The 72,089-nt window shown below is 43.4% G+C and overlaps 1 protein-coding gene across 2 annotated transcripts; it reads right to left on the bottom strand.

Annotated features, from left to right (window-relative positions):
• Positions 1-13,381: 13,381 nt before the first annotated feature.
• Positions 13,382-70,624, bottom strand: PTCHD1 (patched domain containing 1). Of its 2 annotated transcripts, XM_072744520.1 has the most exons (5): positions 70,593-70,624; positions 69,897-69,972; positions 69,126-69,477; positions 32,084-32,744; positions 13,382-20,279 (listed from the first exon to the last, which is right to left on the bottom strand). In XM_072744520.1, the coding sequence occupies exons 3-5, from the start codon at positions 69,474-69,476 to the stop codon at positions 18,625-18,627; spliced, it is 2,667 nt and encodes an 888-aa protein (XP_072600621.1). In that variant the 5' UTR covers position 69,477; positions 69,897-69,972; positions 70,593-70,624; the 3' UTR covers positions 13,382-18,624. The 2 variants fall into 2 exon arrangements, with proteins under 2 accessions (XP_072600621.1, XP_025853235.1); XM_025997450.2 differs by lacking the exons at positions 69,897-69,972; positions 70,593-70,624 and having other exon boundaries at positions 69,126-69,761.
• Between the last annotated feature and the right edge of the window lie 1,465 nt (positions 70,625-72,089).

The raw sequence follows: 72,089 nt of genomic DNA, 5'->3' as shown, positions 1-72,089 counted from the left end.
TCATTTTTCACATGCACCAATTGAGTATATAAAATTTGCAATCAGATCAGCAACGTGTCTTATTTACTTATTTATTTACTTAATCAAGCTCCTGGTCAGTTGGGGGAAATAACCTTACTCCATAGAACTTCTCCTTTAAGGGGTTCTGTGATATAGCAGTTTCCTTAGTTCATTAAGGAATTTGTTTGGCAATTATTACTGGAAAGCCTGGTAGGCAGAACAATTTATTTTTTTTAAAGATTTTATTTATTTATTCATGAGAGACACACACACACACAGAGGCAGAGACACAGGCAGAGGGAGAAGCAGGCTCCATGCAGGGAGCCCAATGCAGGACCCAATCCCGGGACCCCAGGATCACGCTCTGAGCTGAAGGCAGATGCTCAACCGCTGAGCCACCCAGGCGTCCCTAGATAGAACAATTTAAACCCAAGAGTAACTTAATTGAAAATTAACTTGAAATTAAGAAAAAATTTGTGGAATAATAATATAAATAAGTAGGGTTTCAAAAGAAAACATCCTTTTGGATATCTTTTTAAAATATTATTTAAAAAAAAATAGTATACTTCCAGCATTGACCAGTTCTAGGATAGTGAGAAATGACACGTCCAAACAGCCAAGCACCTGATAAGAAGAAATACTGTAAAAAATATTATGTTAAAGAAGAGAATTTTATTTAAATATAGATTAGGCTCTCCACTCTCCTTCCCACTCCCACCCCATATCTCACAACACCTTGCCCATCCAGGTCTTTAATCCAGTGGTGTTTCCTAAGTGACAGCCTGCCATCTTGTATCCTGTCATTGTCCCTGGAGCTCAGTTTAGTTTTGAGATGAAGCTGAGAGTTTAGAAATGTTGCCTTGGAGCTTAAGATGCTGGGAAATGTTATAGCTCACACATTCTTGCTACCATAATCCAAGAGTGAGTACTTGGAAAAACATGTGTCAGGCAGTATTCCTAATTGTTCGATAGCCAGTTGTTCTTGTCTGATTAATTCTTCCACTAATAAGAAATACCATCTGGCTCCTGTGGACAGAAGGATAGGGGAGATGTGGTAGAAAATGAAATATTTTGTAGATCACAATTTCTCCAAAGGAAAATCTGCCAGAGAATAGTAAAAAATTGCTTATTTGAATAGAAATATTGGAAATATTGGAACTATATTAAAAAGTTTTTGTTACTCACATTGCTGTTTTCTGTAGCTAGGCAGAAAAGTATACAAGGGACTTTAAAAAAAAAAGATTTTAATTATTCATTCATGAAAGATATACACACACACACACACACACAGAGAGAGAGAGAGAGAGAGAGAGAGAGAGAGGCAGAGACACAGGCAGAGGGACAAGCAAGCTCCATGCAGGGAGCCCAATGTGGGACTTGATCCCAGGACTCCAGGATCACACCCTGGGCCTAAGGCAGGCGCTCAACCACTGAACCATCCAGGTGTCCCTATATAAGGGACTTTAAAGTCATAGCCTTGATCAGACCCTAGGGGCAGCTACCATGAAAAGAAGCCCTAGAAAGATAAAGAATTGTGAGCTTCGGTGTCTTAGTAACTTTGAACTTACATAAGACCAGAGAAAGACAGGGAAGAGAAATATTTACTTTGAAAATAGATCTATATTTCTTTTTGAACACAAGAAATATCCAAGAAATTGGGACACAATTCAGCATGAATCCAGAGTAGAACTTATGTAGCTATCAGGGAGTTATAAAAATGTAGAACTTAATAGTTAAAGGCACATAGGGCTTAGGTGATATAAATGACTTGGAAGGCAGTAATTATTTTAAAAATAGGAAGGTTATGGTGAATGCCAGTTAGTGGTGTACAGATATTTGAACCATTTCTTGCAGAAAAGAGGTGGCTTCTGATAGCTGTGGTTGACAGTGACCTCTGTTAGTATATGATGGGAAGAGAAAGGGATCCCTGAACTCTGAGTGGGAAGGAAGCTAGATGTTGTATGAACTGAACATGCCTCTCTATTGAATTGCATGTGTAACTCTTTGTTCATGGTTGGGGCAGAGAAAACCTGCATTAAATGCAATATCCAGAAGAAGGTTGAGCCACAGGGCTTTGGTACAATAAATATTCATTAATTTAAGTACTCGTGACAGTTCCAGATTCTTCTGCTTTTGGGTACAAGTATAGTTTGATTTTACTTGTATGCACGTGATGCAAATATTAGTACATATGTTATTGGAGGAGACATGGAATGCAGTAGACACATTATACATGTCTGCCATCATGCAAGTGGAAGAAAAGGACTGACAAAGTCTGACCCAGAGACACTTCTGCCAGATTCTCAAGTCCAGACACAAAGGGCTTCAAAGGTTCTCAGGAAGATTACAGTGAGGAGACTCAGAGGGTATCAAGAGGCCACAGCCTCTATATCCCCAAGACCCAAATCAACAGTATCATCCACCCATACAGGTACTGAGGTCATTACAGGCATGACCTCTGACATTAGGAACTGGATATATTCGAGTAGTTAGCCACAAGCCCTTCAAACCTAAAAAAAAAATAGCTGAATGTTGAGTGGAGAGCTACTGGCAGTGGTGTACTGGAGCCAGGTCATGCTGGTTTGTGAGAGACAATTGTTAAAATTATTTAGCAATTTTATGAGCCAGTTATTAAACTGTAAATAGTTTAGAGTTGGCTATGCCCCCTCTTACCCAGAAAGCCAGTTGTTAAAGCTTATAAGCACACTGCTGGACACAAAGCTTCCTGAATATACAAAGACAAACCTAGGGGCACCTGGGTGGCTCAGTTGGTTAAGTGTCTGACTCTTGGTTTCAGCTCAGGTCATGATTTCAGGGTTGGGAGATGGAGCCCATGTCAGGCTCTGTGCCCAGTGCAGAGTCTGCTTGAGATTTTCTCTTTCTGTCTCCCTCTATCTCTCCCCTGCTCTCTCTCTCAAATAAAATAAATAAATAAATTCTTTAAAAAAACAACAAAATAAACCCCTAAGATGAACCTAGAATTGGAACTCTTCTTAGTTCTAACAATCGACCTGGTTTTCGGGAATCATTCGGTTTCTTAATCCTGTTCATACCTCAGAATGATCTAGCTTCCAGAGTACCTGATGGGCCATCATTTTTTTTTAATCTATACTGAGCATACCCATAGCTTTAGTTCTTCTGTATCCTTAATCAGTTTTTAGTTTTCTCTTAGTGGCATTCTTCTACTAGAGACCTTCACCTTAATTGCCCTCAGTCCTGGCATGGCCCTGAAGCCACAACACCCATGATATCTCAGAGAATTAAATTAGATTCTGTTCATTATCTGTATATATCTTGAAGAATATTTCTAATTGCAGTAGATGCTGCTGGTGCTCTCTCCATATCCTTTGGCACTCACCATTTTAGCATATGCCAACAACACCTACATAATACTTGCAGTTCTCTCCCTGAAGGCTATTTGTTCCTCAGGTCACAGATGGAACAGGGTGGAGGGGCTAGTAAGTTAATGCCCACAGTCATCTCCCACAAGTCTCCAGTGGGACTGGGCCCTGGTTGTTCAGAGATAACGTTTTTATGTTTTTATTCACACTGCCCCTATTGTCTTCCTTCCTGTCCACGTTCATTTTTCCTGTCCCCTGTGGGTGCTCCTGGGATCACCTCCTAAATAAACTACTTGCACATGCAGTCCTTGTCTCTGGATCTGGTTCTGAGGGAGACCCGACCTAAGATATTCATCACTGTCATTTTCATGCCATAACAAACTGGAAGACACTTAATGAGCCACATTCTGAAAAACACTTGAGTTCTAAAACCTGAATAAGACGATTCTTAGTTGGCAGATCACATACTAATAAATGTTCAGCTTGGTATCTACTTTATTTTTAATGCTGTGTGATAGCCAAACATTTTATAGTTGTGCTTGTTGTGTTTTCCCTTCACTATCATAAAAGTAATGCAAAAAGGACACATATATATTTGTTTTTAGTCCTGTGCTTTATTTTTAATTCTGTATAAATAAATACAAAATGACAAAAGTGTATGTTTACTAAACATTGCATATGATTGTATGACATTACAGAATGTGTCACAGTATTTCAGCTTGTAATTGTGTCCTTCAGTTGTTGCTACATAATTCTATAACTTTTGAGATACAGTTCATTTGGAAGCTGTAGCAGCCACCCTTTTGTGGAACCCCTGCATGCTTACACTTGCAAAAGTTTGTTTGGAGAGCTTCTGAGCCACACTGGCTGAAGTCTAGGGATATTTTTGGAAACATCTAAAACAGTAAAAGTAAAAGGGATGAAGAGGATTTTCTTTTTCACATTTGTAAAAGGCATGCAGTGATCTCAGAACACCATAACTATAGTTATTTCAAGTTTAAGCATTGGACTCAGTATGTTTATTTGTAAAAATTATTCAGTAGCACTGATTCTAAAACTTACTTTTTAGCCATGGAAGGTCAGTTGCCATGGCCTGACAACATTCAGTACTACTTCCAGGGTTTTGGAGTGGGGTTTTTTTGATCATTTTCTACAATACGAGGTCAATTGAAGTAGAAAAAGTGTGCCCTTTTGCTAACAGCCTTACATTTTTTAATTCATATAAATGCAGACAGGATGGGATCTTTTGTTTGATGGGCTTCAGTTCATGAGACTTAACATTCTTACAGATTCAGTATCTGTATTCCTGTTCAAGCTGTTGTGATGGGTATTTATTACACATTTTAGGACTCCTCCTAAATGATGCTTTTAATTTGGTGACTTAAACCTTTAACTCAAGGGAATTTCTGCTTATTATGTTCTTGTGAACCAGTGATCCTCCCTGCAGAAATGAAGATTTTCATGTAGATGATGAAATGTCATCTCAATGTAATACCCTTGGGAAGATAAAATAACACTTGCACCTGAGAGGGAAAAGCCTGGCATCTTGAGCCATGCCTTTGTGATAAGAAATTTTAATTTTGAAAAGCCCATAGCGAGGATCATTCTCAAAGGGGAAAATAGAGCTTTTCCCCTAAGGTCAGGAACATCACAAGGATGCCCACTCTCACCACTGTAGTTCAACGTAGCAGTAGAAATCCTAGCCTCAGCAATCCAGACAACAAAAAGAAATAAAAGGCATTCAAATTGGAAAACATGAAGTGAAACTCTCACTCTTCGCAGATGACATGATACTTTATGTGGAAAACCAAAAGATTCCACCCACAATTGCTAGAACTCATACAGGCATTCAGCAGTGTGGTAGGATATAAAATCAATGCACAGAAATCAGCTGCATTTCTATGCTAACAATGAAACAGAAGAAAGAGAAATTAAGGAATCAATTCCATTTACAGTTGTACCAAAAACCATAAGATACCTAGGAATAAACCTAACCAAAGAGATAAAGGATCTGAAGGCTATGCTCCTTACATCACCCTACTCTAAAAACTACAGAATACTGATGGAAGAAATTGAGGAAGACACAAAGAAATGGAAAAATATTCCATACTCATGGATTGGAAGAATAAATGTTAAAATGTCTATGCTACCCAGAGCAATTTACACATTCAGTGCAATCCCTATCAAAATACCATCGACATTTTTCACAGAGCTGGAACAAATAATCCTAAAATTTGTATGGAATCAGAACAGACCCCAAATAGCCAGAGAAATGTTGATAAAGAAAACCAAAGCTGGTGGCATCACAATGCTGGACTTCAAGCTATATTACAAAGCTGTAATCATCAAGACAGCATGGTACTGGCACAAAAACAGACACACATAAATGGAACAGGATAGAAAACCCAGAAATGGACCCTCAACTCTATGGTCAACTAATCTTTGACAAAGGAAAGAATATCCAATGGAAAAAGAACAGTCTTTTCAACAAATGGTGTTGGAAAAATTGGAAAGCCACATGTAGAAGAATGAAACTGGGCCATTTTATTACACTATGCACAAAGACAAACTCAAATGGATGAAAGACCTAAATGTGAGACAGGAATCCATTAAAATCTCAGAGGAGAACACTGGCAGCAACCTCTGTGACCTCAGCTGCAGCAACTTCTTCCTAGACACATCTCCAAAGACAAGGGAAACAAAAGCAAAAACGAACTATTGAGACTTCATCAAGATAAAAGATAAAAAGCTTCTGCACAGCAAAGGAAACAGCCAACCTACAAAACAGGCAACCTACAAAATGGGAGAAGATATTTGCAAGTGACATATCAGATAAAGGGCTAGTATCCAAGATCTATAAAGAACTTCTCAAATTCAACACCCAAGAAAAATAATCCAGTCAAGTGTTGGGCAGAAGACATGAGCAGACATTTCTCCAAAGAAAACATACAAATGGCCAACAGACACACGAAAAAAGCTCCACATCACTTGGCATCAGGGTAATACAAATCAAAACCACAATGACATATCACCTCACACCAATCAGAATGGCTAAAATTGACAAGTCAGGAAACAACAAATGTTGGTGAGGATGTGGAAAAAGGGGAACTCCTCTTGTGCTCTTGGTAAGAATGCAAGCTGGTGCAGCCACTCTGGAAAGCAGTATAAAGGTTCCTCAAGAAGTTAAAAATAGAGCTACCATATGACCTAGAAATTTCACTGCTATATTTACCCCAAAGATACAAATGTAGTGATCTGAAGAGGCACATGCACCCCAATGTTCACAGCAGCAATGTCCACAATAGCTGAACTATGGAAAGAGACCAGATGAATGGATAAAGAAGATGTGGGACATACACACACACACACACACACACACACACACACACACACACACACTGGAATATTACTCAGGAATATTACACTGGAATATTCTCATCAGAGAAGATGAATACTTACCATTTACATTGACATGGATGGAACTGGAGGAGGGTATTATACTAAGCAAAGTAAGTCAGTCAGAGAAAGACAATCATATAGTTTCACTCACATGTGGAATATAAGAAACAATGCAGAGGATCATGGGGGAAGGGAGGGAAAATGGAATGGGAAGAAATCAGAGAGGGAGATAAACCATGAGACTCTTAACTATAGGAAACAAACTGAGGGTCACTGGAGGGGAGGCGGGTGGGGGCATGGGGTAACTGAATGATGGACATTAAGGAGGGCATGTGATGTGATGAGCACTGGGAATTGTAAACAACTGATAGGTTATTAGACTCTACATCTGAAACTAATGATATGTTGGCTAATTGAATTTAAATTTAAAAAATTTTAGTTTTTCCACCCCTTACTTTACATTCTTGAATATTTTTTTTTAGTGCTCAGAGATGACTTTCCTATTTTATAAAGTAAAATCATTGCCACTATCCAGGGATTGAATACAGACTGTCTGTACCCTCAATCCTGTGTAAGCAGTAAGTATGAAGCACAAATGAGAATACGCTGCAGTGATGTTTAAAACAAAAATCTCATGTTTAAGATCAAACATGAGTTTTGTCCTGTTGCCCTGTTGATCTTTGCCAGCTGAAATGTATAGCTCTTCATTCTGTTTTGGATTTTAGCAAAAGCTAAATACATGAGTTGCAAAATTCACCAACATTGCTGAAGGGTATGGTAAGAAAATCCAATTTAAGATTCAAAATCATCATCTACAATTCGTTTTAAAATGAAATTCTTTTAAAAGAAATCCCATTTTATCTTTATCTTTTCTTATGGAAAAAAGGAACAGAAATAGAAAGTAAAATATTTCCCTCTGTGTATAGAAGGTATGCAGGTTGCCTGATGACATCATTCAAGAAATACAGAGTGGGGCAGTATTCATTCTTTTTCAAGCCTTACTATAGGTTTTAGCAGTGCCCTTTAATAGGCACTAATTTGAATGTTGGTCTATCTTCAAGGGAATTGTGGACAATGAGGGAATAATTGGCTAAATATCTCCATAAATCTGGAATGTGCATGTTATTTTGTCATTAGGATGGAAACTTAACCAAGTATATGTTGAAATATTAAAATGAACTCATTCATTTTCTCTTTTCCCTTGGCCCTTATTTTTATAGGCTATTTAGGGAAATGTCAATGTTTGAGAGTAAAGCAAAGTGGGCAAAAATCCAAGGGATTAAATTTAGTTCCTGTGGATGACTTTCTACCATAAAATATTTCCAAGTTAGTTAACTAAATTAAATGAACATGCAGTTATGAAATGGAATTCTCCAAGGAATTGTAGAAAAGGCCTGGTGTGATACGCTTCTTTTTCTGACCTGGGATTTTTAACTACATTACAGATTGGCTTCTGAAAAAGGAAGTCAGTCTGGCCTTTCTTCCATTGCTGGCATTTCTTCCATTTGTGAGAGAGTTACCACTAATAAGAGGGTGTTCTCACTGAAATTATCCTGTGGAAGCTTACATTCATGGACACACTACACACACACACACGCACATGTGCACACATACCAAACTCTATACAGTTTTTTTCTGTGTATATGTGTATGTGTGTGTGTGTGTGTGTGTGTGAGAGAGAGAGAGAGAGAGATATCTGATTTCAGTTTCCATGGAAATGGGCTAAATAAGGATTTTAACAGACAGGAGTATGAGTGCAACTTCTTTGCTATTCCCAGCTCAGAACTATTGAGACAAAATATGAAATCATTCCATTCCTTTACATTGGGAAATCAATAGCATAGTTTGGTACCTGGGACATGTAATTTTGGATTCAAATTTTCTTTGTCATAGTGATTATCATGCATCTATTTAGTTAACCCTGTGAAATAAACTAAACATGAAAACCCACCCACTACTCCCGCCAACAATTGATTTGACACCCCATTCATATATACTGCTTTGTTACCCTGTCTCAGGCTTTTCTCTTCCCTCTCCGTACAAGTGTTGACCTATAACTATTACATAGGGCATATCCTCTCTCTTCAACCCCGAATGCCTATAGAAGACCAGAATGCTGCAGAAGAGTAAAGCTAAACATATTTTCTTAGGCCTCTATTGACATCCTGTAAGCTCAGGCATGTAGGTATATAGGATGCTTCCTGCTATGAGTTTTGTGCGGTTATGATCATATATATATATTTTTTTCGGTTATGATCATATATTAAACTAAGGCCAGGAAATTGACTTTTCTTTCTCTAGAGACAGAGGCATAACATTGTGACCATTAAGCAGATATGTAAAGTTGTATAAAAGATGCCTGCTTGTTAAACAAACAAAAAACCAAACCTTGAGGTGCCTGGGCTCAATGCATTGAGTGTCTGCCTGTCTGCCTTCCTCTCAGGTCTTGGTCTCAGGGCCCTGGGACCAACCCCTGAATCAGGTCCCCTGCTCAGCAGGGAGTCTGCTTCCCCCTCTCCCTCTGCTCCTCCTCCCTGCTTGTGCTCTCTCTCTCTCTTTCAAATAATAAATAAATAAAACCTTTTTTTTTTAAAAAAACCCACAAATCTTTATCTGTACTACATTAAGTCATATAACTTTTTGACTGTTCATTTGAATCGAACTCCAATAAAAAATACAAAAAAGAAAAAATACAACAAAAAACACATACTGCTTGCTATTAAAGAATATTAAAATAATCTGGATGTAAAAAAGAAAGAAAAGGAAAAAAGGGAAAGTGAAGATATTCTGCTGGCTCATTGCCATTTCACTCTTTGGTGTGTGTCTATCAGAGAATTAGAAACATGTATGAAAAAGTGAAAGCGGTAAATGTGAAATCTTCTTTTATACTTGGAATTAGATATCAAGATTTGAAACAGGATGCTTCATTGGAAGATGAAATTTTAATATTAAAGGATGGTCAGCTAAAAACTCAATGTATTTGTCATGAGCCATTTTCAAGGCTTAATATGCTAAGTGGCTTAGGGGCTTCTGCAGTCTCTAATTCCCATGTGCAAGCCTGAAATATTGCCCTCTGGTGAAAGCTGGTCAGATGGAGAGGAGCTGTGGGATTGCCAATCACCAGTGGGGCGGTTTTTCCCTGCTGATTTTGTTTTTGTGTAGCTGTGGGATGATGTAAATACATATTTTAGGTGCCAGAGAAACTCAAGTGGTACAAAATATAGGACATCATTTTTTTCCTGAAAGAGTTGGTTACATTGACTTTCCTTAAACATCTTTAAAATGTCTTGACTTTAAGAAAAAAGTATTGTTTATTACTGCTACTTGTTAGACAAGTGTTTTAACTCTTTGTGGGAAATTTCTCTAGGCAAATTTTCAGTTGATTCCACCCAAGTAAGTCCTGCCTGTCATGAATCAAAGGTGGTGTGACCCACTCTTTGTCAGGGTTGGGATGTAACTGTGATATTTTTCCCAATAGGTTTTAATGCTTATCTGTCTCCAAACTGACCAACCTGAATTAATTATGTACTCTAGAATTTGGAAATTCTTTCTTAGTTTGAAAACAGGTTATTACTCCCAGAATCACATACTTGCCTATGGGAAGAAACACAATTAGAATCCTGCAAAACACAACATAATGCTGGGGTTGCTTTTGGAGAAAAAGAGACTATTGAATGCTGCATTAGTGATTAATCTGATTGACAAGATGTGATTTTATGACTAATTGCCATGGATACAACTTAAAAATTCATTGTGATTTAGCTTAAAACTGTACAAATTAATACCTAATTCCCGGGACTTCTTTCTTTAGTGATGACAATAAGAGAGGGACCACATTTTACTATTAAAACTATTTTAAGTCAAAGGTGAGGATCATTTCTAACATCACTAAATATTTGATATGGACTTTCTTCCCTTTTGTCACTCACTAAAATTGGACTAAAGGAACATATAAGTGTTATGACTATGTCATTGTTAACAATTATGGGCAGGGAATATCTTTAATGTTAAAAAAGTTAAATGCACCCGGCTATATCTAGACACAACTTTTTAGAGCTTTGAAACATTTGCACATTCAGAGGAATGAGAGAGATCTGACCAAAGAGTTATTAAACCTAAGCTGAAACTTTCCTTGTTTGGGCCTGGCATTCAATAATTCTGTTCACAGGCTCTAAGCTGAAGTGTGAATATACAAGCAAGAGTGGGCGGTTGAACATGGGATCATAGACAATAGAAATAGAACCTGAATGTGTTCTCACCAAGTTACTAAGCAGGAGTTATGGGCTGAGAATACAAAAGAAAATGTGGAGTCCTTTGACTTTATTCAAAAAGTATAGATTCAGGCTCCCTATTTTTATCTTCTAGAGATTCCTGAACAACTCCACTATTTGCAGCTCATAATTTCAGCCCTTCTGCACAAATTTGATTTGCTTCATCTTCCCAATCATTATTTTTTTCCTTCCACACTGTCTAAATTTTAGGAACTCTTCCAGGGTTCGTCTCCCTAATTCCTCTTAATGTCCACTTCCCAAGTGTGTGTGTGTGTGTGTGTGTGTGTGTGTGCGCGCGCGCGCATGCACGCACACGCGCATGGATGTGTGTGCTGTAAGTTTTTGGTCTTGAATAGTTCTTTCTGTTACCTGGGTGACCTTTTTCCCAAACTGATGTTTCCTATTACCAGGTTTCCCAGGATGGCACCTTCTTTCCTTGAGGTGGATGAAAGGTACTGGCTTACCTACCAAATTAATGCTAGGAATAAATGAATAATGCCCAGTCCTTCTTAAGACTGGGAATTGGTAAGATGGACTGACCACCTGGCATGTCCTTCCTCTTTCCTCCCCACTCCTTTTTCCGTTGTCTCAATCACAAAGAAAAATTTTAGATAAATTTCCACAATTCCAGACCTTGAGAGTGATGTCTGTGGTTTTGGGTCTCTGCTATTGTCACCTATGACTTAGGAAACTCCATAAACTGTTCCTGCTATAGAACTGTTAGCAATTTGTAAATTTCAAGAAACATTCACTTCTCTGGTTTCTTTTTCTAAAGTGTACTGGCTGGTCTCAAACATCTCATACAGGAAACAACTAGAATGGGAAGGTAATATTTTTTATGGTTCCCTGCAGATAGCTGAAGTCCTTGGCCTGCCAAACCCCACAGAACCACAGGGCTGTGGCTGCTAAAGCATTTTAATGTGCCTTAAGATGTGTCAGATATGTTGTAAAAGGCAGTGTACATGTATTATGTGTGTGCATGCATGTATGTATGTCTATGTGTTGTACTTGTGTTATGGGTATGTTGAGTGTACATACATTGTGTGTGTGTGAGAGATAGAGATAGAGATAGAGAGAGAGAGAGAGAGAGAGAGACAGAGTCAACAGGTCATTACCAGTTTTGATTAGTCATCCATGGCCCTGAGAGGCATTATAGGATCTGACTTGGTGGTTCTGGACAGAGAGCAAAGTCAATTTTGGCAGGATGTTAATTTAAAGAATAAAGGTCTGAAAGTCTGAATTAAACATGTTGAGGGCTCACCCTGGAAATTAAGTACATTGTTTTGCCAAAGAGAATCATGGGTTTTCCCAGCCTGGAATGGGTAATGGAAATGGGCTGAATCTTTGCCATTTTGTAGAAAGTAAACAAAGCACTTAATAGATCTCAATGAACAGAGTCTTCTAACTTCACAACAGATGCTACAAAGTGGAATTGATATTCTTCTATCTCAGTAGAAGGCCCCCCTTGCCATGGCTGGGCAGAGTGTCATATAAATGGCACTATTTGGCTGCCAGTGCCTTCTTTGTGCTTCAGGGAAGACCAAGCAGTGGTTCTGCCAGCAATGCTGTTAGGACAACCCACATACATTCCATTGTGCCTAAAGTTATACCAGAAAAAGCACAAGCAACAGGTACAAATAAGTCGATTCTTTTCCAACTTCCTCCGTCAGTGTACACCATTGCTAGCTTATGGCTAGGAGTCAAGAAAACTGGGCTTCTATTTGCATATCTGTGTCCAAGACACACCTGTCCTTAGATGTAACCATATGTCCACGGCCATGATTTCCTATTTGCCTACTACAAATATTATCAAGATGAATGAGACACAGCCTCTCCTCATTTGTTGGTGAGTCAGCTGCTGCAAGTGTGTGCACACATGCCTCGTGTAGACATCTAGCATAGCCTGGGAGCAGCCCTTCCGAGCATGTGGTATATTGCTGCCACACAGCATGTACCTGTATAACTTGGAAGTCGGCTCTTCTGACCCTGATTCTTTAACAGAGCCCACTTTCATATGCTGGCTTTGCTGGATGCCCCCTCTGTGTGTGGGGTGTGCTCACTGTAATGTTGAGGCTACATATACTTTGTTGCAACAGTGAGAATGTGGTAGCAGCCTGGCACTCTTTCTGCCAAGAAGAGCACAGTGCAGAGGTGTCCTTTCCCCAGTTCTACCCTGGAGAGTAGGTTTAGCTGGTGCTGGAACATAAACATAAAAATAAATAAATAGATGAATGAATGTGGAATAAACGAATGGAAGTAGGCACTTGGCTGGGCATGAGGGACCAATATTTGGAAGCAGTTTTGGCTTCTTGGGAAAAAGGTGGTTGAGAAACTCTTGACTGCCCATTAGCCAAAATGAGGACACCAGAATCACACTCCCAGTGAGGTCTTTATTAATTTCAGACAGTGGTTCTTCACCCTTTTTGGGTCACAGACCTCTCTTAGAATCTGATGACAACTATGAACTCTCTTTTTAGGAAAATGCACATATTAAACATACACACACGTTTGCATATAGTTTTAGGGAGTTCAGAGTCCCACCCTCCCACCAAGTCATTCATGGCCCCCAGGTTAAGATCCCATAATTTAGATACATAGAATTTGGCAGTAAAGTGGCAGAATGGAGGAAGGACTGAGGCCAGGAGACTTGAATTTGTAGTCCTGTATCTGCTTCAAACTAGCTCTGTGCATGTGATTTCACTGATCCAGGTTTCAGTTACCTCACATGGAAAATGAGGGAGTAAGCTTCATTCTGTCCAGAGATTCATCTGATGTCAACATTCTGGAGGGAGAAGAGGCTGGCACATTCCACAGGAATGTACTTTGAAAAGAAGCCTTCTTTCCCTATCAGGCAGGCTCCTCTGAATGCTTGCCCTGCTAATTTTAATCTAACTTGAAAATCTCCACAGAGGCCATAGCTCTCTGGTTGCCTCCCTTCTTCTTCCTTGCATGGTATGCTTGTAGATATCAAAGAGGACTTGAAACAGATCACCTGGGCAGAAGGGGGGCAGGGGAGAGGCAAGGCTGGGGAAGACATCCTGACACTGCCTATTCAGGTGAACGGATTCTAGCTCATTCACTTTCCTCTTTGCTTTCTCCTGGACTGGCATGAAACAGAAAGAAACAGTTGTAACCACCACAGGGAGGAACTCTGCCATGTGCTGGCTGCAGCCATCGTCAGGTCTTTGCCAGAGAATCCACTAGTACTAATTTAATACTTTCCTCCGTGTTGCAGCTTTATCATGCTTTTAAGAAGTGAGAACCTTTGTGTTCAGATACCTGGTGCTTTTTGTGTAGCACAAACTTAAAAGCAAATTACCCAGCAGGAGTGTTCAAATATCTTCAATCAAGTCAGGCATAGTAATTAAATAGCAAGTGCCCTTCCCTCCTGACTCTCATCCCCAAGTGCCTATATCCTATTTTTTCAAGGATTACAGTCCAGCCCCAACATCCAGAGCTTGTGCCCTCTTGACAGTTGTCCCAACAAATTGGTCATCCAGGCGAATTCTGAATACCCTGAAATGAACAGGAGAACCCATTGCATATTCATGTAGCCCTAATTCTGTGCCCAAATCTGCAAAAATGTACTTCTCTGTAGCTTGACCTCATGGCCCCTACCTAGTGCTACTGTGTGGGATAGAGAAATTACAAATAATGTCTTGAGTTTCTTCTCTATACCAGCCCTTGCTGTGAGTGCTTTCTGAACATCCTCTCCCTTGGTCCTCATGGTAAATCTGCAACATCGCTCCAATGTAGACTCTCCGAGGGCAGGTATATTTTATCTGATCTGTTCGCTGCTCTGTCTCCAGTCTCTAGAACGGTATCTGGGTGATATTAGGCACTCAGTATATTTGATGAATTTAGAGATAGTTATCCCCATTTTACAGAAGAGAAAACAGAGATTCACAAAGTTCAAACACTACTACAAGCTGCAGGGCTACTTTAATAGGATCCAAAGGAATAAAGCCATTATGAGGAGGATACCATTTGTGTTCAAGAGGCTCTGCCTCTGCCACACCCCCAGGGTGGCTGCCCAACCCACCTGTTCTTGAGATAGACACAGCCAAGCTCCACTGCTCAGGCTGGGGGCACATGGTGCCATGGTCCTGGAGTGCCACTTAGAACAATTGAGTGGTGGTTAGTTAGAATAACAGGGTTATGAAGGGCCTCATTTAGAGCAGTATATTGCAAAAATAACTGTAGCCATGGAGGATGCCATCTGATTATCTCCCTTCTGAGTGAAAATTGAGGGGGCAAATATGGTAGGAAAGACGGAACCCAAATGAGCAAACACCAACAACACACACTACAGACCAAACCAAAGCAGAACAAAACCCCAAACCCCATAACCCAACCAAACCAAAACTTAGGAGCTGGAACAATGAAGAGGGAGCTTCACGAGGGTTTGTCTTATTTTTTCTGTGGAGAAAATGTACTCCTTTTAGCCCAAGGAGGCCTCATGCTACTTGCTGGACCATTGGCATAGGGCTAAACAATAATGCCCTGTTGTAGTATCATTTTCTTTCTTGCAAACCCCAAGTTTCTTGTGAATTTACACTTTCTGCTGAGTTCTATTCGATAAAGAATATTACCCTGACCCTGACTTTTCTTTTGTTTTTTTCCTTACGACTGGCCAAGAATGCCTAAGTATCACAGTTTTTTTTTAGCTGACCAGGAGAAATATTTTTGATGAATGGAATGTTTTCTTTGGTAAACAAACACCAACTCAAAACCAACCAAATAAGTTTCTTTGGTAAAGTGAACATTAATGTCTTGGTTGGAGTTCATTGAAAAAGAAAACTTTTGCAAGTGTTTGCTAAGGATCGTTCCTTCCCTCTTTATAGCAATTAAAAAAGTAAAACTTCATGAAGTCAAGACTTAAATTTTATGGGGATGTGATTCGGAGTTGCTTCTAAAGTGTCTTCTCCGTGGTGGGGCTAAACCAGTGCTGTCGGAGCAATAATCATTAACGAATAAATAATCATGATCTAACAATAAATAATAAATCTTGGCATGCAGAGCCCCCTAGTAGAAAAAAAATTCATTCCACGGTCAGAATTCCATAAGCCTTGATTTCAAGTGCTGAAAAGGGAAGTTGACAAGGTTGAAAATGCCCTTCGTTTAAAAATACAATATTCCAAGGTATACAGAGACTCAATCAAGTTGGAAAACTACTATCTGTCATAAAACAAAGTTCCACAGCAAGTCATTCTGGTTGACCAAATTGAATGATTAAATTCTCAACAAAATCCATTTAATTGGCGTGTGTGTCGCATCAGTTTTGTGGAGTCGCTTTAACCCGAGGTGCTCCACGTGGCCGACACTAAATCAATGGCTGATTTAGAACACACTGTTCGGAAAATGATTTAGCAACATATGATTTAAGAATAAAACCAATCCCCTCTTCAGCTGTGTTTTATAAATAATAGCCTCGTTGCAGGCCCCTTGGAGAGAAAATTGATCGCAGGATCTATTATGCGAACTTGCCCTTTTTCGAGGACTGTACTTGTCCCCGGATTAAAGCTCATTATCTTCTAGTTGAGTGCATAACACGTTGGTATGATCGCTTAGTGTGTCTGCAGGAGAGACTGAACAAGTGTGTAATGCACTAGCTACGTAGTTAGAACTGTGTGAACAACAGTACATGAAATAGAAAGCACAGGTTTGCACTTGGTGCAGTTACATCTGAATCATTTGGGCATTTTTGCTGTTTGGAAAGACAATGGCAAACCTAAATCCCAAACATTACCCAGACATTTAAAAACAAAACAAAAAAAAGAGTCTGCCTTGTGGCCGATAAAGTCCTATGTTCTTTCCTTGGAAGTGTACTTTGAAGGGAGTAATAGCCCTCTTAAGGGAAAATCTAAAAGTGGCCTGCCCTGTCTTAGGCATGCTGAAAAGATGGAAACCCTCTAGTGGTGTGACCTTGGCTGAGTCGCTTTATTCTCCTAGGTCTCAGTTTTCTCCTCTGCGGAGGATGGGGGAAGTTGCACAGTACATCCGCTAAGGTCCAGAGAGCAAAGGTACTTTTGGGAAATGCTTACCACTATAGATGTCTAAATAAGCTACATTTCTAAAAGGGAAAAATACTGTAGACATTTGCCTCAAATGTGACCAGGATTTAGCTTCATTTTTATAGACGTAAAGAAACACTGGAGTCTGGGACGACATACACAGCCTCTTCCAATCAGAGTGTTTCTGTTTAGAGCCTGTAGAGACTGCAGTCAACAGTATAAACATCTAGGCTCGTTAATGTACAGAAGGGCCATGCAGTGCTTTGGAGGGGCACCGGCAGCGTGTGTGTGTGTGTGTGTGTGTGTGTGTGTGTTGGTGTAGGGGGGAACCAGGAAGATGAAAGTCCAGCCAGCTCAGCAGGAACATTTGACCATCATCATTGATCAGTTTGTCTTGGCGATTACATCCGTCTGTCTCCCCTTCCGTCCTTCATCTCCCTGTCTGTACTTCTATGAGGTTTCTCAGTGTCAGGACTTACACTCACCAGACAACTTCCTTTTCTCCTCTGTGTCTCTGAGCGGCTATGTCTCATAGCGAAGGCAGACTGGCTCTACCAGTTGAAAGCTATGGCAGGTAACCATTTCAGTGTTCATTTCTCTTTCCTCAGCTATGCATAGGCAGATGTTGCTTCTGGGTATCCGTGCAAAAACAGCATGTAGGGTCAAACCACAAACAGCTGTACCAGCTGGCCATATTTTTTTTTGTTAAAATGGAGACACTGCCTCTGTGTTCAAGTAGACACTTGCTTTTCCTCCATGATGCCAGGTATTTGGGTTTGGCTCTGCAGTTTTGGGGACTCAGAGCCTTCTGCCAAGAGCTGTAACTAATAAAGCAGATCCATTTGGTGACAAGCAACAAGATATTCCAAAATAGAATCGCTCCAACTCTGCAGTGCTGGAGCTGTCATTGGTTTAAAGGTGTATTAGCCAAATCATACAAATGTTAAAAGTATACTGATGGGGGGGGGATATGATTTATTCATTCTAGATAACAAAACTGCCTCACCTGGGTGAATTTAGGGATCACTCAATTTCATTCCGTGGATACTGGCCACTCTACCATGTGTCACTTCCAAGGTTCTGGCTTGCTTTTGCTGGCTAGAACTTTTGAAAGCATCTCCTTGGGGTGCTGGGGAGCTAGATGAGACGGCTAAGACCTCAAACCACAGACTCTGCCTGGAGCTACTGCTCTGCAGAAGTTCTGGAAGCTTTATTGTTTGAACAATGCTTAAAGCTATTTCTGCCTTGGCAGCTGACCTTTCAATCAGTAGGTTTCTGTCACAATACCAGCAACATCTGCAGTGTGAATAAAATAGGATTCTGCTTGCTAATAAGCTTTCTTCTATTAGATCTTAGTTTAAGAGACTGTGTGTGTGTGTGTGTGTGTGTGTGTGTGTGTGTGTGTGTGTGTAAATTCTTTCTGGTAGCAATCCTTTTGTTTTAAAGACTGAAAATATGCAATGCCCATGTCCCCCCCTTGTCCTTTACTTTGGCAATGTCTGTTTCTGAAAAAGAAAGAACAACTTTGAATTTGTTTCATTAACATAATCTCTTTGCTCTCCATAAGACCTAGGGTGAAAATATAACAAGCAGACTCCATCACACTGTTGTAATTTGGTCAACCACTCGGGTACTATCAATATCCACCATTTCCACACATTCAATTTCCTCGCGGTTTTCAGGATTTTTCTTCTCTTTCCTTTTTTTCTTAGAGGGTGGCAGAAAAGTCAGTATCACAGGTAAAATGGCAAAGCAGTGAAAGAAGGTGACAAATGCTATTAAAAACAAGCACCTGAACAGTGTACAGGTCAGATTTGAAGGCACAGCTGCGAGAGGAATCAGACCAACAATATAGCAGAGGTAGCTCTGTAAAATAGCTACCCCATGCACTTCCAGAGCATTTTTTACCCATTTAGTTCTTGTGAAATCCTTGCCCAGAACAAAGGTGGATAACAGTGGAGCACAATTGTCAATTGTGTAGTTAATTCCGTAAATTAAGCATAGCACAGAAATGCAGTCCAGTTCGACTTTCCATAATGTCATGAAACCTATAACGCCAAACTCCACGGACACAACCGTTAGAGTGAGCCAGACATTGATCAGAGAATCTGCCACCAGGAATGCCGAGAAGAAGAGCAGGAACAAAGCACTGATGCAGGAGTTGTGCAGGGGGGCTCCCAGAGAGGAGGCATATCGATCCATATACACGAAGGACGGGTTGAAGACAATGAACTTCACCTTGGAGGTGACAGAAAGTCTCCTGAGGGTCTCCAGGAGATCATAGAGTTCTTCTCTGTTAGTTTCCATGGTCTTGGCCACCAAAAACATTCTGGAGGCCACTACGTCAACCTCGTCATTGTACTTTTTAGAGAAGATGATGTCCTCTTGAAAATGTGAAAATTGGGGAGCTTTCAGGAAGGAATTCCTCAACATGTCTGTGAAGTTTTTCTTGGGCAAGCCAGTGGACACATTGAGTTTCCGAAGGTAATTTAAATAGCTCTCAAACCAGGATATCCGCACAAACCCCTTGGTGTATTCTAGCACGTCTTCTTGGACACTGGTGTTCCAGTATTCTATGGACTCGTATATGTAAAACCCAATCACTGGACTGTAGTTACTAAAGTACTTTTGCTGGGCAGTAGTGTACTCAATGGTTTGCGTCGCAGTTGCTACGATGTTACTAAGGTCTGACCCTTCACTGACCTGCAGATAGCCCATTAAGGCAAAGGAAATATAAATAAGGTAAAAGAGAACTACAAAAGGCTTGACATAGGTGTTGGTTATCCAGTCACAGTAATAGCGTTTGAGGAAACATACCAATAGGTGACTCTCGTAAGTGTTCGCTTCCTCGCCGTCGGTTGTGTCCTCGCTGAATCTGGCTGTCAGGAGAAACCTGTACCATGCCGGCTTCTCCTGCAATGCCTCGGGCTTTGGGACTTTTCTACAGAAGATACTATGCTGGTAATTGTTTTCTATGTAGCCAGTGAATACCAGGCTGGAACCATAAAACGAGAGTACATAGAGGTAGTTGAAGAAGATTGCAATACAGGAATTGCAGCAGAAAATCCTGGCTGCCTCAATGTTCGTGAAAGGGCTGGCCCCTATGCCAAAGGTGACCAGGTACATGGCAGTGGTGAGAGAAAAGGAGAGCATGGAGTCTGCATAGACAGCTGCAGTTCTCTCTTTCACATGTTGGTCTTCTCTAGTTTTCCTCCAGGAGGATAACATTTCAAAAGTCCCATATAATCCATGACCTGAGGGGGCAGAAAAAGACCAGATCAGAAGTTGAAAAGACTAACCTCTTTAAAGAGAGGAACCACCTTGGTCATGGGGAACTACCAGGCCAAGGGAAATACAACCAGCCTTGGTGATGACAGGTCAATGCCAAGAGTTTCTCTTGTGGAAGACAGACCTGTATTTTAATGAATCCTGAATGTGAATGGCAAGCGAAAGAGAAGACAGAGAGCTAAGATCTTCGTGCTCCCTTCTGGCTTAAGAATGCTGGATGGACTTTTGCCTGTGGAAAGCTGAGCCTCTTGGGGATTATATACAGCAAAAGCTCAGGGTTGTTAGTGCAGCTTGCAGAGTTTTTGTTTCCCGTGGTTGATAGAACACTCCAGAGAAGGTTCTTGGCCACTCATGACTTGGCTTGTCATCCCCACAGGTCTGGCTGGAGGTCAGCACAGAGGAAGGCAGTGGGCAGAGGGTTCTGAGTTAGTCTCGTCATCTCATCTAAGTTTGGCCAAGTGGAGGGCTTTAGTGACAAAGAGTCACTGTGTTTAATTAGAGCTTTGACAGGAACCTAAATCACAGCCTCTTTTCCCCCCCACCCCCCCACCCAAGTATCTGTCCAGGAAGCAATAAATCTGAGACATAGAGGGAAGCACAGTAAATAGCAGTGAGTTGAGTGAATAGGAAACATGAAAGATGGAACACGATTCACATGAACTCTCCCTACAATTCTTAAAAATTAAAATTCCACTTGCAGGTGTATAGCTTGCATTTTGTCTTCAGGGACCTGTTTGACCAATTTTGCTTGTTTGTTGATGACGTATCAAGCAGAGGGTGACTCTGCCGGCTTCTCTGCACTATTTGGCAATGGCCTCTGAGGAAGAGAGCCAGATCAGTAACCTCTTTCCTTAACTACTTTGTGCCTTGCCACCCTTGGTTAGTATTCCAGTAACATTGGAATAGCAGAAGCATGGCAGGTGCCCATGTTTTGACTCAATTCTACTGCTTGAGGCTGGATCTAGCTTGGACTTCTCCCACTTCTCCTGGCTGGAGGCAGACACTTGCCCGATGGCTCTCCCTGGGTTTTCAGGCCACTGAAACACTGAAAAGCCCACCGCAAGTGCCCTGTTGTGGCTTTCAGTAACCCCTCTCTTGGCCCTGAGATCAGCAGATCTAATTTTCTGCTTCTATGCCTTGGCATATTCAGTCCCATTATCGAGGATAATAAAATCTTTACCCGGTGGTACAATAGTCTTGTTTTTAAAAAGGAATTTAAAATCTCTGGCCAAGCGTAATGCTGAGTGAAGTGAGTCACTGTTATCTTGTATGTACAGTAACTGGGTGAACATCTTCCCTTGTTCCCAGGCTGGTATTTATATCCTTATTGTGAAGTCTTGCTGGGTCTCCAACCTGAATGCCCATTTCATAGTCGTGATATAGACCTGTTTCCTCGGAAGGATTTGGTGTTTATCTTAATTTACGAGGCATCATTCTGCAGCCACTTTTAGAAGTAAGGTCAAGACTGTCAATTTGATAACTGGCACTGTGGCCCCTGTTAAATTGGAGTCACCTAAACTCCCCAGACATGAAGGGAAAAGTGCACTCATTGACTGGCATCCTGTTAATTATGTTTTAGAAAGTTAACGTCTAGTCTCAGGAGGGAGGCGTATTTATTAAGTCTGTTTCCACGCTGTCCTCAGGAAGGACGGACTGACCTTTGATTAAAATTAGTAACTGATCCCCGGACAATGAGAATAAAAAGAGGATTGGTACGTCCAAGGCATCTGCACCCTAGGGAAATGATACTGACCGTTTCATCTGGGGCCATGTAGACTAAGTTCTCTTGGCTAAAACACACTTTAGAGTTTCACTGGAAATAGCAAGTGGAGATTTTTTAAAAATAGTATTTACATGCTAGAGACAAGGAAAATGTTTTAAAACAGGGCTTTAGTACTGAGTCATTAAATATGGTAAGAATATAAGAATGCATATAGCAGGATTAGAATTAGTCATATAGTAGAATTTAAATTAAATCTGTTCTGCAAGTCCTTTTTTTAAGTCGATGTGATTGATGTTTTCCAACATTATCTGACCTGACTCTTGTTGGAAAATACTGTAAGAATCCATTTCTTACCACGCTGTTGAGTAGTCTTATAGGCTAAGTGAGGGAAAGGAATTGGAATTAACAGAGGTGTTAGGTGAAGAGAGTGAGGCTCAAGGGTCCAGAATGAAAATAATCAAACTCAAGGAAAGGTGGAAATAGGCTGTGAGCTTGTCTCCCAAGTTCTGTTGCTGCATTTTAAATGCCTTGTCCTTCTACAGTTTGGTCATTTTTATGGAGTCCCAACTCTCTTTGCATATGCTCTTGGTTTTGGGGACAGCTCCAGAGAGAATTTTTGTTTTATTCTTAGGGGCCTTTGGAAACTATGCCTTTCCCTCTTTCTTCTCGCTACAGTGGTGTGCACATGTAGACCAATCACGGAGGCAAGAAGAGATGGCCCTGAGAAAGAATCTGTCCTACCTCATCACTCAGAATTTGTTGCTAGTCATTGTTGATCTTGCCTCCAAGGACTCCCACCATCCTTCCTAATATACCAGGTTCTTGTTTCTCAAACCACACCTTTCTGGTGGATGCCTACACCCTAAATGCTAAATCGGAGGTGTGTGGTGTCTTTGAAGAGCTCTTTGGATTTCAGGGACAATTGTGGACATCATACCTGGGCCTCCCTCCTGATTTTTAGTCAATCCAGAGAAGGCTGAGTGCCAGCATAGCTGTAGGTGCCTCCCAGGGATTAACAGCCTGGAGCACCTAGCTGGCACTGCACCTGATTCACAGCTGAGTACTTAGATCGAAGAGGTCAGTCTGTTCCCCTAAAGGAAAGCTGAGCCATGGGGTCTCTGTTTCCTGGCCTAGACTCAAGGGGAGTCATATTCCAGGAGCCCTAAGAATATCCTGCCTGCTCCTGCAATCCCCCAGAATGCCTACTATGCCCACAATTACAGCCAAATTCCCTTTGGTTCTGGCCTTCGAGGGTGCTCTTATAGGTGCAAATGCTTCTGGGACAGTGGTCTACTGAAGCACCTTCCCTTAGGTCTGGGGGTGGCATGGAGCCTGGAGATGGGAAGGCAGTGAAGAGGAAATTAGATTTCACCGAGACTGAATCCTTTGCATTTTTTCCTCCAGCCGGCCCTGGCCTTATCTTTTGTAGCTACTTGAGAAACGGGCCAGTGAAACCCAGGAAATGCAGGGAAGAATGGTTTTGGTAGCTTCCGTTCCTCTCCACTTTCATCTCTCAGCAGGTGCCTCCCTTCTTCAGTGTCACCATCATCCATCATCCTCTTAGCTTTGGGGCTGGGGTCCAGCAAGCAGGACTTTGAGGCCAAGTCTCACAGATGTTGGCAAACAGATACCGCATGTGGATTGAAGATACTTTGCAGAGGTTTGGCTGTCTTTTTCTCTATTTTTGAAAGGTGCTTTAAAAGCAAAAATATTGGGACACCTGGGTGGTTCAGTGGTTGAGCGTCTGCCTTTGGCTCCAGTCATGATCCTGGGGTCCTGGAATCGAGTTCTGCATCAGGCTCCCCATAGGGAGCCTGCTTTCTCTCTCTGCCTCTCTCTCTCATGAATAAATGAATTTAAAAATCTTTTAAAAAAAAGAGCAGAAATATTGCTGTCTTCTCTGCTCTCTAGTTTTTAAATTTTCTCTATGAAGTTGGAACTCTAGAAGCCTCTCTATTAAATCTGACCAAGAGAAGTATGTCATTTATGCAAAGCATCATTTTGGCAAGGGACCGTTATCCGTCTCTGGTGTTGCAAGCCTGTTCACGAGCACTCTCCTCGCAGCAGCACCCACATAGGGAGCTATCTAAACCTCAAGTTCCAAACAGATTTAGCTTTTGGTGACCAGAGGCCCTGTGGTGATAATAGGAGCTGGGGCTCAGCATCACAATGGCAGGTCCATAGCCTGGGACTTGAAAGTAAAGACTATCCTGGTGAGCATGCCAGGGACCGACCAATATTCCCAGGCATTCCCTCTCTTACAGTCACAGTGTTTTAAGGCTGAAGAGTTGCCAGAGGGAACTGCTAAACACCACATATTGATTCTATCAAATTCTTAAGATAAAGATGCTTTTAAAGTATTCACTGGTCTTTTAAAAGCACATGCAAGATGTTTGTTTCTGTTTTGGTACATTGCTTGTCTATGAAGTTACGTGCATATCAGTATGTGTCAGGACATACATACAGGCCCAAGTTTTAATTATTCATGAGTGAACACTTGGAGGCAGTGGGGGCTTTTAGCCAGGTCCTGGGATAAGAACAGTGGAGCTCTCCACCAGCATTCAGATACAGCTGGTGCTAGGCACACAATTTACATTTTATTAGCAGTAGAGTTTGGGACTGTCATCTAGTAAAAGTAAATACTAGGGGATTTAGGCTAATAATTTTTCTTCTTTTCCAAGTGATTTTATATCTGTGCGTGCACATGACTTTCAGGCTTTGGGGCCATGAAGAGAAAAAGCAGCATGGGTGATAAATAGCACTAATGGTGGAAAAACCTCAACTGGTAATCCTCCAGTCACTTAGGGTGAGTCTCAGGAACACTCACAGATTAAATCTCACCCTCACTCAGACCCTTTTCTGGGGCCTGACCAAAGCCTTCAGGGTTGTTTATAATCCACTAATGCAAGAATCCACCAACGAATAGCTGAGTGTTAACCCAGCTTTACCCAGTAGATGTGGTTCTGGAAAGCTATTCATAAAACAAATCATATTTTCAAGGTATTGAATGGTTTTGCTATCAAAGGCAGTCTGGTGATTTGTTTACCTTTTTGTCAATGGATAATTGACAAGCTAATTGATCTATTTTGTGCATCTGGATTCTGTAAGGCAGATTTTTCTCCAGATTCAGACTTTTCTGCTTTCCCCAGCACACACAGACACAGCACAGAGGCTGATGCCTTTGGGCACTGCTCACATTTTCATCCTTTCCCTACTAGCAGGATTTCCTCATCTGAACTTTTAGAACACAAGGAGTAGCTGAGAAGATGAGGAGGTGAAATGGGATGGCTTGCTGATGGATGGTCTTTTAGTTTCAGTGCAAAAACATTTAGTATTAGGAGACAATGAAGCCATTTATAGCATGCCTGCACAATGCCAAATTTCTTATGTGGAAATAAAATGACTACATTCTTCTAGAAGACCCAGAGTATAATGAATGCATGAGCAAAATCTGCTTAAAACATATTTTACTCTTAGATGAGCTTCACTAAGTAGCTCATGTTCATAAAATGCTTTTCTTTCAGTGACATCCCCATAAATTCATGATTTTTGTTTTTTCAAGAAGAAATTTAAAGTATATGAATGTCTGGGTTGAGTAACATCTATTTTCAGGGAGAAGTTCATTAATTGGGTTACATTTACACTTTGCCAGTTATAAACATTTACTCTCTATGCTGAATTGTTTGGTTTATCACAGCCTGCTTTGTGTCACAGTTAAGAGTGAGAGTAAAGGAAGGTGTACTCTGCCTAAGTTAAGACGGATACACACATCTTATGCTTTCTACCAGAGACTTGTCACAGTTTGGCATTCTAATCACAGCAGTGGATTTTAACCTGAGAAATGCTTTTCCTTCATTAGAGAGTTGCAAATAAGAGTCCAAGAAATGAATATGCTAATAGCTCTTCCTTGTCAAAAGAAAAGTATTTAGATACTGAGTGTGTGTGTGTGTGTGTGTGTGTGTGTGTGTGTATGCGTGCTACATAAAATCAGTGTCTGTAAATGGGGCCCAGAGTATATGCTCTGGTCATTGTATAATATCTTTACATATAGAAGACATATGTAATATATAAATATATGTATATATATCGTATCCTATTCAAACATCTTATATATTTACACGTAAAATGTGTGAATATATACTATATAATAGGGAAATGCATAGTATTTATATTCAAATATTTAAACAGTATATGCCACATGATATGTTATAAACACATGAAATACATATATATGCACATGAACTTATTGCATAACACATCAAATTACATATGACATATAATATAGCTCATGTGATATGTAATATATACTGTGCACACACAGGATGAATTGTAGGCTGATTTGAAAGGTATTTTAATGCTGAGGAAGAGAAATGCTAGTGCTATTACACTATTGATGGCAGAGAAGAGGCTAGAATCCTTCTCTTATATTCCATCTATGCTTTGGGTCTTGGCTGCTGAAGTAGCCTAGGTGAAATGCAGGGCTTCCTTGACAATGGCTGTGCATCTGCTTGCATTGTGAGCTCCTGTAGACCCATTTGGTCAATACTACTTGGCCCCGGCAGTGACTTTCTTTTTTTTTTTTTTTTTTTTTTCGGCAGTGACTTTCTGAGGTGCTGGTCCAAATGCAACAGCAAACTAGGTATTTTTCTTCATGGTCTGTTTTTACCAGCTCAGTGTTGTGATGTTGCCTCCTGCTGCCTGGCCTGTGTAAAATCTGCCAATCCCCCACTCCCTAGACTAGGTGGGGCAAGCCCACCCAGATTGTACCAGGAGACCAGGGTCAAAGAGGAAGTGTCACTGCATTCCTCTGCCTAACTGAGCTCTGAGTTCCTGGACCTGCCTCTCTGTCCTATTCTTGCCCTCCTTTATGGTTACGAATAGAACAATCAAACATGTTTTGTTCCATCTCCCCAGACCTATTTCTCCCCACCCACCCCTTGCTGTTATATGATGGGTGGAGCATAACAAGAAGGTGAGAACTACCCACAAAACTAGACTGCACAATCTCCTTGTAAGTAGGCCCCAAATGACCATCAGACATTATGAAAAAGATATCCAGGGAAAAAAACTCCATCAGATGTAAACAAAACTGGAAACAATAAAGCCCTTATAAATTAGGGGTTTTTTTCTCCAGAAATTACTGAACCAATTAGTGATTTATATCCAAGCAGAGTATTTCCACAGCATTCTACTTCATCATGTAGACTGTCATATCGTTGCGAATAATGGACTTCTACAATAATGTATTAGGTTGAACCATAAGAAATTACTGCTTTGTAGTTCAAAAATGATACCAATTTTGTAGGTCAAAAATAGTTGAATATTGGCAATTTCCTATGGTTTGAACTTTATTATTATCCCCCCCCCCCCCACACACACACACATGTCTCATGACTTTAGAAATATACCAGAAAGGGGCACCTGGCTGGTTCAGTCAGTAGAGCATGGTACTCTTGATCTTGGGGGTCCTGAGTTTCGAGCCCCAAAATGGGTATAGAGATTACTTTAAAAAAAAAAGAGATATAGCAGAATACTCACCAGGAAAGCAAAACCTTTCAGGTTTACTTGAGTTTAGAGCAAAAATAATAAAGAGTTTTGATTTACCAGAACTGACTTTCCTGCACAGGAACTTTCACCTCTTTATAAGCCTGAGCTCCATACACTGCATCATATTCCAGGTGGCATCAAATGAGGACAAATTCTTGGAGAACTGAACCTGATCTTCTGGTTTCTGCTAAATACAGATAATCTTAGAATATACCTGAAAGGAACCAAACGCCCCTGCTATTATTCTCCTCCTAGAACTTACATCCTTTCTTCCTTTCCCATTCTTGAATTTGAGTTGCCTGGCTTGATAATTCAGAAGGAAAAGAGCACCCTGGACGTGGCATTTGACCTTCTCAAAGTCCCAAACATTTGAAAGGGCTGTGACTCCCTAGTAGGTCACTGTGATCATATAGTGGTTAGCAGTCTGTTGTGAAAGGGCTTGAAGAATATTTTTCTTGAATGATATTTTTTGTCTCATCTTATCTCCGTGCCTCTTGTATCTTGATAAATGCAAAGCAACCCTTATAATGTACAAACTAATATCAAAACTATTTTTCACCACAACTTCAGTTCTGCCCTTTCAGCTGGTCAGAATGTACGTGAAGCCACAAACCTTCCAGATGAAGGAAGAGACCTTCCTTCCATTCCCTTCTACATTCTCCAACATTCCATTCCCTTCCTGATTTGTGTCTGACCAGGAAAACTGTGGAAATGGTAAGCCTGTGAGGAGAGCTTGCATGCATAGAATCTTTGCCAATTTCTTAAATCATAGCCAACTGGAGGACAATGGTGTAAATCCTAATCCTTTAAAGGAAGTTCCATAATGGATTAAAATGATGAGTGTCATATGTTTACATTGGCAGTTCAAGTACTTCAGTACCTGATATTAATATAGTTTGGAAAGAAAGGATATTACTTTATGCATAACAGGTATGGATGAGATAAACTCTTCTTCAAGTTTATAGTAACTAAAAAATGTCAATGGGCATTTATAATGCTGTAGACCTTTAAGGATTTCAGCTCTAAATAAACTGATCTGACTCATATGGACAGGGGTTTTGGCAGAAGTAGGATTGTCTAATATGCATGACACTGATTAAAAACATTCTAAATCATGATGTATCTATGCTTACATCATTGCCAAAATGATTCATCTGTGTAGGATATATTCTTATTGCCAGAGATGTCACGTATCATCTTGGCTAGAAACATACAGTCACATCCCATTATGGCGAACTCTCAGAGTTTATCCAAATTCTTTCCTATTCTGGAATTTTGTCAGGTTAATACTGCTTGACACACGTGGTCTTAAAATTTTCCATTCTAAATCTACTGCCATTTTGGCATTTGGCTGGATCTGGCCTTATGTGACCGGCATCACACTGAGAATGTTTAGTTTGCTGAATTTTAAATATAGTGTTTATCACATTATAGACCTGTTGTTGGCCAAGGAAATCTCTGTATTAAAGACTTTTTCTAAGATACTTTTCCTTTTAAATGAGGCCATATAGTTTTAAGTTTTTATTTGATACTGTATTTATATAACATAGAAAATCAAGAAGTTTTGCTTAAATCTTAGTTTAAGTATAGACATTTTATGTTATAGACAGACAAAATTTAAAACTGGACAGTTTATGGACTCATACTGCAAAACCCTTAGCACTGCATTGTTCCTTGGTCATTTGAAATATTTAGTGGCATTTTAGGGCTGGTCATCAAAAATCCGGGATTAAACATTGGCCCTAACTGCAACATTTACGAACATGTTTTTGCCTGTATTTCATTTCACAATAACATTCTGAGAATGAAGTTTATCTGCGAAACACAGAAGAGTGACCATCCTAAATCCAGGCACTGTTGGTTTTATGAGCATATTAAGCACCCATTACATGGTGCAAAATATTTATTGCAAATGGGCCTTTAGCTACTAAAATGCATAGCTTCCTTTCATGTTGTGACTAAGTAATTTGAGATTTCTTTGGGCTGAAAGTGTACAGAAAGGTTGCATACTGATTGTCAGCAGGGAAAACTGCCATCAAATCAATGCATGTAACTTTCCTCTCAAATTGCAAACAAGGAAGTATTGGGTACCTGCAGCGCTTGCTCTCTTTCACCACAAACGCCAGATTTTTCTGAATTGAACTCTGACGTCAAGTTCAGTGATAGCCAGTCTCTGTGGAGTTGTGGCATTACTATTTGTGGACTTTTCTGAAGCCACTTCTCAGCTAACAGCATCCAATCTCTTACATCTTTGCACCGATAACTAGCTGGTATGTTCCTTTTTGTGCTTTTATTTATGATACTTAAAACTTCTTTAGGAAGTACAAAAATAAGTTTTAAGAAATCTTAAATATCATAACTTAGTTTACTTAATAAAATTAATTAAAAGAAGTTTCTAATATTCCATTTCATTTTACTTGGTGAAATTAGTTTTAAGAAGTAAGTAAGAAGTAAGTAAGAAGAAGTAAGTAAGTAAGTAAGTAAGTAAGTAAGAAGTAAGTAAGAAGACTATTGCTATGTTATTTTACTTAAAAAATATTTTTAGGAAGCTTTAAATATTGAAGTTTTATTTTACTTTATGCAATTAGTTTTTAGGAAGTTGTAAATAGTATATCATACTTTGGGCTCACTGGTCACATCTTGGAGTGTCATCAAACCTGGGCCAATAATCCTTTTTCTAGCTCTGACATTCTTTCTTCATGATCTTAAAAACCCACTGTCTCCCATCAGTTCCCCACTCTTTCCTTATTCCTGTTTTTCTTCTTGCCCCAAAAACAATCAGAATAAAAATGCTGCATTTTTAAAATGAAAAGCCAAAAAATAAAACCCAAGCATGGAATTAGTCATGGGCAAAACATCTTCATTTAAAGAAGCCTTGACTCAAACCTCCAAGGAAGCTACTACCCAGGTACACTGAGTCTTCAAGGAACCACCGTGGATCCCATCATCGGTGCATGACGTCTTGGGGTTCAAGAGGCAAGTTATGCTGCCTTCTTCACGGACTGAATTAGGGAGGAAGTATGGCAGCCTCCTTCTCTCATATTTGGTGGCGATAAGCAAGCCATCTGATGAATGTGCAACTTGCTTGGTCTCCGCAGCTCCCCCTTTGCCAGGAGCTATCATGTATGTTTTACTGCCTAAGTCTGCATTCCCACAGACCTCAGAGCATGGAGGGCAGCATGCATTCTGCGACCTTGCAACTCCACCACCCTGCTTATAATGTAACCATAATGCAGCTGAGATTCCTGAGTAAATTATTTTCTTTCCTTCCGCTCCCCCCAAACAGGGCATTAGGCATTCTAATGAACTCAACCATAGTTCTTTCTCATTCAATGAAAAGTGTCACTTCATTTGTCATGTCAGTATCTGATTCCCAATGACATTTTAATTCTGCTAAAGGAACCAATGAGAAATGGTCACAAAAAGGGAGAAGTGAGCCCCTGGAACCCTTGGCCCACAAGAACCCTGCCGTCAGGCTTGCTGGATATGCCACATTCAGGACCAGATGAACAGAGCAACTGATGTTGTATTGTAACCACTCTGGCTTTGTTTGGATCGTTACCTCTATCAGGAAATTCCTGCAGCCCCGAGAGAGAATATACTGGGACTCTCATACCGTCATTTTTAAGCATTCTCCTGAGTTTATACAGCAAGGACAAAGAAAGAGGTACCTTCTCATTTATGTCTCACTTGTTGCTTTCAGAGTTCTTGTACATTTATCACACCCCCTTTTGTGATACTCACATCCATTCCATCCATAGGGTGGGGACGCTGAGGGGAGCAGACCCTGTCAGTGCCCAACCCATGTGCCCTCCAATTCACTGTTCCTGAGCTCACAGAAAGCTTCTCACTACACATGCCATCTGAGGGTTTCTGTGGCTGCAGGAATGTACTCAGTCTTCCTTGGGGAGAGCCGTCCATGAATCACACAGGGTTTCTGGGTACATGGCCCAGCTTGTGGCTTCCTCACCCCTCATGGAAGACCTCTCTCAGGTATGTTCTGTTAAGTCTCCCAAAGGCCCCCAGTGGGATTGAGCTACAGGTGCCTAAAGCAGTAACCTGCCCATTAACATAGTCTGAATTTTCTTCCTTCTATGACTCATATTCTCACTCCCACACTGGGGCTTCCTGGGCTCACCTCCCAAATAAACTTCTTCTCTCTAAATCCTTGTTTCAGGGTCTGCTTCTGGGGAAGCCCCACCTAAGACAATGGGGTGCCAGAGAAGATAAATATCTGCTAATTGCCACACAGCTACTTAACAGAGAACCAAGGCTGAGACTCAGGGCTTTAGACTTGTGGCACAAGTTATTTTGGTAAATACTAAATAAGGTTGCCCCTTGCCAACGGCCAGCACATTATAGAATCAGTTCCAGGGCTTTTGGGCAAAAGGAAGACACTATCAACAAAACGAAGTTGTTAGATGGCTACTCCCTGTCTTTTAGAAACCCAGTCACCACCACCAGAAGGAGGAAAAAAAAGAAAGGAAGGGCAGTAGTTACCTAGCATGACGAAAGGGACTCCCAGGAAGGTGGAATTGTATTTCCCACCAGTAAGATTGATGATCCCGGCCGCGGTGAGAGTGGCCAGGGTTATGGTCACCAACCCGAGCAGGCCTAGCCAGGGTTTGCTGCGGACGCAGTCCTGCATAGAGCAGCACAGGATGGCCATGGTGACCACCAGGATCAGGCTGGTGACCAGGTAACGTTCCGATACACGGCTGGTCTTCTGGAAATCTTCCCTCAGTGAGGAGGACGTGTAAGGGTACATTTTGACTTTGCTGTTGGATTTCTGGAACAGTCGGACAGTGTCACAGAAGCTGGACTCCCACCTCTCAGCCACCATGTCATTGAGACTGTTGATTGACTGCAGGTAGTAGGTGAGCTGGACAGCCTCTGCGGATTTTACCCGGTCCTTGCTGTGCACAGTGACGCCTCCAAGCTGGTGTCCGTTGTACACTGCCCTCCCATCCTTTAAGTGAGTGATCGGGTATGTGATAGCAAAATTGGTCCGGTTGGTGGCCCGAGCATTCTTTAGCTCCTCCAGAACATGCACTATGTCATCCACGATGCAAGTCTTATCGTTATTCAGGATACATATGTGGGCAAACGTGTAATTAAAACCAGGCCTTGGAACCTGGATCCTGGTCACAGCAGCATGCAACTATGGGAGAAAAAATGAAAGTCAGTGTTTATTTCCAAAAATAAGACATTAATACATGGCATTAGCTCTGTGGATTCAGATCTCTCTTTCTGGGAGTGATGGAGTCACTTGTGTCCTCTCTAAGCTAAAGAGTTCAAATTAAATGTTATAACCTTAGGTTAGAAACTAGGTAGTAAGGATGCAAAACCAGCATCAGCAGAGGCTGAGAACTTGTCAGAGATGAAAACTGTCAGGCTCCACGTCAGACCTGCTAAATCAGAAAGCTCTGGGGTGGGGCCTGGGAATCTGGGTTTTCACAAGCTCTCCAGAAGATTCTGATAAAGGTACTGTTTGCGCAGTGCTGGGTTAAGGCACAGCATTATTTCCACAGGTTCTCTTCTTTATTTGTGACCCAACTTGTCTATAAATGTCTGAAAATCTCACATACGTCCACCATCTAGAAGATATAATGTACAAAGTGAACTAGGGTACAGTTTCAAGTGCAGAGGTCTTTGGTAGGCCCATCCCCTGCTGCCAACTTCTAGGGCCCCTAAATGACTTCCCCATCCAATTCTGTCACTCGGTGCCATAAAAGGCAGGAGGCTCACCTTGAGAGACCTCATATTCTCTGGCTTTCCTTGTCTGCTTATATGGGAAGGGAAACGGAACAGCGAGAGACTGGCTGGGATACATGGTGGTCATGCTAAAGAAGCACAGTGGGATGTATTCTACACACCCCTCCCCAAGTCAGACTTTCCATGTCCAAGCTCTATACACCTGTGGTCAAAGTGGACAGTGGGAGTACAAGCACTCATTTAACAGCTCCTCCTTTATGCCAGGCACAGTTCTAGGCCTTTTATGCAGATCAACTCATTTCGTCCTTACAAGAAACTATGACGTAGGTACAAGTAAAAGCCTCATTTTACAAATGAGGAAAGTGAGGCACAGTTGCTTGCCCAGGGTCCCACACATAGTAAGGACACATAGGCTAACCCAGGTAGCCTGGCTCTGGAACCTGTGCTCCTGGCCCCTCACCACACACCTCTAGGTTAATAACGCTGGTAGTTGAATCAAAGTTCTTGCTAGCAACTAATGCTTAAATTGGTGCTTTCACTGGCCAAGTGCTAAGGTTGCCTAAAAAATCACAGGTGCTCAAGTTCAGATATGTAGGAGTATGTGTACTCTACAGTCTAAGGTGAGAAAATAAGGCCTTATCTCTGTAAAATGTGCCCAGTCAGCAAAATGAGGCCAGTGGTAGACATGTAATTGAGTGTTAAGTAAATGATTGTGCCTGTGGCTAGCACTGAGTGGGTTCTCAAAGGCACAGAGATACCCACTGTGTATCTAATGAGTGAAGAACAACATTTCATATGTAGTGGGAATAAAGTTTAACATCCAGTTGCCACACCGTGACTGTGCCATTATTACTCATAACCTTCTGAGCATCTCTGTGACCCTGATATATTTTCTCTTAAATCTGCTCTGGATGGATTATTTGTGAAGACATTTTGCTGTGCATGTGCCAAGGTGAGTGGGATATTTATTATGCTTTTTGAAAATGTCGGAGGGGTACCAGCTGTCAAAGTCCTCTAGTTAGCACAGAGCATGAGTTGCTAATCCTAATTTTCAGCGCACCCTCCCCCATATCTCCTCATGGGCATCAGCCCTCAGGTTCAGGAAATGCTTCACTATATTATGTTTGGCTGAAAATTTTGAGTTCTTTCCTACACACACAGACACACACACACACACACACACACACACACACACTTTTGATCTCCCAGAGATACCTAAGAGATTATTTTCACAAAACCCTTACCATATGCTAAATTTTTGTTTTGGTGCTTTGGGATTAATGATGAGCACAATATCTTCAATGATCTTAAACTGAGTGTATCTTTTTATCCATTCTTCTCTAAGCATGGCCCAGTAAATTTTGATTAAAAGAACTTCTAACTACAAAAAAAAATCTCAAATATAAAGTTATTTTAGGGGAGGGAAGAGCCAAGAGGAATTTAAAGACAAGAGAGAGTTTTGATAAGTGTTCAAAGAAACACTTTGGGGAAAGATTCAGAATAGGCTAGAAAAGGAGTGGTATTGAAAGCATGCATATGTGTAATATTTAGTGCATTGTTTGTTCCTATGAGCAGTCTAATAAATCTCCCTTAGAGTGATTACTAAATATGTCAAGAGAAAAAGATTGCCAAATAAGATGGTGTTAAGCCACAGGGCTGAACCCAGTTATAGCAAAAGGATAGTTTCCATCCATTCTCTAAGGCGACCATGCGCTGCTGGGTGGGGAGTTTTAAACTATTTAATGATGTGCCAACTCTGAAGGTCTGCTGCTATGATCCCTGAGACCATAGGCCAAAGAAAGCATGCACCATGTTAACTCCTGTACACCAGATCATAGGATGGAGACTTGGGAAAAAGGAGTTCTTAGTGAAGCTTGAGAAGGAATGTTTCTTAATTCTCAGTACCAGAGCTGCCGTGAGATGCAGCTGCTTTGAATTTCCAATGGAGAGGTGGGTAGAACATGTGTCACTCTTGCTTCTGAGTGGCAGGGAGATGCTGAGTGACAAAGCATCCAGAGAGGGGGTGTTGGCTGAGGCCGCCTACCTGGCAGGAGGTGTCTGTGGGTTTCTACTGTGGGATAAGAGGTGAGAGGATAATAAGAGGCATGGAGAACTGAGACTCCCTTCTGTGGCTTCTGAGAGTCCTCAGTTCTGATCTTTGGTTCTTATGACTACATGTCAAGTACACACACAATCTAGTCTTGGCCATCCACTTTGCCATTGGCAGGTACACTGACATGCTACCTGGGTGTCAGCCTGTGTAGGGTTTTAGAGTGCTCTGATTTAACCTCCTAAAGGAGCCCCACTTAGGACAACAGAGACATTAGTAGGCGTTCTTAGATATATTCCCTGGGGAAAAAAGGAAGCCAGAGATTGAAGCTGTGTTGCTGTTTTTTTTTGTTTTGTTTTGTTTTGTTTTTTGTTTTGTTTTTCTGTATACTTACTTGAAATTTCTGCACTGGAAAATGAAGGTGAAAATGATAACAGGTTAGTTGTTAGTTTATAGTGACTTCATTTTTGTCTTTAAATTAATGTCTTTTCTTGGGGCCAGAAGGGGGATAGCAAGCCAGGGAAAGATCAAAGCATGATAGTGAAATGGTGACGAAGACACCTCCATCTACAAAATGGACAACCTCTAGCCACACAAGCTTATTGTTGAGCTCGGGAAGAGGCCCTTAGAAAAAAACAAGCACAAGTGACACAAAGTAGTAGTCCTGACCTTAGTATAGTTGGAATATATCATGTGAATCTACACATAATCCATGTTTCCATAACTATGTATAGGTTCTAGATAATTCACTCAACACACATTCAGTAAATACTCATCAAATTTACCATAATAGGATATTGTTGTCAATAATAGGATAATTTCCCTGAATGTAGTAAGCCTGTGCTCACACATGGAAAATCACAGAAGAGATACAACACTCAAAACAAAAAGAATATTCTAACAGTAGACAATGCCAAGCATTTTGTGCTAGTAAAGTCTAATCCAATGTCAATCCCGATCACAATATTTTCTGTTCTGTATTTGTTGCCAAAGAGGCCAGGACTGAATGTTAAATGGAGATTCATTCCCAGGCTCTGAACATACAGTTTAAATTGTTAGCTTCTTTGCCCTCATCACCCTTCAGGTTAGGAATGATAACAGTAACAGTAAGTAGTCTGCTAAGTACTTTCTTCAAAGTTCTAATATTTTATTTGTTACAAGACTCTATGGAAATGATTAAATGATTATCCTCATTTTATAGCTGGAGCAATTGAGATCTAAAGAATGTCAGAAGCCCACCTATGCTGACCCAGTGAATGAAGGGCAGGGTGGGATCCTGCGGATGGCAGGCGGCAGGCCACGTGGCCCTAGCCCAGCACAACTTTGGGTGGGGACAGAGAGGATTTGGGGAGAGGTGTTCCGTCAGCTCGCCCAGTTCAGATGATTGGCCATGGCTGTGACCAAGCTGTGGGATGGCCATACTTGGGGATCTGGGGCCCATTAAGAAGAGACCAGACATAATCCAGACAGCCAAAGCTCATCTGTAGATGGCAGTATTACAGGTGACAATATCAACAGGTAGCTAAGGGGATGGGTTTTGAGCTTACTGACTTTTCTTATTCTCCATCCAGCCTCTGTGGTTGCCAAATAAAACTTTTCATAGACAGGCTTACTAGGCAGAAAGGCTGTGGGACACAATGGAATCCAGTAATAAGGAGTTTTGTCTTCAAGTCTGGCTTCTGCTACTTACGTGGGAGTGTCAGAGACCCTAAAGAATGTCATTCCTTCAGGTCTCGGATTTATCAGTAAAAAAACAGGAGGTTGGTTTAGCTAATCTTTACGGACAGACCCTTTTGGTTCTCACACGACATAATTCTAAGATGAGTGACATCCACATACTACATGATCAGATGCTGAGTGAGAGAAAGTTAACTTCATAAATATCAATTTGAGATTTATTATAGCTGCTTGAAGTATGCTTTTCCAACACACTGAAGTTCTTTCTAGGTCAATGACAGATCTGATGGTAGATGAAACCCAGAAAGAAAACCACAGGGTAGGGAAAATAGGTTTACTGAAGAAAAAAAAAAAAGACTCCCTCCTCTGAGTGATTTCGCGTTCTGGGGAAGCACTGGCTCTTCTAATCCCCTTCTGCCAGAGCCTGGGACAAAGCCAGTGTGGGCTGCCGGTCACGACAGGCCAGAGTCTAATTTCCTCTCTGCCTCTCCTTGGCACACTCAGATCTTCCTCAGAAGACAGCAGGGGCACCTTGTAGAGAGTACAGAAGGGGTCTGGGAGGAAGGAAGTGTCTGCTCCCGAGCGAGTAGTGATTAACACAGGAAAAATCCCCGTGCACTGTCAGGATCTTTCACACCTTTCGGCTCGTCTTTGTATTCATTTTTTTATTGCAAAGGTGGAGAGTCAAGACCAGAGGGCCACTCTGCCAGGTAGGGCAATTAACAGGCTCTGGGAGCAGCCACAAGCTGTCCAACCCCCCACTTCTCCCCCGGCCTGGGAGGCAAGACTGGCAAGAGGTGAGGGTCCCCAGCTCCACAGAGGGAATCAGTCTGATGATCCACCTTTAGCAGCTGCCTTCCTTTCCTTGACTTCCTACCCCCTCCTTCTGCCTGTCACACATAAGCTGCATTCATGAAAAAAAAAATTTTTAAAGGTTTTGATTTTTAAGTAATCTCTACACCCAAGGTGGAGCTTGAACTTTACAACCTCAAGATCAAGAGTCACCTGCTCTACCCGCTCAGCCAGCCAGCCAGCCAGGCACCCCCATTAAAACACTTTAAAAAGGGAGGTTGGTTAGCTAGCTTTTCTAACTTCTATCATTTGTCCCCAAATAACTACCTTCAAAGTGGCACTAAATCAAAATGGCTTTAAAACTGCTTTCAAGGAATATCTGGTTTTCACCCCCAAATGAAATATTTTCTTCGTCGAATCGTTCCAAATTCCACATCATGATCTGGGCCTATATTCTGCAACTGTAGATGGGTAAGAACTGACTGGCAAGGGATCCTCACCCAGGACACGAGAAAACAGCTTGAAGTGGATGGACCTGGTCTCCGCAGTTCAGCAATTACGCTAGCTCCCTCAGTGTTATGTCCTGTCTTTGCATGATCTCACTCTCACCCACTCTCTTTCCTCTTCTTTTAATAGAAGAGCATTACATCAGAACACCAGAAGTCGCAAGTTGGGGATTGTTACCGTGATTCATTTGTAGCGCAGCCAAAAGCAAGTTAGTCATCCCTTAATAAGTGAACAGAAATATCATTCTGCCTTTGAAACATTACATGTTTGGAGGACACCAAATTTAAGCTGTGGATGTAGCCAAACAAGTGACTATCTGTCTACACGCTTCTTCTATACATGTGTGCCCAGTGTCAGGCTGACCTGCTCCGAGTGACAAGAGAAAATGGTTACTTCTGTCAATACCATAGAGTCAGTGGAGCTCTGGGAGAGTGGGATGTGTCTGTTCTCCTTGCTTTACCACCGGGGGGTAAACACTGTTGTTGCTGATGTTGACACTAAAAAGCAGCCAAGAGAGAGCCCCACATTGTAATTCCTCAAACAGGCTGTTTGTCTTTGCAGCCTTGGCTGAAAAAGCAATCCAGCTTTCGATCTGAAGCGAATAAATCTGGGATTTTAGAAACCAAAAACAGTGATGATGAAGGAAAAGGCAAGTCTAAAATCTCCTTGCAACTTTGGCCCAATTCCACATTGGTCTGGAGGAGAAAGACAATGTGTTGAAGCAGAGATTGGGTAACCTCTATTTCCATAGTCTGGGGCAAATTTTCATGTGGTCTTAATTAAAAAATATCCATTGATACCATGAAAAGACCCTTGGAAATGTGCTATGTTAAACTTTCTGATTAGGGTGGTTATTTTTTTTTAAAGATTTTATTTATTTATTCATGAGACACAGAGAGAGAGAGAGAGAGAGTGAGAGTGAGAGAGAGAGAGAGAGGCAGAGGGAGAAGCAGGCTCCCTGCAGGGAGCCCAATGTGGGACTCGATCCTGGGTCTCCAGGATCATGCCCTGGGCTGAAGGCAGGCGCTAAACCACTGAGCCACCTGGGCTGCCCAGGGTGGTTATCTTTTAATCCCATTGTCCTCACTTCACTTTCATGGTCAGGATTGGGCTCTGGTGGAGCAATTTTGTAGGTCATGAGTTTTGCTGACTATCTGTAAGATGACAGGATGCTCTCAGAAATGGGAGAATGTTAAAGCTGACTGGCCAAGAGGCAAAGAGAAGTCCCAAAGAGCCACATGCCTGGGGAATATGCAACAGCAGTTTTAAGATTTGGTCAGGAGAGCACAAATAAGTCTTTAAGGGACAGGAAAAACAGTACCAAGGACACCCAAGTCTGGAAAATGACCGTGAAACCTGAGTGGGAAGAGCACTGGATCAGGAGTCAGAAGACTTGAATTTAAATCCTGGTTTTGGAGGGTATTATGCTGAGTGCAGTAAGTCAATCGGAGAAGGACAAACAGTGTATGTTCTCATTCATTTGGGGAATATAAATAATAGTGAAAGGGAATATAAAGGAAGGGAGAAGAAATGTGTGGGAAATATCAGGAAGGGAGACAGAACATAAAGACTCCTAACTCTGGGAAACGAACTAGGGGTGGTGGAAGGGGAGGAGGGTGGGGGGTGGGGGGGAATGGGTGACGGGCACTGAGGGGGACACTTGACAGGATGAGCACTGGGTGTTATTCTGTATGTTGGAAAATTGAACACCAATAAAAATTAATTTATTAAAAAAAATAAATCCTGGTTTTGTGGCTTGCTGACCACATGAGTTACAGATAAATTTTTAAAAAATGAGCCTTTAAGGATATATTATCACGGCACTTCCCTGCTTTAAATCCTCCAATGGTTCCTCATGGCACTGAGAACCAACACCTAAGTCCTGACTGTAGCCAACAAGATGGTACACTGTCCTTGCTGACATCTTGGGACTCATGTCTCACCATCTCTTAACTCTGTAGGGAATGTCCTTCCTCCACACAGCCTTGCTTCTTTCACTTTCCTGCTCCGATGTAATTGGCTTCCCACCCTCAATTAAAAAGAATAGTGTCCTTCGTCATCGCCATCATTTTTTCTCTTAGAGTTTTTTACTGCACTGTGATAGGATATTACATTACGCATCTTTCTTTGTTTCTTTATTCCGCTGCTCCCACTAGAACAGGAGTTATACCATGCTGGTGTATTTGTCCATTTGGTCTACATCTTCACTGCAAAGGACAGTTCCTACTACATGTACTCAGTAGTTATGGAGTAAATATATGAATATAATAATCTTGTGACTCAGTGGATTTTAGTCTGTCTCATGAGCAAGAGGCGGGCCAAAGGAAGTGATAAAGTGTGTGCATTTGGTAAATTCTAGAGGGCAATGAAGGTGACTGCAGTTATTGTACAGCAGGGAAGCATGCAGTGCTCTTTTTTCTGCCAAAAAGAAAAAGTCCACATATGACCTAGAGTTGGTTCCTGAATAGTTCTGTAGGCCCTGATCTTTCCTGGGTTTTGAGGATATTTTGCGCTTTAGTGGGAAAGACATGGGTTCTGAGGTCAGAATGCCCCAAGTTCAAATTCTTCCTCTGTCAGTTCTACCTAAGGGACCATTGCAGGCACGACTGGGCCCTGTCTTCTCATGACTTCAGCATACACTGGCCCTACTTTCGGCCTGATGTGAAAGTCCTGGGGCATTAACATGCTATCTTAGTCCCAAGCAGCCTGGAGCTAGGACTAAAAAGTTTGTATATAAATACCCCGGCTCCCTGTCCCCAAGGTGGGGTGAGTCTGTGGCACGTGTTCCTCATGGATTCTCAGAGTTCCTCAGCAGGATTAGGCTGCCATTGGACAGAGGGTAAATAGCTTGACAAGGGCCCTATAACTTACTGCTCGCCTTCCCTGCTATATGTTGCCATTCTCTTATCGGTACTTCCTGGGATTGTCTTCCAGATATACTACTTGTTTTGAGTCCTTGACTCTGGGTCAACTTTTAGAGGAACCCAAACTAAAACAATGACTAGGCATTTAATTCAGTTTCGTTAACTGTAAAGTGGGGTCATAGGGTCACTATGAGGGTCAAGTGTGGTAAGATCTAAAGGTGTCTACCTGGGAATTTATTATTGTATTAAGCCATATGGAATGGCCATTTCTGTAGGTAACAGAGTGGTTTAGTATTGGCAATTGTATGTAGTTAACCTAACTGACCTCCGGTGAGGGTCTGTTCTTGCCCCTTCCTGGCCCCTCTTCCTTTCCAAGAGTCCTAACAGAACTGGGGCTCCCCTCATTGGAGTACCAGACAAGTTTATTAGGCTTCCAAGGTACAGTTTGGTGGTACCAGGACAGGCTTTTAGGAAAAAGACAACAGTTCTGTGCTGGGAAAGATCTCACACATCCACAAATAAGACTGCATGATGAGCATGCAAAGCCTGCATGCAATCAGAATTCACACTTTTAGCAGTTTTGGTTTAAAAAAAGTCAAATGCCATAGAACCCACATCCTTGAAATACTTGAAACTGCCAATAATTAATAACGATGTTCAATCTACAAAATTATGAAAAAGTGTCTCTATCGAATGAACTCCTTTGGCAGTTTTTTTTTCCTTCCAATGATTTACTAAGTTTCTAATAAGCACTGAACTTGAGAACAGTGTAAATTATGGCTGATAAAAGAAGAACTAAGAAAAAAATTCCCACCTAATGACATGGTCATGACACTCCTGAATGATGGACCATGAGCTTTACGAGACTGAGCACATGATGTAGTTCATAAATGAGTGTATCATGTGATAGTGCATTTTTCACTGGAAATTTTTGTTATCAAGCTTCTCTAACAAAACTACTGCCTTTAAGAATCACAGGAGTGACCCCAGCTACTACCCTCCTTTTCTGGATCTGAAAAGAGGCCTTGTGGAGTAGATGGTGAAGGCTGTGATGGTTTGTGTGATTCAGCTTGCCCTGGCCCTGACCCTTCTGGGATGTGCTAATGTTGGTGGCCTATTTTGGCCTGGTGGACATGGTCTGCCTGGGCTCGAATGCTGGCTTGGGCACGCTGTCTCACCTTTTCCAGGTGAGCTGCCTACTGAGATTATGGTGCACATCAGACCAGGCAGGGAACCGTGGTGGGGCAAAAGGAGGAAACTAAAAGGTTTGAAGTGCCTACTATGTGCTGGGTTTTGTGCAGAGAATGCAGCATCTGTTACCTCATTTAATCCTCGTTGCAACTCAGGCAGGTTGATGGTACATCCATACTTGCGTGTGGGGAAACTGAGCTTCAATGAACTTAAATAACTTGCCCATGGTCACAGATTTAGTATGTGGATCAGCCCACATGTAAATCCTGGGCTTGAAACATTGTTCCCTCATGGGAGTTCCTTTGGTAGAGTAAAGACTTCACACCTAATTTCTGTGCCTTGGCCATTTGGATACTGATGAACTTGTGTTTGGGTATTAGGCTTCAGCACAGTCCAGCCACAGTGTCAGATGTTTAGCAGCAATCTTGAATCGAAAGTGGTGGTGATGTAGCAAAGTCAAGGGGTAGAACATGACAAAGCATCCTTGTGGAAGCAGCAAGACTCAAGTACTGAACACTGAGGCCCAGCAAATGCTGGACATTGACAACACAAACCTCAGGGAGGAGCCACAACCCCGTTACCAATGACAGGCATGCACGACTGGAGATGAAGAAGACAGATGTGTAAAGAGAGGAGACTTTCATCAGTCTGAATAGCATCCTTTCTGTCTTGAATGTTTCCTGTGTCACTGTCCGCCTCCTGCCCCATGCACATGCAGAAGGAAAAGAGAAAAAACAATACTCTACAGAACATACTAGTAGAAAGGACTGGCAATTTGGGAATTTATTGCAAAACGCTGGATTGAAGTTGGGGATACTACAGGATGTAGGTATCACCCCTCCCCAAAGGCTGTTTAACACCAGGATATATACTCTTCATGAGGGCAAGGGCTCTGTTTTCTCCATCCTGTATCCCTGGCACATACTGGAAGCCCAACAAAGATATACTGACTGCACCTTCTGTGTTTGTTCCTTCTTGCTGATTTATATTTTCTCTGGTGACATTGAATGATACTTCATTTGTACCCAAAGGCTACTGTGCTACATGCATATCATTTCCATCTTAAATAAACAGATGACATTGAATTTAGTCCTGTCGCTTACACACTGCAGACAAATGGCTGATCTCATTAGATAAATGGATATGGTTAGAGTATAATCTAAAAAATATAAGAGCAGAGAAACAATTTAGGTAGGAGATTGGGTACTGAAATAATTATTATACTTAATTATAGAGTAGCTTGAATTTTTATTGTGTATTTGTTGGATTTCTATTTTTGGAGGGGAATTCTTTTTAAATACAGAAAAGTTTAGAGATGAATATAAAAATTCTCATGTACCTACGTCCAATGTCATGTCTATTTGAAGATTCTGTGTCCCCACCCCATGTTAATGTTGTCAGTGGGCAGGGTGATCATATAATTTTTCATCCAGATTGGAACACTTTTGAGAGTGCAGGAGGGCACTGTTAATTTCACAGAAACACCAGGCATAATGTGGGACCATCACAAGCAAAACAGGATGTTCTCCTTACCTATGAGTGTCTCAGAGGATGTGACTACTGATATGACTTCATCTATTTATGCCTCACTGTGGGCATGCGATGGAAATCCTTTGGTTTGCAGACCCATCACTGCTGATGGAACCTAGACTTTTACTGTAGGTGACACTAACCTGTAATCACAGTCCTCCAGGAAAAGGCATCTGGGAAAACTACTTCCATCTCTGACTACTTCCCCTCCTCCCATCACTGCAACTTCTCTCCATGGTAAAGCTCTGATGTTTTGCAGAATTCGGCTTTCATGTAGCCCAGTTCTGCTCTCTAATGCAGAGTTGGAGTGCATCTTTAGCATCCTCAGAACATTCCATATACCTGCCCTAAGGACACCAGCCATGCTGGAATAGGCAGATGGCTTCCACTTGGTTTTCTCAGTGATGTGGCTTCACCCAGGAAGGAGCAAAGATTGCTTTCATGCCCAAAGATGCCACTCTGGGTGATTCTGTCTTGGTTTAATGCTGGCAATGGCTCACAAATTTGGCTGATTAAATTTTTCAAGGCTTGCACATGTAAAGTCTGTGATGGGTCTCAGATAGGCAGCAGGTGGGAGACCAGAGCATTTCTGCTTTGTTGGGAGAAAGCTGTCTCTATTTCATTACCAATTATGGCAATGAACCATTTGCTCAACCTGTATTGCCTACACTATGTAGGATATTAATATAAACCCTGGGAAGATAAAGAACATCAAGACGTAGTTTTACCCTCAAGAAATTTAGAGTCTAGCAGAAGGACTTCAGGTAGAGTCTCAGAATTGGTTAGCACATGCAAACCACAAAATGGAGTGTTGCAATTCCATGATGGACGTAGCTAGGGGGTGTAATGGGGCTACAGGGAGACTAGTATATGTTCGAGTGTGTGCATGTACCAAGTGCATGTGCACAGCATGTGTGTAGTAGTGGGAGGGGCACAATGAAATACAAAGTTGGAGAGGAAGTGGGACCAGTTGAGGGAAGATCTTCCCATTCACCCATTCAGTGAATACTTATTAGTAGCTATTAGTTAATCTGACGTCAAGCTGCGTGAACAAGACAGATAGGGCTCTGCCTTCACAGAACATTCAAACTCTAAGAGATACAGACAACAACAAGGCAATTTCAAGATTTGCATGGAGTTCTAATATGGGAGAAGTGCTAGATGGTAAGGGAAGAGCACCTGTGGCAACCTCGCAGGCACCAGGGAAGACTTGTTGGAGAAAGTGACTTATAAATTGGCACCTGAAGAATGAAGAGAAATTAACCGCAGGCAGAAGCTTGGCATGGGAGTATGGAACTGGTGGAGACACTATGGGCAAAGTCTGAGAGGCACAAAATGGGTATCAGGGGAAATGGAAGTGGTTCAGGCTGGTGGGAGAAAACAGGAGAGCTGGAGGCTGAGTCCAAATCACACAGGGCCTTGTTTGCTAAATGTGAGAGACAGACTTCGTCCTGCAGGTCGCTGGGGGCCAATGAAGAGTTTCAAGCAGGGGACAAGATGATCAGAACTGTGGGAGATGACTCTATCTGCAGTGTGGGAGACTGGGAAGGTTGGAGAGCAGAGGCAGGGAGACGGAAAAGATCTGAACCACAGTGGACATACTGGCATGAAACAGGAAGAACATGGGTGTCTCTACCTTTCCAGAGATCTGGACAGCTTAGCCTGGGGAGTAAGCCAGGTAGTCAAATCTGATGACAACGTTTAGCTCCATGGTACCGATTAAACATTTGAGCTGCATTTCCTAGGTCTGGGTCTTAATGTGCCATCTATCAGTTGTCGGTTTATAAATGTGCAGACCTAGCTGTCATGTGGTCTTGGACTTGTCTGCATGTACGCTGCTAAAGTGCAGTCACAGACCACACAAGTACAGAAGTTCTTGGCCAATTGCTTCAAGTTCTTCTGTAGCAGATGCACTTGGCATCCTGCTCATATCCTCTAGTGCTTACCTCTTGAGAGCACACCTGCCTGACTGCAAATGCCAGCACCCATGCTTCTTTGTCAGAGAGCCCACTTTGCCATCTGCTCGGCAGACCAGAAGTTCTGGGGCATTAACACCCCCTGGGAACAGACTTCAACCAATGACAGATGGGAGTTGGCATAGAAATACCCGGTTTCCCTCCCCATGGGTGGGACTATTCATGGGTGAGTGTGTTTGAAATCGCTTCCCAGAGCTTGGGGGGAGGGCGGGGGGGGTGCTCCACTTGCTTCCAGCCTTGGCCTACCTGATCACACAGCCTTTGAGGCTCCTTCCCCCTCCTGTCTTGCTACCCTGTGCTCCCCTCCTCCCCCGCCCCCTGTTTCTGGTTGCCCTTCACCTCCCAAACAAACTACCTTTACTTGATTTCTTGTTTCAAGGTCTGTGCCTGGGGGATCCCAAACTGAGATAATGTTTAACAATGGTCAGTGCCCCTGGAATTAGAGTTTTCTACTGTTCTCAAAACACTAAAGCATTCTAAAACCAAGTGCTAATTTCCTGTGTATTCAAATACAGTTATTTAGTCAAATGCAGCAGACTCCTAACTGGAGAACACACTGCTGGTCAGCAGAGGGGAGGGGGTGGGGGATGGGTGAAAAAGGTGATGAGGATGAAGGAAGGCACTTGTTCTGATGAGCACCGGGTGTTGTATGGAAGTACTGAATCGCTATGTTGTATACCTGAAACCAATACTGCCCTGTATGTCAAGTAACTGGAATTTAAATAAGAACTTAAAAAAAAAGTTTTTAGAGCCCCCCACCACAAACCCCCTCCCCAAACACCAATATGGTCATGTCAAAATAAAACAACCCTTAGGGAGTAAAGTTAGTATCTTTCGAGTTCTTCTTCATACTCAGTCTTTTGATGGTGGACACATTTTTGGGGATGATGCCCAACTACATACAGTAGGTACACAACAGATATTTCTCCAGTGGCTCTGCTAAGTTCATGAATGTAGATGCCGATGCTGTCAGCTGCACTTCCCCCTCATTTGGGATATAGTCCAATCTTTTCATTAAGGTTTAAAGCTAATCACATGTTGGGTCCAGGGTATACTGATGACCAGAAGGCACCATAACTCATCAAGAATGGCTTAGGCCTGCATCCTGCCGGGAACAGGGAACTGCGAAGTGACATAATCTCTCCTCTTTCTTCTTGCTGATGATAAAGCAAGCATTTCTTTGGCTTTTACTTTATTTGGAAAAAAAAAAACACTCAGAGACACAGCAGCCTCTTTGCATCCTTCTGGAGTATGTCAGCAGGTAAGGTCTCAGGCTTCGGTGTTCTCTGTTGACAGCAAATGCTGGAATGTTGCCCAAGTTGGATGAGAGTCCCTATCTTTACATTTCTGGATTTCTGCTGTTATGGCGGTCGGTGTGTGGGAGAGACAGCTGATGTGTTCACTGGATTCCTTCCCAGGCAGTGATGTGCCTGGGGAGTACGTGCTGGTGGAGGCACATTCTTCATGCGTCGGCCCTGCTGCCGGTTCAGGTGTGGAAAGGCTCCATGATGGCAGTGTGTCGGATGTCAGGAAAACTGAGCCGACTTGTCTGCCAAGATTCAGGCCGTCTTTCTTGTCGTTCCTCACCATCACTAGATGTTCTGCACTGCTGGGATGGTAGTCTCACTCTTGCACCTTATTAACAGGATCACTGAAGAGAATGTGTGTGTGTATACTCTTCATTATTGAGGTATAACATTTCTATAGTGAAGGATGCAAATCTCAAGTGTGGAGCTCAGTGAATTTCACAAGTACATACCTATACATAAGTACTGCTCAGATCAAGACAGGTTAACTACAGCCCCCAGAAGGCTCCATCATTCCCCTTCCCAGTCGATACCCTCACAACCCCCAGGGCAAAATCATTCTGATTTCTGTCAACATTGATGAGCTTTGCTTATTCCTGAGCTTCTGATAAATTGAACCATGCCGTATGTACTGTTTTGCTTCTGCCGCCTTTTACTCAACCCACAGCTTGTGATATTCATCCATGTCGTGTTTATCAGTAGGCTGTCATTTATTTTTGCTGTGTAGTATTTCACTGCATGAAGATAGCAGAATTTATTTTTCTCTCCTGCTGGAGGACGTTTTGGTTTGTTTCCAGTTTGGGGTTTTTATAAATAAAACTGCCGTGAACATTCTTGTGCAAATCCTTTGGTGGACATACGCAGTCTTTTCTTTCAGGTATATATAGTGGCGCATTGCTACGTGTTTAACAGTAAATTCTCTCACAAAAACAGCTCTGATTCGTAAGCATTTGTAAATATCTCCACTGTGGCCAATTTCAAGCTACCTAGGGGATGTCAGTTAGGAAGAGATATGGCAAAGCGGCTTTCAGGGGCCAGTAGGGGGAGCCAGCCTCAGGATACCGCTGGGTGGATAGACAGACCCAGGGGTGGAATTTGGGGATCAGAAAGTAAGCATATATTTAAAGTTCGCCAAAGTGATTGTACCATTTTACATTCCCACCAGCAATGGGTGAAAGTCCTAGTTGCCCCATATCCTCAGCAGTGCTTAGTATTTATCAGTCTGAAATTTTTACCATTCTGGTGAGCAGTCACCGGTGTCTCCTTTTGGTTTTAATTTTCATTTTCATGATGCCTGAAGCTGAGGACCCTTGCCCATGCACATTAGTCCTGTGGCTGTTCTCATTTCCAAAGAGCCTGTTTGAGAATTTTGCCCCTTCGGATATTGGGTGGTTTTGTCTTTTCCTTATTGATTTGTAGGATTTGTAGGATATCTAAATCAAGACAATTGCTCCAGAGGCTGCCTGGCATGCTAGAAAGAACCTGACATTGGGATCATACAGACTTGTGTGTTAAGAAACTAAGTTAGTGACCACCTGATAGTCTTGAGCAGATTCCCCTTCTTGAGCCTGTTTCCTCGTCATCAAAATGGGATCACTATCTAGAAGTGTGGTTTCCTTCTGAATGGGACAATGGAGTGAGAGTGCCTGGCAGAGGAGCACATCACAGGTTCTTAGTAAATGTTGGAACCTCTCCCCACCTCAGTCAGAAAGTATAGCTGGCACTTTTGCCCATGGGTTGCTTGCTATTCATGAAACACATGATAGTTTTCATTTGATGCCTGGAAATCCCATGTTCTTCCTGGCCGACTTAGTGGTGTTCTTGTCATAGAGCTACTGCCTGTCTCTTGAAGTGAGAGTTTCATTCTTTGTGAGAAGTGGCATGTGTCTTTTTGTGGGAGGCACGATGGCAAGGGTTGCTATCACGAGATTCTGCATGCCTCATTTGATGTGAGGCAGGGAGGATCTGCAGGGCACTTTTTAGAGCCCCATCCTCTATGAGGGAGAAGCGGCTGCAGGGCAGCAGCTGTAAGAGGCAGACGGCTCTGGAAAGGGCTGCCTAGTGAGCAGTCAAGCCCCAGGCCCCAGCCCTCCCTTCCAGGAGTTTGGACTTGGGAGGAGTAATGGGCCTGGCTCTCGTGTAGCCTCCTCCAGGAAGCCTGCCCTGGGAAAGCAGATGAGGTCTTCCCTGGTTCCCTGTATCTGTCATCACTTGCCATAATATAAGGACGTTGTCTTTCAGCACTTTTGAGTATTATTCTTTGTTACACGCCTACTCCCAGCACAGTGCAGGCACACAGTACTCAAGACTGAAACATTCTGGACAAGCCAACAAATTTTTGTTCAGTTGCCTTGGCATCACCAGCATGCATTAAACAGCTTTCATATCGGTGTCCTGAGACCTAGTTAAAGACTACGACTGATTGGACTGAGCAGAAGTACTAGCTAGTTTGCGGAGACTCCCAAAAAAACACAAAACAAACAAAAAGGCAAACCAACAAGGGGAACTGAACACATTGGAAGATGACTGTTACAATCAGTATATGTACTTTTTATGTCTGAAGGTAAAGGTGTTCTGGCAATTGACACACAAAACTAAGTAGCATAGCAGTGCTTTTCCAGCCCAGCCCTCAGGGGAATACACAGCCAGATATTAATATATGCAGCTCCTGAAAGAACAAGACATTAGAATTAGGAATAAAGAGATTTTTAAACTCTCAGTCTATCATTTCCTCTCTCCTTTTTCCAAGCTTTAGTAGCTTTATCAGAATCAATATAAACAAGCCTGCAGATCTCCAACTAAGTTTAGATTCATTTAAGTAATGGATGAGCTTAGGTGTTACTCTGTTACCTTGCAAATAACATAGCGAGTAGAAAGCTGAGATGGAATAGAAGAACCTGGAACACAGAAGTATCCCTGTAAATGCCACCTTAACATTTTTTTCACATCAACCATTTAAAAGAATCGTTAAACCCTGCGATGTGCTTATGTGTTATCATAGTGGAAACGAGTGGGTTTTGTAACTTCTCCTTTTAAGTTAACAAATGGGCAGAAATGCCCTTAAAGGGGGGGAAAACTCAAATACTAAAGAGCAGACCATTTTGAAATGGAAGCATTTTCACGGTGCTTTGCACACAACTTTATAAAGACAGCTCCCAATAGGCACCAAGCAACTCTCAGTAGGGAAAACCCAGATTGTTTTTATGAGTGGAGACTGGTGGCTTTGGCAGGTTACCCTGTAAAAGACAATCCGTTAGCCATCGGCTGCTTCCCACTTGCAGCCCTGAAGGCCTGGTACATGCTCCCAGAACACCTTCTGTGGAACCTGGGGGCTTATTAGCAGAGAGTGCTGACTTCAGAGACTCCATGTGCCTGCTGCCCTGCTGCCCCAGGAGAGTGGGGCCAGTGACCACACTCCACACTTCTTTGCAGAGTTTGGATGGATTCCAAAACACAGCCTCACAGGAGCAAAACCCACCCTGCCTGACATGAAAGAGTATCTGGGTGGGTTTAGGAGAGAGGTCAGGAGGGGCTTTCTGGAATCTGTGGAGAGAGCAGCAGTCAGAAAGAAGCAACCTCCCCTTGTTCCCAAAGCATTCAGCACAGCCTCCTGAAGATTTCTTTGTTTGTATAAATATTTCAAAGTTGGGGGCTAACAGTTGTTTTTAATAAGCCAAGGTGATGTTTAGATGACACGAACAATTGAACTAAGGTTTTATTTTCATTTAAAAATCTATTTGTTTAGATGAGCCACGGGAAGACAGCGAGGTTGCAATGATTATGGATTTATACATTTTTTCACTCCCAAGTTTTTACAATTTTACTCAACATAAAACAAGTGGAAGAGGAAGGGCTACCTCCCTAATTTATCCTGGCTGTCTCTTTGCTGCCTCCTCCTCCTCCTCTGCTGGTTAGCAGCACGACTGGATGGAAAACCTGTGAGGTTTACCCTGCACTTCCCGCCTCCTCAGCCGGAGCCAGCTGCTCTCAACCCTGCTCATTTGAACCACCTGTAGAGCGCTGCAAACTCAGATGCCTGAGCCTGGCCTCACCCCTTGGGATCCCAGGCTCTTGGCGAGGGCTCAGGCATCTGTATGGTAAAAACCTTCTCTGGGACCTCGACACAGAGCCAACGTTGACAATCCCTGAATCACTCAACAAATCCTGTTGATTTCACCTCCAGAATCTCTCAGATCCATCCTCTTGTGTTCCATTTCCATTGCTCTTGATTTGCTTCTGCCCCTGGTAATCTACCTGGACCGACGGAAACTGTCAGTCTTCCCAACTGCCAGCAGATTTATTTTTCTAAAACACAAATTCAAACTTGTCATCCTTCTGCTTTATATCCTCCAATGGCTCCCTTACGAATGAATGACGGAGCCTGTTTATTTCTTAGATGATGATGGAGAACAGCTGCTCCTCATCCTAGGCAGCAGGCTCTCTCTTGGCTTCAAGTGCCTTCTTTTTAACTTTTTATTTTAAAATAATTTAAGACTCACAAGAAGAGGTAAATATAGATCAGAGTTCCCGTGTATCCATCACCCGGCTTCCCCGATGATAACTTCTTACATAACCATAGCACATGATCAAAACCACGAAACCGACTTTGGTACAATACTACTAACTACAGGTCTTACTTGGATTTCTCTAGGTTTGTATGTGTGGGCATGCACTTAGAATGCTATGACATTTTATCCCTGGGGCTAAATACAGTTTAAAAAGTATCTTTTTAAAATGTAGCAGTTATTCTTAACCAGGGTTCCCGCAGTATTAGTTCCTGGGGGACCTTTAAAAAAGTAACCATGTCTGGCCCCACTCTAGACTATGCTTTTTAAGTCCAGCATTTATCAGATTTTCCTGTGTACACAAATCAATTAGGGATCTTGTACAAGTGAAGGCTCTGATCTAGTAGGTCTCAGTGGAGCTGAAGATTCTAACACGGTGCCAGGGGATGTGGCTGCTGTTGCTGCCAGTCTGTGGACCACATGTGGAGGAGGCCACCCTGTTCCCAGACACACAGAATGAGAATCTATGGGAGTGAGTCCTAGACCCAGTATGTGTGGATTCCTCTCATGATTCTAACCATGTCGTCAGGGTTGAGAACCGCTTAGGTACATGATGGAATCTAAAGCCTATGTCACCATTAAGAGGTCACATAGAACCATTTTAGGTCATGTCCGTCTCCTCTGATGAGCCATCCAAATGCTAACCAGCTTTTAGAGTTAAGAAATCCTTCTTTCTACATAACCCACTCAGTTTTTCTGAAACTCAAAAGTACCCAGTGTGAACTCTCTCAACTTGCCTTTCACTTCCACTTCAATTTCTTCGCTATACTTTGCCCACCTTGAGAAGGTAGGCAAAGGGAAGGTGAGACTCTTTGTTTTCAAACTCAAATTCTACTAAAGGGATGGCTTCCGATTTACCACCGAATCTCTTTTCATTCCCTTGTCAGTTGCCCTTGAAGCCCACAGATATTAGACACATGCTCACTTTCTTTAGCATTTGACAAGATGTACTTTCAGCTACCAACCTTGTTTTCTGTCCTGCAGAGAAAATCGCAAGCCATCAGTTAGAAATTACCTTCAAATTGCTGCCACCACATCCATGCAAATATCCACATCCATCTGTTTCTGTCCTCTCATCTGTGGAAATCAGGCCATGACCCTCCCTCTAAGATCCATTTCTTCCATTGGGTTCTGGCTTTCCTTTCCTTCTTCTAGTCCGGTTAATCTCCTCTGTTTCTACTAGTTCCTTCCCAAGAGCTTTGAAATATGCTCATGCCTCTCTCAAGTTAAAAAAAAATATATAAAGGCCTCAGTGACCCCACTTCACTTCCAGCTTCTGCCATATCTCCCCTTCTGTAAGGAGCTCTTTACATTTTCTGTCTCCAGCTACACTTCAGAGAGTGATTCATGCTTGCTAACTTCATTTCCTCACCTCCCACTCATTTCTCAAACCACTCCAGACTAGACTCTACCCCAGCACTCAACCAAAACTCAACAATGACTTCTAAGCATGCACTAATGGCTACTTTTCAGTCCTCACTTCCCTAAACTCCCAGCAGATACTTACAGTTAGGGCAATAATGTGGGGTCAAAGTAGCACTTTAAAAATATCTAAGGTGGTTAAGCATGTTGAGCTTTTCAAAAGGAATCCAGTCGGCTCCATTGAAGTGTGGGTGTGCTTTCTTCACTGCTGCATCCTCTACTATGTGCCTGGCAAGCAGAGGTGCTCAATAAATATGTGGGGTTTGACCTAAACCCTCCCTCTCTGCCATGATGAATCCCATGACACGATTTTCTCCTCTCCTCCTACCTCTTCACCTGGCTTTCTAGTGTCTGTCTGACTCCTCTACCTTTGCCTACCTTGTAAACCTGATAGTACTCAAGATTCTGTCTCTGGTACTTCTGATCTTTTCAATGCAAATGCACTCCTCTTAGGCAATGAATTCCACTGCCAAGGTTTCGCTTGTTACCTTTATGCTGTCCAATCACTGGTTCACATCAGTACCTCACCTCTCTTCCAAACTGCAGATCTGAATTTCCAGCTGTCTCCTAAAGATTTGCAAATCCATATTATGGCACTGTTTCAACTGGTATATATCCAACAGCAGAATCTTTTCCTCTAGATTTTTCTCCCACCTGTTTCCTGTTATGGTCAACAGTGTCCTTTTTCTGCTTACCTAGGTGGGAAAACTCTAGGCCACTGTCACCCCTTTCCCTTTGTTTACTTGCACATCCAATAACCTCAAGTCCTATTTATTCCACTTCCCTATTTTAGGGGTAGTATTTTCCATGTGTTTTGAAGCCTATCAGTTCCTTGGTTGTCATTAGGGGTCACCAAAAAAATAAAGAGTATACACAACCAAATAAACTTAAAAACTGCTGAACTGGACAGAGTTAAATAGATTTCCTTTGAAAGCCTTTGATATGCTAATGTGATATGCTAATGTGCATTCAGTATGGGGGATCTGACATGGAGATGCCCTAAACATTGTTTCCCAGTGTTATTTCATCTCAGAACCCAGTTTTTTTTTTTTTTCAACATCAAAGGAAACTGCCCTAAAACACATTTTGGAAAATGGTGGTCTAATCTATCACCTTTTTTCTCCTATAGCTATCCTATTCAAAGCCTCTTGCTTACAGACTTAAAGCAGTTCTCTGGGTGGAGGAGGGATCACCCTGTCTCCAATATCTTGCCTCTCCAACTTAACCCCTACACTTCTATAAGAGCTATCCTTATAAAAATTGAATCATTACTCTCCTCGGATTATTAGACATCCTTCCCCTTCCTTCTGCCCTTACTGATTTTCTGCCTGCCTGGCCTGTCAATTACTCACAGAGGAATGTTGAAGTCTCCAACTATAATATGGGTCTGTCTCTTTCTTTCAGTTCTATCAGTTTTTGCCTCATGTATTTTAATGCTCTGTTGTTAGGTGCATACATGTTTAGGATTTAAGGTCTTCTTGGAGAATCGAATCCCTTTATCATTATGTAATGCCCTCTTTATTCCTGATAATTTTTCTTGTTCCAAAGTCAGCCACATCTGAAATTAATATAGCTATCCAGCTTTGTTTTGGCTAGTGTTAACATGGTATAGCTTCCTCTATCCGTCTTTTTATTTATTTATTTATTTATTTATTTATTTATTTAATTTTAAATTTTATTTATTTATTTTATTCATGAGACACACACACACACACACACACACACACACACACACACACACACACAGAGGTGGAGACCAGGCAGAGGGAGAAGCAGGCTCCATGCAGGGAGCCCGATGAGGGACTCGATCCCAGGGCTCCAGGATCACACCCTGGGCTGAAGGCAGGTGCTAAACCGCGGAGCCACCCAGGGATCCCCTCCGTCTTTATATTTAAAGTGGGTTTCTTATAGACAAGATAGAGTTGGATCTTGTTTGTTCTTGGTCCCCTCTGACAGTCACTGTCTTTTAATTAGTATATTTACACCATTCACATTTAAAGTAACTACTGATACAGTTGGATCAATATCTACAGTGGTTGTAACTGCTATTTCATTTGTTCTTTCTTTTCCTCTTCTTTTTCTGCCTTATCTGGTTTTAACTGAGAATTTTAAGTTATTACATTTTATCTCTTCCCTTGGTATATCAATTTTACTTCTTTCCTCAGGACGCTTGGGTGGCTCAGTGGTTGAGCATCTGCCTTTGACTCAGGGCGTGATCCCATGGTCCGGGATTAAGTCCCACATCGGGCTCCTGCAGAGAGCCTGCTTCTCCCTCTGCCTGTGTCCCTGCCTCTCTCTCTCTCTATCTCATCAATAAATAAATAAAATCTTTTTTTAAAACTTTAAAAAAATTTTACTTCTTTCCAAAAAATGTTAGTGGCTGCTCTAGTACTTACAATATATATTTACACCGAATCTAAGTTTATCTTTAAATAATACTGTAATTTCCTCATGTGTAATACAGTTGGGATATAGTGGAGTATTTCCAGTTCCTCTCTCCTCTCCCTGGTGACATAGCTGACATTCATTCCACTTAATCTATATGTTATAATCACCTAAATACATTGTTACTATTATTGCTTTTAAAAGTTATCTTTTAGATCAATTAAGAATAAGAAAATTAAAAGGGCTTTATTTCACCTTTTATTCCTTCTCTAACACACTCCATTGATAGATCTGAGGTTTTTACCCATATAATTTTTCTTCTGGCTGAAGAACATTTCTTGCAGGAGAGGTCTGCAGGCAGTGAATTCTCTCAATTTTTGTCTGAGAAATAGTTTAAGCATAGTTTTGCTGAATCTAGAATTTTAGATTGGTGAGATTTTTTCCTTTTAACTCTTTATAAATATTTCATTCCACTATCTTCCTGCTTGTGTGGTTTCTGATGAGAATTCTGATATAATTCTTATCTTTAAAAATTTTTTTTAAGATTGTATTTGTTTATTTATTCATGAGAGACTCAGAGACAGAGATGCAGAGACAAAGGCAGAGGGAGAAGCAGGCTCCCTGCAGGGAGCCCAAACGGGGAATTCAGTCCTGGGACTCCAGGATCACGCCCTAGGCCTAAGGCAGGCACTAAACCACTGAGCCACCCAGGCATCCCTAATTCTTATCTTTGTTTCTCTATGTGTACAGTGTCCCCTCCTCTGGCCCTACACCAGGCTTCTTTCTAGATTTCCTTTTTGTCTTTGATTTCCTCTAGCTTAAATATGATATGTCTAAGTGTGGCTTTATGGGTACTTACCCTCCTTCCTGTTCTCTGAGCTACCTGGATCTGTAATTTTGTGTGCATCGTTAATTTTGGAAAGTTCTTGGCCATAATGTATTAATCGTAGTTATTTTAAATTTCCTGTCTGATAATTCTAACATCTGTGTCATATCTGAGTGTGGTACCGAAGCTTCCTTTGTCCCTTCAGACTATATTTTTTTCCTTTTGGCATCCATGTAATTTCCTTTTCTAAAACTGGACATGTTGTATCAGTTAATACCAACTGAGGCCTTTACAGTGAGGATTTATGTTACTCTAGGAGTTGGGATGTATTTAATGTTTGTTGTGGCTGTATATACCAGAAGATTCAAATTCCTCCATTGTCATTATTTTTGTTTGTCCTCTTGACCTTGGCTTCCCTAAGTACTCTTTCACAGAGAGAGTTTGTCTTGCAGCTGTAATCCACTATTACTATACTGGAACCTTATTGACCTGGTAGTGAGATTTAGAGAGGGGAAATGCTATATAATAATCTGATGAAATTTCAGTCTTTAAATGGCCCTGTGTTTTGAGGCTACAACTTTCACAAATATTTCTCCAGGGGTAGTTTTTCCCCCCTCCCCTACTTCCTTCCCTGGATGTAGCACTTTTAGTCTATTTCCTTAAAGTCTTGACACCTGTGGACTCTCCCCTCTCCCCCGACACTTAGGTGAGACAGAAAGGCTGATGGGGGCTTCAGTGGCAAGGAACCTAGGACAAAAGTTTCAGAATTGTGCTCTAGCTAAATCCTCTTCTTTAGAAAGTAGGCCTCTGGTATGGAGAAGACTGGGTGGATTTCACAGTGGTTACTTTTCCACCTCTCCCTGTCAGAGCTTCACCTTGGGAATCTGTTAGGGTTCCTGGAGACGAAAGCCAAGAAAACATGAGCCTCCTGATTCCTCTCCCTTGAAAGAGAGTGACTGTAGCTCCCAGGAGTCTCTCACTTTCATGCTATTCCACACTCAGGCTCCATCTGTTTGTCAAAAGTACCATTTAAGCATTTCTATCAGAGCATTATGCTTCAGTAAAGCAGATTATGTCTATGTCTGTATGGATGTTCCTGCTTCTACAGGTTTTGGGGTGAGTTTCTGTGACCTCAGTTCTCTGATGTGTCCAAGAGGAGTCATTAATTTTGTCCATGTTTTTCTTAGTGTACAGATGGGAGTGACAACTTCCAAACTCTTTACATGTTGAAGTGGAAACTGAAGGTTCTCCCCCTTCCTCTGTTACCAACTGAAATACTGCCTCAAGGCCATCAGACACCAGGGCCTGATGCCTCACTCATCTATTTCTGTATTTCGTGGTGACAATCTGGTGTAGTTGTTTTTAAATGATGCTTTAGAAATCAGTCCTGTGTTTGCATCTTGATTCCATTGCTTATTAGTTAAGCCATAGGATGTATCAGTATTTTATCAGCAGCAGTGTTCAATAGAACTTTCTCTGATGATGAAAACATTCTTTACCTGTTCTATCCATTACAGGTACATGTGGCTATGGAGTATTTGGAAAGTGGCTACTGCAGCTGAGGGAATGAATTTCTAATTTTATTAATTTAAATTTAAGGCCAATAACCACATGTGGCTAGTAGCTTCTGAAATGGACGGAAGAAGTGTAAACAGCAGATGAGCAGATATCCTATTTTTTATTCTCATTGGGTCTTTCAAACTAAAAATATAGATGGTGCAATATTATACTATCTGGGAGTTTGAGACCATGTCAGCAAAGCTTCTGCTTCATAAAAGGTAGTCACTGACTCTACAGGTACTTTTTACAAAAGGAGATGGGTGATGTGAAACATGTCAGCCGACGAAGGTACTTAGTCTTTTCCCCTGGGAATACCCAGAGGCTTGTTCTCTTCCACTGGACAAACGTGTGTATTTGGTGTAGGTATTATGAGATTAGTGTGGCTTTAGGTACATTTCACTTTATGAATTTGTTCACACATGTATCCCCTTTTATCTTCCAACCCTGTGATGATGATGTTGCTGATCCCACTTTCCAGGTGAGGAAATTGAGACCCTAGAGAGCTTAAGTGACTTGATGAAGGACACATTAATGGTTCACAGCTTCAAACAGACCTTTGGGGGCTCTGAAGTGCTTATTCCACTATGCCTAAACCACTATTTACTGAACTGCACTCCAGTTATACTTTACTTATCTTTAACATCACTGATGTCATACAGTAGTTGAGACTGAACATTAGCTTCCAGGGCCCCTCCCTGTGGACATCTCACCTCTAGCAACCACAGAGCTGGGTCCTTGCCTCAAAAATGCAACAGGCAGCTCCTATTTATACCCACCATGCCTTCTGGTTTGATATAAAGAAAGTTTCTGCCAAGGTTAAATGTCAGGTGGCCCTGTGTGGGAAGTCTCTGGCAAAAGGAAACTTGGGTAATCACATGGTGACGGTAGCAACAACATCCACAGCGTATGTATGTGTGGGTAGGGGGCTTCTGTCTCCCCTCTGCCCCATCTCAGACTGTCTTTTCTTCTTCTCAGCCCCTTTCCCCTAAACTCCAGCCCTGAGACAGGCAGCAGAGAAGGCCTTCTGTCCAATACACTTGCCTTAAATTGCAAGCTTAAAAGTTTCAGACTTACATAGTACCCTTCACACAGTAGCTTTTGCAGCATCCTTCAGAATTAACTGCTAAGCAAATATATTTTGCACCCCACTTATATCTGTGGGCCAGGTTCTTAGAGAGAGGGAGACTGGATTTTTGAAATTAGACCTGGCAGCTACTTACTGAGCTGCTTTAATAGAAGTGGCTCTCAGAGTCACTGGACCAACAGGAACAGCATCACCTTGGGAACCTGTTAGAAATGCAAATTTTCAGGTCCTACCTCAGGCCTATAGGATCAGAAACTCGGAGGGAGACCCAGAATTTGGACAAGCCCTCCAGGGTACACCTGCTCAAGCTGGAGGGCCACTACCGAAGAGCGTGGAAGCAACGAAATGGCACTGAGTAATTAGGATGCACACAGGTTCCTCGGATCTACCAAGCCACTGCTCCAGTCAGTGTGGTCCTCAAACCAGCAGCAGCAGCAGCCCTGGGAGCTTGTTAGAAGTGTAGGATCTTAGAATTGCAGTCCCAGACCTACACTGAATCAGAATATGCATGTTAATAAAATTCCCAGGGAATTCCAAAGCATATTCAAATTTGAGAAGTGCTAATCCTCACTTACATTGAGGTTAGTTCCATTTGAAGAGTTCAGGCACAGAGAACCAGGTAGGCAGGGGAATTTTCTTTGGTGGATTTGATTTTGATCCTAAATAATTACAGATTTCTTTTATAACCCCACAAAAAGAAATTTTAGAAAGGGGAAGGTAGGGGAAATGCACTGACCTATATGATTAAAACCCCCAGTCAGCAAAATTTTACATTTCACAGTTTCAAAGGGCTTTACAATGATCACTTTGCCTGGTTCTCCTGATCTCTAGCAATTCCGAGGACACTTTCCCTTTGAAGTGCTTGCAGATCTACTTATTTCGGCAAGATTTTTCTGGTAGACACTGTAGTCATGTAAATTAAGCGAGAGAGGAGAGTTAGCAACCCTCTCACCTCCATAGCTGGAGAGTCCCCGTCTGGCATGCTGTGAGGAGAGGTGAAGGAACCCTTGCAACAGGAGCCTGCAGCCTCCCAGAGCTTTTGATTCCTCAGACACTTCCTGGGCTGGAAGGGAAGGCTTCCTTTGTGTGTGAAGCCCCGTCAAGCATGAAGATGAGGTTCTGAACCCCAAGAAACCACCTTGGTGAGGTAAAATGCAGCCCCCACCCCCATGCCAACTGACAGCTCTGCCTGCCTAAGAGCTTAGGAGCTGCATGTTCAGCAGTAGGATGAATCCAGTCCAGTTGTCTGTCATGACTGCAATGGAGTCATTAAAAACCAACAAATGGCCAATATGAGTATTAAGAATGTAGACTGAGCACCCATTATGGCCTGCTGGGTCAAAGAAAAAAAAAATGCTTGCACGTTATTTACTCACCAGGCGATGGTGGCTCTGGAGGAGTTGGCGCTTATGGAGGAATAACAGGCATTTTCAGGGCCAAGAGCAATAATGATAACACACCCTACAGAAAGCTGTGGTTACCATGGGTTTGTCAGATACCGGATCTTAGTGTGTTCCTATCATCAGTGCGTGTGGAGGATGCTGTTACACTCAGGGGCAGATGAGGAACCTGGGCAGATGAGGTAAGTTACTCAAAGTCATATAGGGAAGTTGGGACTTGACCTGGGCTTTCCTGACTCCAAATCCAGTGTTCCGTCCACAACAGCTATGTTGCAGCTTTGCTACTCAACGTGTGCTCTGCTGACCAGCAGCATCACCTGAGAGCCTGTTAAAAATCTAGAGTTGGGAGTCCCTCCCATCCTGGGCTGAATCAGGGTCTTTATTTTTCACAAGGTGTCCAAGTGATGTGTGGATACATTAAAGAGTCCAAGAACAATTCATCTTTTACTCAGCATAACCACTCACTTAGATGCCAAACCAAAACAAGAACGAGAACAAAAGGCACCAGTGCAAACCTAACAAAATTAAAGTACTGGGTATCATAAAGATTTTTTGAGCACTTGTAGTGATCGTTCTGTAGCAGAGATGAATTTTTTTTCCCTTGAGACAATTAGAAGGATTTGGCGCAGCTGTGGTATTTGGCAAAGTCGTGGGGCCCGTGGGAAAACGGGCAAAGGAATCTCACCTTCAATGCTGAGAAATTAGCAGTTCTAGTGTGACCAAAATAAATCAATAGAGAAGGGAGAGCACATTTCCCATCCTATAAACTGTCAACTGGCAATAATTTATTAACTACCTGCTGCATACTCCACATTGTGTTAGGTTCTAGGAGAAATTTGGGAGCATGAGACATTGTTCCTGCCCTTAAAGAGCTTATGATCTTGTTTAAGAGAAAGTATCCTGTGACAATACAGCAGATTATATAATAATGTATAATAAAGCATTAAGGAGTATGGACATGACTGTAAGTCAGACAGATTTAAGGGAAGGAAGGAGCAATGACTGTGGGAAGTCCTCCTCAAGTAGGAAGCATGTGAGCTAGACCCAAAGTAAGGAGTGAATGCATTTCTAGGGAGCAGAACAACCAAAGTGGATGTATGGAGACAGGGTTATGAGAAGGAGGCCTGCAGACTTCTCTTGTATTCACAAAGGGAAGAAGGGCTGGATCCGGGCCACTCAGACCTGGGGGTTTGGCATAGAAAACCCCAAGTCCTGGTGGCATCCAGGCCCTGTTGGGAATCGTCTTTATCACCATCCAGTGACAGAACTGAAAATGAAAATGACTGGGTTTCCAAATCCAAGAAAAAACAGCTATGCTGGATCATTCTTGCCCACAAGCTTCCTTAAGATGGGGTCACAGGCCATTTTGTTGAGTGAAGGGATGAACATCCCCTAGAAAGTGAGCCCTCAGCTCCTGAGGCGTGTAACTCTAGATGGGCATAAGACCCTTGGGGCAGACGCTCTCAGCTCATTCTCACCTCCACATCCCAAGTCCTCTTACTGTAAACACTTCAGCTCTTTGCCTGAGGCTTTTCTAGAGCAACAATTCTGATTCTAGGGACACATACAGCATCTGGAATGGTCAGAAACTTCTTTAGTGCCTCCCCCCACCCCGCAGCTAATCAATTGACAGTGGCTAGACAGGAACAAATATCCAGCTTCTTCACCCACAGGTGCGCTAATCTGGACGTCTATTCTACAGGGTCTCCCAGAGTTCCCCAGGGACACTGAGCCCCAGGTGCCCACAGTGGACCCTTGGCTCCCCTGATTGGCTGCCTGCTACTCCCTGTTTCATGCCCCCACTTTTTCACAGGGATTTTTGGCTATCACCTCCCAAGATTTCGTATGTGCCTACATTAAAATCTTCATCTCGACTATACTTGGAACCTGCAAGTTAAACTTAAAGTGGAAGACCTCACAATGGGGATCTTTCAAAATACCAGAGACAACATTCTCAAGAGGATTTCTTAGAGAGCAAGAAGATAAAAATAGCTTCCCTCTTCCCTCATTGCCTCCTTTTGTTCAAAATATGAATTCTGAAGTTGAAGGCATGACATATTATTCAGGGCTTCCCATATCAAATAACAACTGTGTTGATTTCCTTTCCTTTCCTTTTTTCTTTTCTTTTCTTTTCTTTTCTTTTCTTTTCTTTTCTTTCTTTTCTTTTCTTTTCTTTTCCTTTCTTTCTTTCTTTCTTTCTTTCTTTCTTTCTTTCTTTCTTTCTTTCTTTTTTTTTTTTTGTCTTTTAAAGGTTAGAGATTACTCACCTCCCCTGCTGGTCATTAAATCAGTCTGGCAGGAATCCTCGGAAGTTCTGTGGCCTTCCGGGCATGTGTGCAGACAGGCCTGCTTGCTGTGATGTGCTAGCAAGCAGGTGACTTCAAAGGTCTGCTTTGAGCCTATCTCAAGTATCACTTGGGGCTCACACTGAGCCCCAAAGTCAGCTACCAGATGGCACATCTCACAAAGTCAAAGTTGATCAGATTCCCCAGCACCCTGCACCTCCCTAGCTCCTGTGCCGAAGGTTGCTGTACCCTGTCAGGCAGGAGACAAATCACTCCTTTTGGCTTACTTCTCCATCTCCTAGCTAGTGGACGGAGTCACCAGTCAGATGCTCAGCTGTTCTGTGAGGCTTGCAAGTCTGGTGAGTCCTGAGAGGTTCAGTTTTTGTGTTGATTTTTCAAAATCATGTTTCTCTTACTCAAATGGGGCATCTATTAAGATACTATGAGTCATTAGAAAGGTTGGCTTCCTCTAGCACTATAGCTTTATTTTTACATTTCAGTTTAAATGAGCAGTTTATCCAGATTTGTCCCCAGTGCTCACCTGCATGGGGAAGTGAGAGATTGCTCCCCAAATCTAAATGAGACAGGCAGGGTGGGTATTCGAGGATACTCCTCACACCACAGAAATATGCTTAGAAGTCAGACAACCCCAGGATGACACCGTACTTGGATTATTGGGATGCTCCTCCTATGACATGAAAGGACAACGAATAGTGATCCCAGTCTTTCCGTGATTTTCCCGTAGTGCAAAATGAAAATGCAAAAGGCAATTGGCTGGCCCAGGAGATGCATAGATGCTGCCCTCTCAGGCTCGTGCTTAATCTTTTATAAGAGTATCTGCCACTCAGATCATTCACCGAAGGGACTTGGCTGCTCCAGTCACCATAGTACCTGTCACCAGAAAAAGCACCCTCAGATGCTAAGAGCAGATTCCAGTGTCAGCATCTGCAGAGAGGACCTTTACGATGGCCTCCAAACCCAGGAGTCTTTGGTCCACTGTTCCTTGGATGTGGGCTCTTTCTTTTTTCATTTAGTGTTCAGAAAAGGCAAGCAGTTGGACCAGGCAACAAAGCACCGCCTCCTGCCTCCTGTGCAGGTTGCCGCTCACAGTGGGGTCTTACCTGCTGTCAGGAGAAGCCTAGCATAGTGGGTGACTGCTACAGACTGAGGGTCAGGCCTGCTGGTGATGCTCTGACAAGTCTCAAGCCCAGGGTGCATTGAGCAGCTCTGCCGTGCAGGCAACTAGATTGCATTCGGTTTCTTGGGTTCCTCTCCAGCAGGGTTTAGACTATAAAGGACAGAGGTGTGAGAGAAAGCAAGAGAACTCCATCTTGGGGAGGATTACGGAGAATCAGATCTCTGCCCAACCGCCCAAAAAAGCATCTCCTCAGAGGTCATAGTATTTGTCTCCAGCCAAAGTTCTATAAGATGTGAACTTCTCTTTGGCATTTTTTCATTTTACGTAATCAATGCAGCTGGAAAAAAAAAAAACCCTAATAAAACCATAGAACGCAAAGGAACCCCTTCCAGCAGGGTTTGGGCCCAGATTATTCTTTTCCACAGGGCGCTGTCCTATGCCTGTGGGATGTTTAACAGCATCCATGACCTCCACCCACCAGATGCCAGCAGCAGCCCACCCCAGGTTGTGATGGTGAAAAATATTGCCAAGTGTCCCCTGGGGGCCAAAACCACCCCTTGGTGAGAACCGCTGCCCTCCAGGTTACTTAACAGTGTTCTCGTCCAGAAACTGCTCCAGTAAAGGGGGTTGGAAGACAGTATGGGAACTTCTTAATGTAAAGGACCAGAGAGTAACATTTTTAGGCTTTGAGAGCCACATGCTATCTCTGCCTCATATTCTTTGTTTTTGTTTCTTTTTATTACAATATTTAAAAAAATATAAAAACATCCCCTGAACTCAAAAAGTAGGCTGGAATGGGCCCATCCTCAGCCTATAGAGAGAGGAGTGATGGCCCTTCCTACAGTGACTACAAGTGCTGAGACAGTGTCTGGAAACGCCTGGGATCTGGATCCAGCTACCAAGTCTCTAGGACCATGAGCTAGCAGTTCTGCTGCCCTTCTTGGAAAGCCTGAATTAATTAGTTCCAAGTTAAATTCTGTTAATCTTGTTTTACAACTTAGTTCTATTTAATGTATTCAAACATAAAAAGTAAAAAAAAAAAAATAGAAACTCAATATTTGAACAAAATGAGATTCTCCTGTAAGTGGAAGAATGTCTGCATAGTGAGGATGTGTCCTTCCACTGGTTTGGAATACAATATCCTATGAAGTTCCTTCGAAGAAGAAGAAGTTGCATAAAGGAAATGCACCCCCCACACACAATTTCAAAACTGAAAGATGTTTTAATAGGATAACAGAGGTTATCAAGGAAGGAAGAATGGTATCATGGCAAAAGAGAAGCCTAGAAACTGCCTGTAAAGCTGCAAAAATAAGGACATGTCATTTTGAAAATACATTTCAACGTAGTTTCTATGGAGTTGTCTTCACCCATCACAAAAATGTCTGAATAAACTAGGGCAGGTCCATCTGACAAGTATTTATTGAGGGTTTACAATGTGCCAGGGACTGTGTCAGGCGCTGGAGTCAAATCCACCTGGACAGTGAGCAGGGCTCAAAGAGGAAACAGCTTCACCCAGAGATTTTTCCAGGAAAATTTTATCTATCTTTCTCTCTTGTGTATTGCTAATTCCAGATATCTTACACTTCACTTTGGGCATTTAGAGTTTCTCTATGTGGATTTTCACTGACACTGGACAGAATCAGTCAAGAAAATGTCCTTATGGCTCAGTTACCACTGTTAAGACAACATTATGAGATCAGAATGAGACTTCAGTCAAATATATTTCATTTGGACTTAGAAAATGTACATTTTAAGTTATTCGAGTAGTTTATCATATGGGAGGCAGTAAATTATAGTGAAGAGTACTGGACTGGGAGTCAGAACCCTGTCAGGTCCTGTTTCTGTCCTCATCTTCTTTTCATGGACAAGTCAGTTAATTTCTAAGGAGCAGACTTCTCATCTGTAAAATGGGATCACAGCACTTTTACCCTGAGGCTCTTGCTGTATTTAAACATACTATGTGTTTCTAACTTACAGAGTGGCATAAAGGTAATATCGTTATTATAAGGACTGGGCTAACCTGGTTCTTCATTCTACACGGATAATTCTGGGATATATCAAGTATTGTCTTGGTCACAGCCCTGATCAATTACCAATAAGACCTTCTTACACTTCATTTTCGGTGATCAAGAAGAAACATATTTATAAAAGCTCATTAGGCGCTGTTCTGAAATTTGCTCTGGGATGAACATCATGGATTTTCTGTTAAAATACAATAATGAACTAAATTTAATCTTCTAATGAAACGAAGACTTTTAAGGATGTCCAGAAATTAATGGTTGATCCTTCACCAGCACCATCGTGTCTCACCCACCTTCACCCCAAATTACATCTTTGTCCCACAGACTTCAGAGGAAACCACTGCTAAGGACAGTCACCCCCTCATAGTTTGGGGTGGAAATCTATGCTGCAGAGTCTGAGGATGGCAACTATGTCACTTGCACAAATCTGAGAAAGCTTCTCCAAGTGAGATCAGCTGGATTTTCAAATGTGGACTTTTTTTTCTTTGTGATACTCAATTATATTAAAAAAAAATCTACCTGGGTTTTGTCGTCATCACTTCCCAGTCTATTTTTGCTCAGAAAGTACCTGGACTAATGTCCCAAGAAGGATCTCCTTCATAAAATGGGTACAACTGCAGAGCACTGGGAGGAGTAAATGACACAGCCCTGCAAGGTCCTTCCTCTGGTTTCGTAACGGGGCCTGAGGAAGCCTTATAAAACCCTGCTTATTCTCTGTCCACCTTGTTTCAAATGTGATGCCATCAAATGGGCAGGAGCCGGATGGTGCTGTGTGCAGTGTTAGCTGTTAGGGCCATCCTTGATGCCAGCAGCAGAGTATCAGTATAACACTAGTACGGGCAGAAACAGGGACTGTTTGACTACTAACACCTTTTATAAAGGACAAATCTTCATCTAATGGAAAGAAAGGAAAATAATGATAAGTGTTCCCCACCCCACCCCCCAATTTATATCACCATGACTGCTGGAGTTTTCCTGGACCCCAGCTCCACACCCACCAGATGTAGGAGTTGGAAGTGGAAAGGCAAAATGGATATGTGAAATTGAGGCAATTCCCTCAGTTTCCTAGGTCTGAGTTTTTATAAACTGTATGAATTCATTTGACCAGAGAGCCATCAGCTTGAAATGGCTTCTGACCACTATTTGACTTGCTTTTGATTTTCCCCCAGACACCTTGCACATGAAAAACCATCTCAAATCTGAAAACAATTTACTGACAAGACCGCTGTCCTTTAAAGTTGCCCTTTAGCCATGGAGGCAAAGACAGCCTCCCTCTCTCCAGACCCAACTTTCTCTGATAATATGGTTTTGTGTCCCGGACAGATCCAAATCAAATAGGAGAGAAACAGTCATGTTGAAAAGAGGTCTGATGTGCCTGTTGATGTCTCATTAACCTTGAGAGTGAATGTAACTGGTGACTGCCCGTCACAGTGGCGTGACGGTTTGTTAGGGGGGAAAAAAAGCCAGTGGAAACATCACCTCGGGGGGGAAAAAAATACAAAGAGAAACATCATTTAGTAGATCATCTATCAAAACATGGGGCAGCTTTCCAACTGTCAGGACTGGCTAAATTACAGTTTCCTTAAGCCTGTGATGAAACTACTTCGTGTTTTCTTGAGGAAGCATTTGGGGCAGTATTTTACTGTGTGTCAGAATATGTTCACTGAAGTATTGGGACCCCCCCCCAAAAAAAAAACACTTCGAGGTTAGAAGCATAATCATGAGAAAAGCAAGTATTTCCGGACCACTGTTACTAAGGTTCTGTGATGATGTGTGTGCCACTGAAAATATCACAAGCCACCTGGACGTGGGAAGGTCCTAATTCCACTGAGTCCCTCTTCAGGTTCCCCTCATTCCTAATTGCTGATTGGTATCACCTCAACAAAGAGAGGCAAGGAAATAACACAGGAAAATGAGCATGTCTCCAGGGATAGAGGGTTACCTGTCTCCAGGGATAGAGGGTTACCTGTAGAGGAAAGAGGAGACAGTTCCCCAGGTTCCCTGGCTGCCTCCCCTTGGCACAAACGGACTAGAAGTCTAAGTGTCGTCTAATCCCATATCTGGACTGAGACCCTGACAAAACCAGCACCTTTTGTGCCTCTGCCCCAGGGCTCCAGCTGGGACTGGTTCTCACCAGTCCTCCGCAGAGGGGCACCGTGAGTAAACAAGCCCCACAATTCCCACTGGGGACTTGGATGGAACATTCTCACCTATTTTTGCTTTCTTCTCTGAAGGTCTCCACTTTACCATCTCTAGTCCTCATTCCTCTGCTTTTCTAAGGAACTTCCTGAAAGTTATCACCATTAACCTCACTTTTCACATCAAATTTCCACCTCGGGCTGACAGCACAACCTGTTTCCACGAGTGTCACCCTCTAACCAGCTGCTTGGTTTCTTGTGCTCTCCGTAGGGCCACATAGCCTGGCTTCTGTCCTCACCCTTCTGGCTCTTCCCCTCACCGTGACGCCCAAATGCACCCAAATAAAAGTGGATTAACCAAATCTCTGTCTTCCCAAAGAAGTTTGGGCATTTCAGAAGAAGGGAGCTACTGTGCAAGGCGAAATAACTGCGAATAACAGACATCATTTCCTACCCCGGGAAGACAGAGATGGCCACCTCGCTCTGGGGAAGAGGGCGGCGGGGCAGCCCCACATCCTCGCCAGAGACCACACTTCTTTCTGGCTGGGCATGAGGCCTCTTCCTCACCATCCCGCCCCACATTCCTTTGCCCCCTCACGGCCCCTCAAAGCAGCCTTTCCGAAATCACTCCAAAGGCCACAGGAAGGGAGTAAAGAAATGGGGAGAAGGGAGAGGAGGGTGTCTGAATACCGCCCCCCCCCCCAGCGTAATATTTTGTTTCCAAGTACCAGGACTTTCTAGAATGTCTTCTCTTGTTGCGCTCCTTCCTGGCCCAGTAACCCCCCAAGCCTCCCCACCCCCAAGACCACTGCAACCAAAACAAGCGCACCGACCACAGCACCGTGGCTGCCGCCGCCCCAACTGTTGCAGCAGCTGCCGGGGTGGCGGCGACAGCGGAGAGGGCAGGGCCGGGCCCGGACCCGGACGCTCCCCGCCCAGGAGTCTAGGAGGCTCCGGGCGGCCTCCGAGGGGCGCGCGGTGCAGGGGAGCCCCTGCGGCAGCCGCCTGGGATGGGAGAGGCGGCGCTCCCTGCTCGGACCCCCGCGCGGAGCCAGCCCAGCCGCGGCAGCGGCGCCCGTGGAGGCTGCCCGCGCCCGCCCCCCTCTCACCTTTAAGATCAGGTCGGTGTGATGCTGGTCCAGCATGTTCGCTTTCTGGAAGGAGGTGACGATGACCCGGCCGTAGCGCCCGGGGGTCTGCAGGTCCGAGTAGAGTCGGTGCTTGGAGCGGTTGACCGGGAAGAGGCTGTTGACGAGGTTGCGCTCGATCTTGGCGAGGCTGTGCTGGGGCGCCAGCAGGTGCTCCACGCTCTCCTCGACCTGGTAGCGGCTGAAGCTGGCGCCGAGCAGGATGGAGATGAGCACGGGCGCCGAGGCGAAGAAGACCGGGTGACTGGCAATGAAGTGGCCAAGCCGGGAGAAACACGTCCTCAAGCCCCTGTGCAGAACCTGCCGCAGCATCCTAGAGCAGAGCGGGCGCGGGAGGAGGGCGAGGCGCACGCTCGGCGCGGGCTCGGGCGGCGGCGGCGGCGGCGGCGGCGGTGGTGGCGCCCGCGGCGGCGACGGCGGCGGCGGCGGCGGCGGCGGAGGCGAGACCCGGAGCTCTCCCGGAGCCGCGGCACCACCATCGGGGAGTCCCGCGCCGCGCCTCGGGAGGGTCCCCTCGGGCCGGAGACACGCCCTCCTGCCCGCGGCCGCGCCGGCCCAGAGAGCCCCCCAGCCTGGCGGCCTCCGCGCCGCCCCCACCCCGCCCTACCCCGTGCGCCCTCCCCACCCCCCGCCGCCTCCCAGCCCGAGGGGCTCCGCGCGGCGGGGCCGCGTCCCGGCTCAGCGCGGGAGGGGCCCGGAGCTGCCCCCGCGGCGCGTCATGACCCCACTCACCCGACCCCCAAGGCCAACGACGGGGTGGCGCGGGGAGCGGCGGCGGCGCTATCTCGGGGAGACTCTGCGCGCCAGCCTAGGAACACGAGGACGGAGAATTCCAGGCTACACCCAGTCCCCTCCCCTCCCCGCGCTCCCCTCCCCCGGCCCGGCCCGCCTCGCACGCCCTCCCCTCCCCTGTCCTCCTCCGGGGAGACCCAGAGATGAATAAAGAAATGGCCCTGATTTTCCAAACAAAAAGTAAAGAGTTCTCCCGGGGGGCGTCGGGTGGACCCGCTCAGAGCCAAGTACCCCCAGAGGCGGAAAGGAGGAGGCTGAAGACTGCGTGCGCCCCGGCTCTCGCCAGGCTCAGGTGGTGGCGCGCACTGGCTGGTGCGGAGAGGGGGTGGGGAGCGAAGACGCTCGAACGTGGAAATCACGCCTCCTCTCAAGTAAGAGCCATTTAAATTATCCCCAACACTGCAGCTGCCGCGGGACCACGGGGTCCGAGTGTGCGTCTGGGGCACGTCCACCCAGAAGGCGTCCGTGGAGAACCTTTCTTCTTGCCCTTATCTAGGGTCGCTCCAGAGTGTATTGGGGTTGGGCAGTTCTGCTGCGCGCCCCTCAACCCGCGCCCCCCCCGGTCCCCCAGTAACAAAAGTGCGGGTACTGCTGGTCAGTCGGTGGAGCTCCCGGACACCCGGCTCTCCGCCCTACCTCCTCCTCCTCCTCCCTGTGTCGTCACTGGCGGGTCTGGGGGACCTGGTGCGGCGGGGCTGGAGCGGGCGCCCCTGCGGGAGGGCATAGAGTGTTTGTGAACCGGGAATCCGTAGCGTTACTCCCCTTCTCTCCAACACCCCGCCCTCTCGTTCTCAAAGACGCAAGTGTGGGAGTGGGGGACACCTTATCTCAGACCTGGAGAGATACTGGTCTCCGAGCATGCCGAGCCGCAGGGGGCGCGGGGGAGCCCGGGGGGCGCCGACGTCTCGGCAAAGTTGGGCGTGTGCGTGTGCGCGCCAGCCTTGAGCTAGCAGGCAGCCACTGTGGTTTCCCCTCGCACTCCCCCTCCAGAGAATTTCCCGAGAAGGCGGGCGCCGGCTTCGGGCCCGGGATAGACCTGCGGCGGCGGCGGGAACGGCCACGCACAGGTACAATTTAGCGCGTTTCGTTGTGCGCTCTAAGCCCCGGGGTCCATCCATTGCAACTCAAACCGAGCCGGATCTCGGAGTCTGGGCCACTGAGGCGCTCAGTATGGCTAAGGGGGTGGGGACCGGTGCGCCGTGAAGGGTCCCGAGGTTTTGCGCTCTGAGCGCTCGGTTTTCCCGTTCCGCGCCTCCCGTCTGTCCCGCTTGGCCTCCTAGTGCCAAGGGTCAAAGGAGAGGCGGTGGCGACTGGAGGCGCGGGCCCAGGAGGGGAGTCCGCACTACAGAGCGTGGACAAGCGTACTGAAGCTGAAGGAAGGCGGAATAGGGAGAGGAAGAGGAGGAGGACGGGGAGGAGGAGGAGAGGAGAGGGAGACAGCAATGGGTGGGAGAACGCGATTCCGGGAGGTATTCCCCTAACGTTCCCATTCCAAGACTCCCCAATGCCAAGCGGCCCTTCACTTCTCAAACTGAACTTGGGAACTTGCATGTTGGAAACTGGAAGTCTTGGGCTGGGAAATCCTCCTTTTTAGGTTTTTCTCCTCCCTTCCCCCACACCAGACCCTCCTTCCCACATTCCCTCAGCAACACCTGCAACTGCTGAGCTGCCCACCCCGGGGGCGCACCCTCTCAGCTCCTCCTGCTCCCTAGGTCCTTCTACCCATCCGTACTCTAGTCCACTTTGTCGGCTCACCCCTGCCATTCCCCACACGGGTCTCTGTTTCCAAAGGCTCCCCCCTGGCGCCTAGGTTCAACCGGCAGCATCCAGCCAACACCTCCCCCACCCCCGCCCCAGTATCTTCGTCCCAGGGAGGGACATGTTAGGAGGGGCTGGAAATTCTCCGGCAACACTCCACTTGTGCCCTTCCCCCAGCATCGTAATTTCTGCTCGAGGAGACGCCGCTCCTCTGCAGCGCTTTGCTGATTCACGATGATCGCGGAGGGAAAAGCCTCTTTGACTTGTGCCCCTGCAACTGGCGAGGCAAGCGCAAGTGGCTGCGAGGGCACACGCTTTGGGAAACCACCCACCACTGCGCAGCCGAGGTGCTAAATGGCAGGGTGGATGCCCTGC

Source organism: Vulpes vulpes, chromosome X (assembly GCF_048418805.1).
Source record: "Vulpes vulpes isolate BD-2025 chromosome X, VulVul3, whole genome shotgun sequence".
Lineage (NCBI taxonomy): Eukaryota > Metazoa > Chordata > Mammalia > Carnivora > Canidae > Vulpes > Vulpes vulpes.
The sequence above is the reverse complement of the archived record's forward strand: the minus strand, read 5'-3'. Positions and strand labels throughout refer to the sequence as shown.

What these genes read in the sequence shown, in the direction of transcription:
- PTCHD1 (XM_072744520.1), bottom strand. Translation starts at nt 69,476, where the DNA reads ATGCTGCGGCAGGTTCTGCACAGGGGCTTGAGGACGTGTTTCTCCCGG. An exon ending in ACACCGACCTGATCTTAAAG is followed by an intron (nt 32,745 to 69,125) that starts GTGAGAGGGGGG and finishes TTTCTCCCATAG; the next exon opens with TTGCATGCTGCTGTGACCAG. An exon ending in AGTCCCTTTCGTCATGCTAG is followed by an intron (nt 20,280 to 32,083) that starts GTAACTACTGCC and finishes CTGCCCCCTCAG; the next exon opens with GTCATGGATTATATGGGACT.